General features: G+C 36.9%; 2 protein-coding genes and 1 long non-coding RNA gene across 7 annotated transcripts; 1 reads left to right on the top strand and 2 right to left on the bottom strand.

Moving 5' to 3' along the window:
* Window positions 1-467: 467 nt before the first annotated feature.
* LOC117407026 (uncharacterized) lies at window positions 468-6,887 on the bottom strand. 4 transcript variants are annotated; one of them, XR_004545015.2, is made up of 8 exons: window positions 6,813-6,886; window positions 6,291-6,342; window positions 5,651-5,780; window positions 4,910-5,079; window positions 4,768-4,847; window positions 3,646-3,778; window positions 2,599-2,699; window positions 470-1,598 (listed from the first exon to the last, which is right to left on the bottom strand). It is a non-coding gene; the product is annotated as an uncharacterized LOC117407026 (long non-coding RNA). The 4 variants fall into 4 exon arrangements; XR_004545016.2 differs by having other exon boundaries at window positions 4,910-5,019; XR_004545014.3 differs by having other exon boundaries at window positions 468-1,598; window positions 4,910-5,780; window positions 6,813-6,887.
* Window positions 6,888-10,761: 3,874 nt separating this feature from the next.
* Window positions 10,762-29,081, bottom strand: LOC117406801 (gap junction alpha-5 protein-like). Of its 2 annotated transcripts, none has more exons than XM_034011119.3 (2): window positions 28,895-29,081; window positions 10,762-16,165 (listed from the first exon to the last, which is right to left on the bottom strand). In XM_034011119.3, exon 2 carries the CDS (start codon window positions 16,135-16,137, stop codon window positions 15,058-15,060), a length of 1,080 nt encoding a protein of 359 aa, XP_033867010.1. In that variant the 5' UTR covers window positions 16,138-16,165; window positions 28,895-29,081; the 3' UTR covers window positions 10,762-15,057. The 2 variants fall into 2 exon arrangements, with proteins under 2 accessions (XP_033867010.1, XP_033867011.1); XM_034011120.3 differs by lacking the exon at window positions 28,895-29,081 and adding an exon at window positions 21,739-21,841.
* Window positions 29,082-53,449: 24,368 nt separating this feature from the next.
* LOC117406707 (gap junction alpha-8 protein-like) lies at window positions 53,450-56,486 on the top strand. The gene has a single exon (XM_034010978.2). It carries the CDS (start codon window positions 53,454-53,456, stop codon window positions 54,573-54,575), a length of 1,122 nt encoding a protein of 373 aa, XP_033866869.1. The 5' UTR covers window positions 53,450-53,453; the 3' UTR covers window positions 54,576-56,486.
* The last annotated feature ends 4,462 nt before the right edge of the window (window positions 56,487-60,948 follow it).

Genomic DNA, 60,948 nt, shown 5'->3' with positions numbered 1-60,948 from the left:
TCATGTTTTTTAAATTTTGCAGCTGTCCAATGCTGATCAATTTCTATTTCCTAACACCAGTCAGTATGCTTCCAAATTAACTGTTCAACCATGACAACTGCCAAATTCCCTTTCTTATCCTCCAGTACTTTACATGAAGGCTACAAGATTTCCCATCTTCTTGGGGTGGAGCATTAGTGCAGACAACTGCATAAGGAACGTGTTCTTCTTTTTGAGGCGTTTCACTAAATTAAGAGAATTTGATACTGCTGCGGTTGGATATTATTAGCAGGATACATGTTTTCACCATGTTTTCTCTTCACTATTATCAGTGGAATTTAGAAAACAAGTGAATAAAAGCATTGGGTCTTTCTACAGCAATCAACCAGATATTTCACTTTCTATTTCCTTCGCAGTACAGTATCAACCAGCAATGTATTTGCTGGAGACATGCAGCTGTAAACATGGTAGCCTCTATTCACTGTGTGAAAACCTGAAAACGTGAACTCTTGGTCAACTTTGAACAACAAACAGGAATTTAAGCAAAAATGTTATTATTTAATAGGTGCAATCATATTTTTTTCAAAAAACAATTAAACATTTATAGCTATGTTTTTAGTTTGTGCAATGCAATAAAATGAAAAATTATTTATATGGACAGCTTTTTATAATCTATATTTGGGTACTGTGCTTCTAGGACCCATATTCAAGATATATTGATGAAATTGTGCATGCTTTTAGCAAATACACAAACAATACACATGTATTGTAATGGTCAGACTGGAGCAGTCCTGGTTGTTTAGCCATGGAATTGCCCTGTTCAGTTTCACAGACCTAATGCAAACCTTTGGGTAAATATCACTTAGCCACCTGTTGACAAGCACAACCATACTCTACTATCCCCAGGTAAAGGAAAAGGAGCTGCCAGATGGGAATTGTGTTGCTGCTCATCATGACATATTGACCATGGATTCTGTTTACATTTGCAGAAATGAACTTGTCTACTGACATTCCTATGTTCTCCACGTGTATCCAATCCTATGTAGTCCCACTTGTGCAATGTGACTAATGTTTCCTACTTTGCATCCATTTTTTATTTAAGCACCATCTTTTAAACAATATAATCTTTTAATGCTGATCACATCTTATACTGCTTAACAAAATACTGATTGTGACAAAAAAAAACCACAAAATAAAACGGCAGAATAAATATTTGTGCACAACTTGACTTGTCTTCTAGTTTTATCTCATTGAGTGTTTTAAGTTATACTTTCTAAATCAAACTCAAAGAAAATACTCAAGCCCTGTATTTGCTACTGAAAATACCATCCAGTTTATTTATTTCAGTGCAAGACGCCAAAAATTATGAAAACAAAAATACTAACATGGATTCACAGACCCTGATTAGCACTACTGTTGTCTTCCCAAGTCCAAGATCTGGTATTGTCAGAAAATGAATAAATACCAAAATTCAAGTAAACCACTATTCATTTAGTAATATTTTCAGTTTGATTACAGAGAGCACCATGTCTCTTGGAATCCAGCATGTAGGGTAAAAGGGCTTTTCTGAATTCATTCAGTGGGCAGACGACATCAGTGCAGCCTCTGACAAGCTGCTCCTAATTTGGAAGGAAAAACAGTCAGTGAAAAATAAAAAATAAAACTAGTTTTTACGAGCTCAATGTCACTGCAACAAACAAACAATACACGTTCTTGTTTGCATGGCTTTTCCAGGTGCCTATTGAAGTTCTACTGAACACTGAGCCTGTCATTATTTGGTATCTAATTTTAATGATTGCCTAAGACTTACAGTATTTATTTTCAATCCATGTACCTGTTGTAACAAGAGTGAGAAACTAGTGGTGGTTTATACAAGCCATAGTATTTATCAATAAAATAAAATATTATTTTCATTGTCAGTTTTCATTGCTACCCCCCCGGGAATCATCTGAAGACTTCTCAATTTTCTTCTCAATATTGGCCATCAAGGTGTGAAGCAATGGTCCGACAGACAACTGAAGGTTTTCAGTAGCAGAAAAAAAAAAAAATCAAATAAACGCACACCCTCTAGAGCTTTTCTGATTCACTAATGAACAATATTTAGGAATAGTCACAAATGTACATGTACTGATGCATATACTTAACAGAAACATTTTGTTTATGTCAGTTTTTTAAATGTTTTTATTTCAAGCCAGTCAGCATCAGCGAGTACTTAGTTTTGGCCTCAATCTTGATAATCGATACAGTGATCTTGGAGAAGAGTATTTCCAGCAATAACAATGTGACTTGTATCTTAATCTATGCTGAACATTCTTCCCCTGGTGTGATGATTTCATCACCACGTGACACGCCTACCATTCAATTCAAGGTTTATATTTGAAATGTTTTTTGTAACCTAACTTTTTGTGACCTAATCTGACATCAGAATACCAACGTGGCGCCAGTCCTGGCATCTGAGATTTTGTTGCAATAAGAATACTAAGGAAATACAAGGTACATTTACAACAATAGCTTAAAAAGCTATGTTGATAATGTAAAAACAGTCATTCCCTTCTCCGTGGCAGAACTTGAGCTGTAGTACTAAAAGCTACAGGAAAAGTGGTGATTGCCCATATTTACCTTTTACTTGGTTCATAGATGTAATATACCATTTCCACAGCTCGCTCTTCAACTGTCTTCTGCCAGTTCTTCAGCATGGTGGGACACGGTAAACCATGTGCCTGAAACAAGCAGACATACAGTCTTAGATTGTATTGTGATGCCTTCCAAGAAGACAATCTGTTAATTACCAATGGTTAAAACTGCAGTGCACTTTCATGATTTAGTTGTATAACATAGAGCTGCTTGGCTTGAGGTATATCCATACTGTGGATTACACCGTGTAACAAATAACAATGTAATAACAAGATATGTATCCACTTAGGCAGCTGGAACTAAACTGAACTAGTGGGCTTAAGGCCCCTGTATTTATACTACTATTTATATTACTGGAAAGTTCTAGAAAGTTCTAGAAGTTACTCCAAGTTTACTCAGCACTGAATCTATCTGGAATGTTCTGGAAAATAGGTAAATTTCAAAATATCACTGTCCTGGTCACAAAAGCAAAGTTTGTGGGGAATAATAGCCATTGTCTATACTTTTGAGGCATAAGCAATTAGGAAATAACACTTACTACCCAGGAACAAAAATTGTGTTACATAGTGTTATCTAGTTGATGTAGCAGGCTGAATTTTTGCACTGGCAAAAAAGGGGGTGCTGTTGAAGCCCATGTGCATATCATATGGATTATTAACAAAGAGAATATCTGCTTTTAAGGCTAGATTCATTCATTCAGCATCATGCTACTCTGTGGTGTCAAATATCACACATCATGTGATATAGGCTTTAACACAACCCCTTATGGGCATTTATTATTAAGTCGTTGAGTTCTCCATGGTTTGTTCTGTGCTAGTAGCATAATTCTGTGCTTGGTGCATAGCCATGCATGTTGTGCAAGCCACAGCATGCATGGATATACTCCAAGCGACTTAATGCCAGCAGTGGAAAAAAAAAAAATGCTGTGTTACAGTATTTGAATACAAACTTATTGTTGTTGTCTTTTTAAACCATTATCAAGGGCCAAAAAACAAAACAAAATAATAAAAAAAAACACAGCTGCTGTATTACCTCTTTAGCCACCAGGTCGTCCTGTATTTGAATGAAATCTACATGTTTGTGCCCAACAATCCCCAATAAGCTCTGTATCCGTTTCAGATCCTCAACGATGTCAGGGAGTAAAGCAGACTCAGTCCATCTGTGTCTAAATAAAAAGGATACTTTAAAGTGTTCAAGAACGCCTTGCAGTGGCTACTTTCCTTTGCTGTATTACGTGCTGTTCACATCGCAGCAATTTGATTTCAACATATTGCTGATAGTTTAATTAATTTATTTTTTTGTATAAAATAAATAAATATATGCATTAAAAAAGGGAAGTACTTTTTTTCAGCTTTTACTTGGGAACATTCAACAGGAGAAAGAGATTTTTTCTTCAAACTTTCCAGTGTATCCGGCTCCCGTTCCCTGCTGCTGCAATGCTGGAGCTCTGGTTGAAATGAGTGGTGTATTGTGGGAACAGAAAACCAGCATTGTTGAAGGACGGAGCGTGGTCTAGGTACAATCCTTTAAAGACATTTGTTTTCTCATGGCAAACGCTCCTGAGTAAATGTTGAGAAATATATTACCTATCTGATTTAAATTATGAACCATGATGTACGATTAACAATATGTTTCAAATGATAACACTGCGATACAGACCCACATGGGACACAGCAAAGATAAACACTGCAGGATGTTCTGTAACACTTTAACCCTGTAATGCCCAAGAGTGCACATCATACCACATTTTGACATCCTCTGTAGTATACAGTGTTTACAATCAAGGCAGACAAGCTAACATTTTCACATAAAATACATCCATATTTTAAGGAACCTAGTGGTCTGGTTTCATATAAACGCTTTTATCTGTACAGAAATACAGAATTCATATTGGTTTGGACGGATTATGTACAGAAACATTGTTTCAAGTCAATATGACAGATGTATGCAAATGCTCAACATAATAAAACGATTGGATGTTGTTTTAATATGATAGAGCCCTTTCTTAGTCCCGTGATTTAAGGAAATGTCTTACTCCCAGATTCTGATAGATTACTAATTTCCATTACAATAAGATAAATGGTGCATGCAAACTCTTTGGTGTGACATACATACATACTGTTTACACCCCCAGTGCAGGAGAATAAAACTCACCTTCCTGCTTCTGCTGAAATAACCCAGCCAGCAAGCACGTTGCAGATTCGATGGTTCGTACAATGTTAGTGGAACAGACACTGGGTGATAAAATGCACATAATTTAATTAGCAGAAGGGCAATTAAAAAAAAAAAAACTTACTAGACTTCTGAAGACCTGAAGATCGGGGAGAGAAAGTTGAACTTCTCTATGTATGTTTTTCTTATTCGGGCTCCCAGATCGTACAGCTGCTGCTTTCCTAAAATGGTAAGCTGGACAGGAAATGTCCCTCCCTTCAGTCGTAAAGAAACAGGCTATATGGCTCACATGTACTGTACATGAGAAAATAATATACTTGAAAGCAAAGCTCAAGCAATATAGTTTAAATTGGAGGGTTAATTTACAACCTTATCAGCAATTATCTCTGGCCATAATCATTTTATTCACCACCAAAGCTGTTGCAGCTTTAGCAATTCTCATCCACTGTATTGAGGACAGTGGCAATAAAAGAGAAAAGAAAACTAGCATGAGGAGATATACACCATTTACTCTACTGGCATCATTTTCAAAGCATATCCTCCAGTCTTTAATTAACTGTTGTGTTTTTGAAAGAGATAAAGCGTCTGTTAATTGTACAAAACTGGAACCTAAAAAAGTACTATAATCCAAGTTCTAAGTATTCTGAAGGTGTTTGTTTATCATTTTATAATATTTACATGATTTTTTCTCCTTTCAGATTGTATGTGAATTCAGTGGTGATTAAGACATTACTGATCCAAAGACATTATTTATAGTAATACCAATTCATAATTTGTGTGCAACTATATTATTTAAAAACAAAAACAAAGGTTTGAGCAACATACAGAGGTTTCAAACGCCAATTTCAACCCAAGGTAGACCCACCCTAGCGTGTGTGCACTCTGTAGCTGTCCTCAATCGGGGAGGGTGGTTTGGGACCACCACTCAGGTCAGTGACTGCATAATTCATAGATGTGTGAGAAGGATCTTTCAAAAGGTTTGGAACCCATTCAGCCTGTGGTAGAACAAACAGTGGGTGCATTAAGTTGAACACACACAGTACTTACAAAATGTACTTTATGTTATCACTCATTAATCTTTTTTTTTGGTCTCAACTGTTCTTCTCTGTCTTTGTTTTCAGCAAAGCATTATGGGGCTTTGTGTTGCCTGGCAACAGCCATCTTTTCAGTATTTGTGCAATGCTGATTGCTGCAGTCCAAAGCACTCTATTCAGCTCCATCAAGGAGATTGTACACAAAGCTTTGGAACCAGCCAAAAGCAAAATTATTATTTATTTATAATATATATATATATATATTTTTTTTTAGTTCACACAATGACCCAATTAAAATTCTCAGTCTGTACAGTGTATCAAACTAAGAAACGTATACTTTAGAATCAGTTAAAATGGCATTTCTTATGAACCAATACAGTGCAATTATTCTGTAACGAATATAGGTAAAATATAATTTACGAATATAAAAATATTTGTGAAATAAAAAACACAACTTCAGTCGTTTCTTACCGGTACCTCTTGTATGTCCGGTATCGATTTCAACGGAGTCCTGGTCCCATGTCTGAACAAAACCAGAACCAGTTTGAGTTCATATGGAGAAGGGTGTGCACGACCAACCTGCCACCCTCTTCTTCTGTAGCCAGTACACAACAGCACCACACGCTGCTGAGCTTACAGTACCTACTCTACCATACAGTACCTATGCTCAATGAAATGTCTACTGTTTGGGAATATAAATATTAATTTCCTATAAAACTAATATATACGATTACAAAATGGATTTTTGTTAAATAAACATAATCAACGTGCATATAAAACACGCTTTGAAAGAAAATAAAAACTAATACTAAATAAGTGGACTGATGATATTCATCTAAACTTATACACTACCAGAAAGTACTGTACTGTATTAATAATATTATACAAAATATAAATATCAAATAACACGTATATAATTTAATTTATATCAATAGCCTTACAATATATACACACTGATCGCGACTGTCATTTCTACCGCATATATTAAATTACCTTTGTTTTTCATTCCCTTGAGAAATACCCGTGAGTATGTCCTGCAAATCTATTAGACTTTTGCACTCTGAAACATACACGAAGCTTTATACGCTAAATTTGTTCTGGGATTTGTAGTTCTTTAACCGAACTACATTTGAAAATGCATCGTATCGTGCGCTTTTTGAAATGTATTTTCTATTGTGGGTAAGGTTGGTGTTCGGTGTTAGGTGGTGATAGCTGCGTATAAGTCGGTATTTACTGACACAGTAGGACAATAACGTTCATGGTTAATTGTTGGTGTTTATGTTGTGTTTTAGCAGAGGCAGAATATTTAACTCGTGTTTTGAGACACAAGGATGAGTACACAGATCGTAGTGACGTGTTACAAAAGCGGGACATCTTATTTGAGCATTTGGTTGTCAAATTGAGAACCAAAAGGTTTTTAATATTATAAAATACATTTATGTTACCAAACAATAAATACGAAGGACAGTCGATTCATGAAATTAATTACAAAATAAATATTTTCAGTCTTAATACAATTGTAAAATGTACTGATAAAATCTGAAGCAGGAAACTAGTAATTTGTAATAGTAAATGTTGTGCCAATGAACCGCAAGATGTCAGTAAAAGACTAATTTTGAATGTAGGTCAAATTAGAAAAAAAGTGAGATTTGTGTGCAACTATTCAGCAACAGTCATGTGAAAGCAGAAGGGTCTGGGTAACTGCATGGAGGGCTGCTATTGTTAAGGGTATGATGAATTATTATTATTATTTATTTCTTAGCAGACGCCCTTATCCAGGGCGACTTACAATTGTTACAAGATATCACATTATACATTATACAGATATCACATTATTTTTACATACAATTACCCATTTATACAGTTGGGTTTTTACTGGAGCAATCTAGGTAAAGTACCTTGCTCAAGGGTACAACAGCAGTGTCCCCCACTGGGAATTGAACCCACAACCCTCCGGTCAAGAGTCCAGAGCCCTAACCACTACTCCACGCTATACATTATATTCATTTCTATATTTGGCCAAATGTTAATATTTTGAGCTGTTAAAATAATTTATTTGTTTACTGGGTTTCTCATTTATGACAATGAAATACATTTTTTATCAGAACATTTCAATTCAAACTCTGCAAGCTTTAAATAGCATTCTTTCTTGAAAGTGTTGGCATATTCGTTGTCCTTAAATATAGATTTATTTTTCTGTTCTGCATACTTACAGTAAGGAACATGACTTGGCAAAGCTTTTTTTTAGTTACCACTGGTGTATTTTAGGCATGACCAGGTACATACATGGACTTTTTAAAATATACACCAACAGTGTGAAGTAAAATATTTTGATATTACAATGTTCTAGTAAACATATTGGCAATGTCTAGAAATCATCTTTTGGATAAATTAAGTGCTGTGATTGGCTGAACAAGATCACATGACCGTGAGGTAATAATTGTCTTACCGCACGGCTATGACATCATAGACCAACTTACTTACCTGATCTATTAATATTACTACACAGTGTTTCTGTAGGTAAAAATGTCAACATACAACTGAAACAGCATTTAAAATCACTCAATAATCTTTTTTTTTTTCTTTCTTCAACTCTGTCACTAAGAATTACAGAAAAATTGGCAAATATACTGTGGTATTTATTTAGTCAGAGAACAGAACAAAGAAAACTCAGAGGCAAGCAGTAGCAGTAGCACTATTCAAAAGCCATCTGAGAAATCACCACGTAAGTCTCATTCAGCATGTAATATACTGTATATGCAGCAGTGGCATCTACTTAATATTCTGTATATGCAGTGTATAAGGCAGCAGTGTGGAGTAATAGGGCAGCAGTGTGGAGTAGTGGTTAGGGCTCTGGACTCTTGACCGGAGGGTTGTGGGTTCAATCCCAGGGGGGGACACTGCTGCTGTACCATTGAGTAAGGTACTTTACCTAGATTGCTCCCGTAAAAACCCAACTGTATAAATGGGTAATTGTATGTCAAAATAATGTATGTAAAAATAATGTAATTGTATGTAAAAATAATGTGATATCTTTGCCCTGGATAAGGGCGTCTGCTAAGAAGTTAATAATAATACTTATTAAACTAAATATTGCCTTATAAAACTGACTAGCTAGACAGATACATCTCCCCACTACCCTCCGATTTCAGAAACATATTTAAAACAAAATTAAAATCTAGCCTGCTCTCTGCTGACACAACCGTTGGGCTTTGAAAAAAGAAACAAGGGCAAGGGGTCACAAATGGAGATTAGATAAAGGGGCATTCAAAACAGAAAATAGGAGGCACCTTTACACAGAGAATTGTGAGGGTCTTGAACCAACTCCCCAGTAATGTTGTTGAAGCTGACACCCTGGGATCCTTCAAGAAGTTGCTTGATGAGATTCTGGGATCAATAAGCTACTAACAACCAAACGAGCAAGATGGGCCGAATGGCCTTCTCTCGTTTGTAAACTTTCTTATGTTCTTACAAGGTCAGGTTCGGCATAGAATTGTGTTGTGCTCGCCGCAGACGGGAAGGACTGCGCAAACTGACATAGAAGTCGTTTAGTCCACATGTCATCTAATGCTGGTATACAATCTAGGGAAATTATGCCAGTTACTGGGCATCGATGTGAAAACAGCCTCAGAAATGATTGGTCAGCTTCTCTTGAAGCCTGCAAAGCCTGAATAGGATCATTTCCTACAAAAAAAAAACAAAAAACACTCAGAAGCCCCTCCTTCGAGTGCCAGTGCAGTGTTTGGCTGTTCCATGAATCCTCTCTCAGAGGCAGGAAATCAGTCTGCTTTCAATTCCCAAATGCCATTTTATCTCGAAAAAGTTACTGTAAATGGCAATGTTCAATGTAATGTTTATGGCAAATTTTAAAAAGTTCAAAATATATGTTACAATCAGTCTTCAGGGACTGTTTTTTCTCAGTGGAAGACTAAATAATATATTTCTTATTGTTTTCCTCAAAAAGGGTACTTTGTGTAATTATTTTCAAAAAAATGTAGCCATTTTATAAGCGAAATAACCCATTCCAGGGTGTGCGGTAAGACATTCTATCTCTACTTGTTAATACATGTTACATCTACATTATTAGCACATAGATAGATCTTCAGAATACCCCCACAAAGATTTTTGTAAAATCATTCTAACAGTATCCGCTGTACAGATTAATAACAGTAACTCATACTTTTCTGGTCTGCACCACAATGATCATATCGGACCTGGTTTACTTCCTTAAGATTGGTAGGTCAGTAATTGGTTTCTGGGTACCCTTGTAAAAGTTTGCAAAGGTATATATTTGCACTGCATTTTTGCACATGCTTTTCCCATGGCTGTACAGTGCATTTAGTGTAGTTTACTCTGGTTTGCCATATTTGTTAATATGCTTTACCATAACTCGCTATTCTTTACAATGCTTACCTATGTTTTACCAGGCTCTCACTATAATCCATTACACTTTGCTATGTTTATATTAGATTTGTTCTTAAAAATTCTATGTCTGTTATTGTAATTGGCAAAATTGCACCCATCAACAAAATGTCAAATGTTTTACTGTTTCTTCTTATCTGTTACTAATCATTTGACATTTGTGTATACTCTGCAGCAGAGTTTTGGTACTTTTTGATAGGCTGACTCTTAACCCATCTCACAAAAAAAAATTGTTCTGTCACTGTATTTGTAAACCATCTGAGACAAAAATAGTATGTTCATATCTGTGTCAACCTAAAATAGACCACCGCTACTCCTCCCCACTTGAAAGGATGTGACTACTGCTACTGTAGGTCTCTTCAGGAGACCTACAGTATAAAAACAACAAAAATAGAGTCGCTCATAAATTTGAATACGTTTTCCCAGTGGTGATTAGGATAGGATTGTGATTAGCTAAAATGAAGTGTTATTTGATGACCAGCTTTAATTGTTCAATTAAATAACAACAAACACTCACAGATAAACTGTGCATAAACTTTATTCGTTTTGTAGAATAATGTACATAATGTACTGTATAACATATTTTAAACTTGCACACAACAATGCAGATGAAAACATATTTTTTTAAATGAAGATTCAAGTTTGCAGTCAACATAATATCGAAAACAACAACAAAAAAGCATTAAAGCTAAACAAGGCAGAGTACATGGTTTACACACAAGTCTACTTCAGCAATTAGTAAACAAAACTTTGTACAAAATATAGTGCAAAATTGATTTTTCCTCACTTTCCATCTTTAAAAACACTTTCAAATATCTGAACTCAAATCAGTTTGTAAAATATCAAAAAATAAAAAAGCAATTGTAAGAAAGAAAAAGCTAAATGGGGAAAAAATGCAATCCAGTAGTAGCTACATTGGCAAAATTAGTTTTGTAGTTTTAATATAACAGAAGCCAAGAAGGAGCCTTTACTGCATCTGGTCTGAACGATCAATAAGAAAAGATACACAATATTCTCATATGAAATGCATGGAAAGAACTCATCTGAGTAGTAAAAATGTATTCAGTCATGCATTCAAGAAAATTGAGCTCAATATACACCACCACATCCTCTTTACCAATCATCATACAATAACGTCATTCATTTGAACCCATACACTTTTAAACAACAACAAAAAAACAATCACATCTTTACACATGTACTTAAATTCAGATTTTAGATACCACAATGCAATACATGTTTAATAATAATACAATTTTAAGAAAAGAGCTGCACGTCTATGTAAAATAAACATTATTAAATGTTTTGTCCTTTAACAAGGTAAACAAACAAACAAAAAAGTCTCCATCTAGTGGCCAATTCAATTCCGTTTCTCATCAGAAGTTCAGTAACTAAGTCAAATGGAATTTCTCATTTCTCAATTCAGTGCTGTATCACTGAAACAGCAATACAGTGATTTTATATTCGCTTAGTTGTATCCCTTTAATATTTGGTCCTTGCAATAATTCCGAGCAGTTCTGAGTTGTGTTGCTCCAATACTGAGTTATTATAATTTGTCTATAAATCTGTCTGTGGAATCATAACTGCCAGAGCATTCATCTTTCCATTCAAATCATGCAACAGTGTCATCGTTCAACTTTATCAGCCCCAACCAACTCCCTCTATCTATCTATCTCTATCTATCTATCTATCTATCTATAGATAGATAGATAGATAGATAGATAGAATAGTTAGGGCTGGCAGAGTTAAAAAGGTCCATTATCATATGATTTGAATAATCTCAAAGCGACATAAAAGCCAGAAAATCAGATTTAGAGAAAATTATAATTATACTCAATAGCGGAGCAACAGAACCCAGAAGCATACAGGATTACTGCAAACACCGTGCAATAGTAAGGGGACATTAAAAAGGCAATATAAATGACATCTGAAGCCAATTACTCCAAAAACATGAACTAGGAAAATGTACATTCAAATAGTCACCTATTTTCTGTGGTAACAGTTTTTAAAATTAAATCCCTATAAAGTCAATCATACTCCACATCAGGCTATAAAGCTGCTTCTGAAGCAGTTTTAAATTTGGATGATAGTGGAGGATTCAGCTTTTAAAAAAAATATTCAGCTGAACACCAAACGTATCAACCCTAAAATAGTACAAATACAACCCCCCACCCACCATACTTTTATATTATTACAAAATGTTAACACAATTAGATGGGGTATCATTTCACCATCATATTTAAGTTCATATGTTTATGAAGAATATAGAAAAATGAAGGAAAGAAAACATTAAAAATGATTCTGTAATGGTTATACATTTGTATTTGGTTTTTGAGCATGATGTTTTGTATTTTTTTTTAATGTTTTTTAACAAAAAGAATATGATAGTGATTTATTAATGTGTCAAAAATGATCCCTACCCTGAACACCCCGTGACTGTGTAATATTGTATTGATACTATAATATACACTAGTGCATCAGTGGTACTATTTCTTAACAGTTTAATTATCTTCACCTTTAGAACTGATTTAATGAAGTTTGATATTTTCAGAAATCTGAAATGAAAATCAGATGTTGTCTTTAAAAAAAAAAAAACATTTCTATGGCATCATTCTTTAGGCTTTACATTAATTTTACAATTCAACTTAAAACAATAGAATTGTTGAAACTGTGGAATCATCAACCAAAGTAACCAGAGAAAACAAATGTTAATTTCAGTATCTGAATAAACATGAGTTTCACCTAAATTAGAAATGTTAGATATTAGGCACAAAACTTTTCATATTCAGCTCAAACGTAAATCATTAACAAAACTGGAACACATCACAAAAATCTCAATGATTAGAAAGAAAGAAAAAAATGAACCAAAGCTTTTAAGAAGAACAAAGCATACAGGCAGGTGTGGGGATGGCTTGCTTAACCACTATGATTATAATGTTTCTGTCATTAGGTTGCAACATGCAAAAACACGTCCTTTTAGTTGTGCTTACTGATGATGAATCCTGCAGATTACAACACAAATCCACTTTTAATATTACAAAAAAATGAATAATCAATAAAATAATCACAGGTGATGCTTGTAGCCAGCGCTCCAGATAAGGGTTTGGGTCTGGGAGTAACTTACCATCTAATTTTAACACTGAGAGAGTAAAATGTATTTTCAGGGGATAAAATGCAACATTACCTTAAAGTAATGAGTACTCTCGATAAATACTGTACAATCTTTAATGATAATGGGGTAGGCATTAAAAAAGAGCCTTTCATTTTACCTGAAATGTTACTTTGAACTACTGTACAACCACGTGTGTGTTCTACAAGGTTCTTTATCGGCTCAGCGCATTTTTTTGAGGTATCACACTGACTCTGCAAATTAATTACGTTACTTATATAAATTCTTAAACTCAGTGAACATGTAAACAAATAAATATAAAGCCATACAGAAATGAATTAATAAGTTATAAAACAGTTTAATATTATAGGCACCTTTTTGTAGCGGTTGCCTCTGACGATGGTTCCAGTTGGATTTGTAGCTGGACTGGGGTGTTTACGCTTCAACCTGTGTAGCTTGCTGGCAAATTATTCTTATTTTTACTGTGATTGGCTGCAAAGACAACGGGGCTAGACAAAATTAGATGATGTTGTTGGGTTTGTCTTTCTTGCGTACAGTTTCCTAGTAACTGAAGACATTGTATTCTGGGAGATGTAGTTGTTAGTGGAAGTTTTAGGGGAGGCAGACAAGCTGTGCAGCAAAATTGCAATGCATATTTTTATGCATTACATTTAAATTTAGTGTGTATTTCAGATTTTTGAATGCATAAAAAATGCAGATACAGAGTTTATCTGGACCGTTGTTTGTAGCTAATGATGAAAACTGAGTGGAGGATCTTCTTACTGCGGGATGTGGTTTATTATGTGGTTCAATATAAAAAGAGTAAAAAAACAAAAAGAAGAAGAAATCCAGAATGTTCCAAGTAATTTGGACCCAGCTCTACAGTTTTAATGCTTGGATTCAAACTACAGTTTGAATGATTAGGTCCGTACTACAGTTTAAATGATTATAAATAACCATTAATAAAGAAACACCTGGTAGAGCTTCGTTTGGAGTGTTTTAGTTTTAATACAGTAGCTGAACTTAATCTCCCACCTTTGCTATCTTATCATTAGGTGTGTGGGGATACTCTAGATACGTTAGGACAGTTATACACACACTCACAGACAACACTTCACATATTTGTAGTTCCCGTATGTTCTGTTTAAGGATAGTGTTCAAATCTACCAACAAAAAGTTGCATCTGTTTTCTATGTGTGTTGGGTTATTATACAACGTAACCAAGGAGGAGAATATATCAAACTGAAATTGCTGTATTATTTAGAATGTATCCCTGATTTGGAAATAGCATTTAGGCATCCCTGTAAGGGGAGAATATATATGTTTTTGTAATAATTAGTGCCTCATCAGCCCATTGTTAATTGAATATATAGACGCTGGTAGGTTAGTTTTGTATTTCCCCTCATTACAATGTATTGGTTCTACACAGTGCCACTGCACATCTCAGAAAGGCTATCTATGATCCTCATTTTAAAAGGGTTACATGAAGTGCTTTTCTTTAATGGTTAAATCCATAGCTATTGTTGACATACAGTAACATTTGATTCCAAATTAGAGTTTTCTCTTGCAGACCGACCAGCACTCCAATAGGAAGGGAAAGTTGACAACACTCTTAGCCCAGAGAAAGTATATATTGCTGCTAACCACAACACTACAGTGCAATAAATCAACCCAGAGGGATAAATGGGTTGGCGTCAGAATTTAGGATTATACTGCTAGGTCATCAGATCTCACTCTACTACTGGACCCGCTGGCCTTGCTGAGTCTACGTTTATCCTTAAAAAGGTTCTCATGCCCAGGAGGGGCAGCTGAACTATTGGAGGTCTCACTTCCTTGCAGGTAGTGCATTTGGAGAAAATCTTCACCCTCCAAGTTGTCACGACTATGGTGACGCTCTGTGGCCATATTGGCAGAGTTCTGCTGGTGGGCCAGCTTGTTATTGAAAGGGTTGCATCGGCCATCGGTCGCCACCAAACACCGGTTGAAATCTGGTGTAGGTGTGCAAGCCTGGGAGGGTCTGTCTGGTGCGTCAGGTTCCTTGGAGATGGGGGCAGCTGCAACAGGGTTAGGGGTGGAGTTGTAGGTTCTCAAACACTGCTTGAACTTCTTCCATCCAAGATGGTAAAGCTCCACCACACTCAGAAAAAGTGAGAACACCGCCACAGTAAGCATGAACACTATGAAGACGTTCTTCTCAGTTGGCCTGGACATGTAGCAGTTCACAGGATTAGGGCAAGGCCAATTATCGCAGTGGTAGAGGGGTTTCAGGAAGATCCCGTAAATAAGATACTGACCCACAATGAAAGCCACCTCAATAACCGTCCTGATGAGGATACTGAAGACGTATGTTTGGAGTAAAGTCCCCTTGAGCTTGATCTTGACAGTGGCTTCTTCTTTCATTGATACGTCCACCTTGTCTTCTAGATACTCTTTGCCACCTTGGGCCCTGTCTTCTTGCTCTCTGAGTTTCTTTTTCTCCTCCATGCGGACTGTATGCATAGCATGTCCCATGTAGATGAGGGAGGGGGTTGAAACAAATATAATCTGAAGAACCCAATAGCGGATGTGTGAGATGGGGAAAGCCTTGTCGTAGCACACATTCGTGCAACCAGGCTGCAGGGTATCACATTCAAAGTCGCTGTGCTCATCTCCCCAGGAGGACTCGGCTGCAGTGCCCAGGACAAGGATCCGGAAAATAAAGACCACAGTGAGCCAGACCTTTCCCACTATCGTTGAGTGCTCCTGTACTTCTTCAAGGATGTTTCCTAAAAGACTCCAGTCACCCATTACTGCTCGCACCTATCTGCGAAGAGGCCTAACAAAAACAAAGCAGAAAAAATATTTTATTATCATTAAATATGTATTCATCCAGTACACATATTTACCTGGATAGGTTATTATGAAGCATCAGCACTCTGTCAAACCTAATAAACTTATTATTGAAGATCAGCTCATCTGTGGTAGGTTCAGCCTATCTCCTTGTGTATAGGCTTATACCTAGGCCCCTACCTAAATTGCTGTAAAAATAAAAACAAATTGCGGCTCAGTTGCGGGCAAAGTAAGAAAAATTGCGGAAAGGTAATTATAGCTCTTTAATAATTGCGGTAATTTACAAAATCCAAGGCTATTCATTTGTTTTTTATTAAATCAAAATGATGCGCTGAAATGATAGCATTATTTTGTATGCCAAATAATGTATTTGCGTAAACAAAAATGTTTTTACCGTAACTATACCGTAACTATGCATTCATACAAAACAAAACAAACAAACAAAAAAAAACAGTACATTTGTAACAAACATGCTGGACAAAATCGAGTCGTTATCTTTAGACGTTTGCATTTTAGAAGCATTGAAGGTCAGTGCAGAACACCCACTGGCAGTCTTCTCATGTACGTCCTGTCGTTGCTTTGTGAAGACTTGGCCATACCGAGACGCTGCACGCTCAGCATCTACAGAATGAGGCAAGATCGATAGGGATCGCTTTGCTGTCTGTTAACTCTGGAAACCGCTGTAGAACTACAGGTGATCTACACTTCATGGATACAAGCAGAACACCTCGAAAGATCTGATCGTTTTCAACAATGGTTTGGCATTATGAGCAATTAACTCAATGTCAAGTGGCAAATACGTGTTGCTTAAAGCGAGATTAAAGTGCCCAGTGGTGAATCAGGTGAAATCCTCATTTCACTTTCAGTGAACTCGCTGTATACATTAACATACTCAGCGTGGTATAGAACTGCTTGAAATCACTTGTTTTGGACACAGAAGCACTTGATCAGGACTGGTCTACTGTTTTTCTGCAAGAAAAGCTTTAAAACGCTGTTTGCGAGCTGGGCAGTATTTTAATTTTTTTTTTCATTGCAGCAATGAATTTATCAACTTTAGAAAAATGTTACACCACTGATTGCTAGCCAGACTTAGAATGTGAGCATTGCAGGTTATATGCACCGAATTAGGAAGCAGACCATATAGTACTTCATTATATGCCCGAGTACAGTATGTGGCATTGTCTGTCACAATCCCATCACACACACACATTGTTAAACTCAATAGCAGCGCAAGATGTGGCGTGTACCTTACTACTCTAGTTTAATCCAGCAAAAATGTACTCATTGGACCCATGCTGACATAGAGCGGGCACACTCTGTAATCAAATTTGATTCGAAACAAAAAATAAATATCAGGACAAAGATGAAGACAAACCAATTATATTCTGCTCATTAGGTATTTTTTCAGTGAAAATAAAAATAAAGACCGTTAAGAAAATATCACAAAAGTTTTCTTCAAATTCTCTTTAAAAATATATTTTGATTAATTTAGCTAATGCAGTGTCTTATTGTTGTGCTTGACACTGAGTACTTGTTTTAGACTCTTGTTCCTCTTGTTCCATTGTAATAACGTTATTGCGCTTTCTTGATCTGTACATGAGGGGGGACATTAGTCAAATCTACATCCCAGCAAAAATGTCCACGTTGGCCCAGCAATGGCCCAGCACAGGCTGAAATATTGGCCCATAACTGGCAGCCATTGTGGGCCCCGTGTGGATTTGCCAGAGTGGCCCCAAGTCATTGGCACAGTGCTCGCTGCTCACATTAGAACAGTGCTCGCTGCTCACATTGGAACAGTGCTCGCTGCTCACATTGGAACAGTGCTCGCTGCTCACATTGGAACAGTGCTCGCTGCTCACATTGGCACAGTGCTCACTGCTCACATTGGCACAGTGCTCGCTGCTCACATTGGAACAGTGCTCGCTGCTCACATTGGAACAGTGCTCGCTGCTCACATTGGCACAGTGCTCACTGCTCACATTAGAACAGTGCTCGCTGCTCACATTGGAACAGTGCTCGCTACTCACATTGGAACAGTGCTCGCTGCTCACATTGGAACAGTGCTGGCTGCTCACATTGGAACAGTGCTCGCTGCTCACATTGAAACAGTGCTCGCTGCTCACATTGGAACAGTGCTGGCTGCCCACATTGGAACAGTGCTCGCTGCTCATGTTGGCACAGTGCTCGCTGCTCACATTGGAACAGTGCTCGCTGCTCACATTGGAACAGTGCTCGCTGCTCACATTGGCACAGTGCTCGCTGCTCACATTGGAACAGTGCTGGCTGCCCACATTGGAACAGTGCTCGCTGCTCACGTTGGCACAGTGCTCGCTGCTCACATTGGAACAGTGCTCGCTGCTCACATTGGAACAGTGCTCGCTGCTCACATTGGCACAGTGCTCGCTGCTTACATTGGAACAGTGCTCGCTGCTCACATTGGCACAGTGCTCGCTGCTCACATTGGAACAGTGCTCGCTGCTCACATTGAAACAGTGCTCGCTGCTCACATTGGAACAGTGCTCGCTGCTCACATTGGAACAGTGCTCGCTGCTCACATTGGAACAGTGCTCGCTGCTCACGTTGGCACAGTGCTCGCTGCTCACATTGGGCCCACGTGGATTTGCACATCGGGGCCATTGGGGACAATGGCCCCTATGTGCAAATCAACGCGGGGCATACACCGGCTGCCAGTTATGGGCCAACATTTCAGCTCGTGTTGGGCCATTGTTGAGCCAACATGGACATTTTTGCTGGGGAGGGGAGTCGGGGAGAATAATCAGGCTATGTTGCAAATTCCAGGGGGTGAATAATCAGGCTACGTTGCAAATTCCAGCAGCTGATTGTGTAAAAATCAAGCCCTGAGATTTTTTAACATGCAAAGGTACTGCTTGCAGAGGTTCTGTGTTTTGCAATGCTTCCCCGGTACACTGCTAGACATTGCGGTAGAAGCCTAATATTGCGGGATCCGCAATTTACGCAATATCGCAAATTAAGTAGGGCCCTACTTATACCCCTATTCACTTACAATAATAAGCAATTTCAGATCATGATTCAGTTCAGCATACTTTGTTGTAGATATTTACTAAAACTTGTTAATAAATGTATGTATGTTGCTGGCAATGTATGTACACCAAGCTACACGGCCTTCCTCTCTAAGGCAGTTGCTCTCTGATGCAAGATTACTGATAGTTATTGGACAGTAGTGCAATCCAGTATGTTGAAAGTTCCTAGAGATAGTTGGGAGGGGTTTCCCTGGCATTATATACCCCAGGGCCATTGACAGTAATAAAACTCCCAAGCATCTCCTTCAATCAAGCCAAGGAGGTGGCCACTTCAATATGGGAGACAGTATGGGAGCTCACTGAGTCCACATATTTCCCTAGCAAAATATGTGGTCCTTCAAAACTTTCAATGGATTTTTTTTTTCAGCTTGGAAAACCACATCTAATACATACTGTTATTTTATCTGGAAGGGAGTATCAATGTTTATACTCTCCTCAGAAATTCTACTAGAGTTCCCTTGAGAGGTTTTTGCGACATTCTGGTTCTAGAGAATGGAAAGTTCAGCATCGTTCCCTGGGGAAGTTCTGACAACATGTCAGCAGTTTATAAATAGCAGCCTCACTGTAAAAACCGAAGAACTCTGCAGCCCTGGGCAGACAGTAACAACCTTTCTCATAACGTAAACTGGGCTCTGCTTTGGAGAAGGGTCAGTGGGAATTGGAGGCACGTCACAGTAAAAACAAAATCTTTAAATTTCTGATTTCCAGCAAGGGGGGGAGGGGGGGGGGGAGGTCCTGAGAACTGCAGTTATATTTTTATATTACGTCAATCATCTCATTATGTCACTGACATAGTGAGACAAAGTAAGAATTGTTTTTTTAACCAATTACGTTGAAGCTACACACAGGTGTATTAACCAATTTCTTAAAATCCCTTTTATACGTTTAATTGGCTTCAGATATATTTCAACAATTTAAACAGTGAACAGATCCTTTTAAGCCTTTAAAGGGTAAACATATTTTCAGAAAATACTAATGGAGTTCATTTGGCTAATTTACAGTCAAAAACATATGTACACTAAATGTAATACATTATTTAGACCTAGTAAACTTAGCATCTTCCACCTGTTAAAGGTAGTGAGGGTATATTAAAATAATAGCAGTTTTTGTGATTGCACTATTTGTGATGTTTGTTTAAAAAAAAAAAAAAAAAAGTCTCTATGTTGCTTATACCCTAGCTGCCCCGTCAATGACATTCAAATCAACGTTCTGAGAAAATGTAAAAATGTAATTCACAGAAAGGCCCCTAAGAGATGCCAAAACATTGCCGAAATATCAGAGACATTCTGAATAACAGGAACATGTTGAGAAGAGTTTTGACAAGACACCATCTTGTAATAACTGACTGGAGCGTGAATGATGCCAGCCCGCTTCTCCAGTAGGTTTGAGCGTTACAAGACTCAAGATTAGCCAGCATGCCACCTGTGAGCCAAATGTGTCCCCTGTAAGGGCTGAGCTTGGCAGCCACAGCTTAGAACAAAAATACAGAAATCTTCACCAATGGCGCTGTCAAGTTTGAACTGAACATGTAAATGTATTGAAAACCCTGCAGCTGCACTGACTTTAAAAAACGGATGTACCATAATCTACATATACAATTAGACAAGTACAGTATTTAGGAAAAAAGAAAAAAGTAATTCTGATCCTGTCATATAGTAAAAAGAGTTTTGAGAAAACATATCAGAATATTGTATTTGAATAACTGTTCCAAGTGCAGTTTTAAAACAGTACACTCTATACAATTCGAACTCTCGTTCACACATCAGTAGCAGCCAGTCATAGGGGTAGTATTCTTGTTTGTTCTTCTAAAAACAAAACTCACACCACAAAAATCCCAATTGATACATCCCATATAATACTATATATTACTTATACCTTCTGCAGTTTATTGTCTTTACAATACAGCCTCAAAAGCCAACGTCGTATGCAATACATTATGTGTTGGCCTTAACATCTACTTAGAGTTAGATAGATAGATAGGGTAGCTTTTTTCTCCATTCAAAAATACAGGGTTAAGACATTTGTGGATGACCTCTTTTAAATAACCTTTAATAAAACCACAGAATTAACTTGCTTACTATGCTACCTTAACACCTACATTGATAATTACACCAGTACACAGTTCAAATGTCCAGACCGAAGATGTCATTCCATAGGTAACCATTATACAGTTAGCACTTTACAGTACTACTTACAAGGCCAGTGAAGATCCTTATAATAAGAAACGATTATATATATATATATCTATATCTATATCTATATATATCTATATCTATATCTATATCTATATATATATATATATATATATATATATATATATATATATATATATATATATATATATATATATATATATATTTATACACACATACATATAATATACATGATTATATAATCACATGTTCTTCAAAACGCAACCCCAGTTTGTTAAAAACAGCACAGCTTTGGAAACTGACAGTTCAGTACCCAGTACCTAAAAGACATGACACATTCTTACCGGCTCCAATGGAAGTAGGAACAGCACTGAGACAGTAGTAAACTGCAGCAGTCACTGGATGTTCCTGAACTCTCAGCTCATACATGGACAGAGTCAGCACTTGTGTTTAAGGAGTTTCCAGAGCAGGGGGCAAGGCTTCATATAATCTATGCATGTTCATGGGGGTGGGGGTGGGGTGGGGGGGGGGGGGGGGGGGGGGGTGGTGTTAGGAAGTCTGTTTTATTTAACACTCAAGCTCTACTAATAAAGGCTCAGTATGGGATCAGACACATCAACCACCAGTCTACTTTATTCAAATTTAAATTATTATTATTATTATTATTTTTAAATAATCAATTTTAATCTGTAACGTGGCACAGTTGGGTTTGTGGTTAACTTACAAGTCTAAACTGTCAGTCAGCAGTGTTGTGTGTGTGTGTGTGAGTGTCATTCAGTGCCACACTGTAGGTCATCATGTGAAGATGGGGTTCCTGAGCTATAGTCCATTGCAACTGATCATGCAAACAGTCACTGAGCCAATGCTAAAGGTACAGCATAGGAATCTTTTTTTTTTAGAGCATTTCTTCATTGTGATAAAATGAGTAAGCAAGGCATTATACAACAACAAAGGCTTGACTATATCGATGCAGATGGGGTTATGCTTGTGGGAACAGAACATGATATTTGGTTATCAGGGAAGTAGGAAATATCCATCTGTTCAAAGCCGAGACGTTTATTTGGAAAAGTGTTTTTTCAGAAGGAAGTCATTTTAAACAATATAGTTTCCTAGTGCTCTGGCTCCCAAAGGATATTGATTGAATGAGCCGATTACAACAGAAAGCAAAGGACAGGAAGAGGGTTGATGAACAACTGATATTTTAAACTTCCAAAACAATGCACCTGACAGGACTCTGGCAGGGCTCACTGTCCAGAATGATTTACACCACCTTTATTTGACGTTTGTTTAAGGATCATGAACAACACAGAGGTTTATGGCTTTGTCACATCAAGTCACAGCGGAAGTATTTAAAATGCTTACAGCTGAATCAACAACTTAACCCGTTAGAAAACTGAAAGCACCAGCTTTACAGTGAATTGAAAAGGACAAATTCTTTATATGCGCAAACATTTGGCTTGACTAAACGGAAAATGGAGCAGAATATACATGCAGAGTGACCAGCAATAGTTCAGGGTATTCTAATATGTACATATATTATTAACCCATTAAGGAATTCTGTAGCTCTGTAAAAGTTAGCTTTAAAAAATGTAAACAATTTTAAGCGTGTGTTGCCACATGCTATATATATATATATATATATATATATATATATATATATATATATATATATATATATATATATATATATATTTACAGAAGTCACTCTACAGTACAAAGTTATTAATAAGCAGTTGTTTTTTGTTAAATCAGTATTTTGATGTACTTTTTTTATCTAAAGTTGTGTGATACAGGATTGTTGATTACATCCGTGGAAGTTTTTAATGGCAAAACATGTAAATTGATATTTGAAGCAGTTTACTCATTAATATTAAATTAAAATGTATATGTATTCAGTAAGCCCTTTAATAATGATCAGAAATAATTAAAGAAATCTTTTAACACTGAAAGAAACAAAAGTTTTGTCTAGAAGTCTTTATAAGCTGTTGGGAAAGACTGGTCAAATAATCTTTGTTTTATTTATCTATAATGATAGACATCTGTTACCTCCATTCCTCTTTTTTTGCAGCATGGTGCATCTCAAATATGAAAATAAATAACTATGATATATGTTGTAACTTTTTTTTTTAATATAAATGTAGTCATTGCCAATTATTTTTATTATTTTCTCCCAATTTGGAATGGCCAATTATTATTTGAAGCTCAGCTCACCGCTATCACCCCTGCGCTGACTTGGGAGGGTGAAGACGAACACACGCTGTCCTCCGAAGCATGTGCCGTCAACCGACCGCTTTTTTTAACACACTGCAGCCACCCAAGAGCTACAGCGTCGGAGGACAACGCACCTCTCGGGCAGCTTACAGGCAAGCCTGCAGGCGCCCGGGCAGACTACAGGGGTCGCTGGTGCGCGGTGAGCCGAGGACACCCTGGCCGACCTAACCCTCCCTCCCCCAGGCAGCACTCGGCCAATTGAGCGCCGCCCCCTAGGAGCTCCCATCCACGGTCGGCTGTGGAATAGCCTGGATTTGTACCAGCGACGTCCAGACTATAGTGCGCATCCTGCATTCCACGTGAAGCATCTTTACTGGATGCGCCACTCGGGATCTTCAATGTTGTAATTTTTTTGGAACTCTATTTATCTTGATGTACCTCATAGTCAATAAATCTGATTTTGTTTTTAAAGCCACTATTACCGTATTTCCAATATTTAAAAGATTCTAATACAGTCCAACAAAAATTGCAATGTAAGCAACACAAACCCCAAGACCTTCTCTATATCCAGTCAGTGTCAACGTGTTGCAATCACTGTGCTGAAGTGTTTCAAAGCACAGCCTCCTATATATCTGACACTGATATTTCTATTGCACCTGGGTTCTAAAGATTGTATGAGATGGTACCTGTTTGGATTGCGCGTCTAAGCCTAGCTTTCAAGTTAATTGCTTAATGTTACATTAAATAACAGGGTTTGTTTAAAGCTGGACGCCAACTGTGGTTGCAGGCTGCTGAGCCCACAGTGAAAGCATGCAAACAATATCTTCTCTACAGCATTGATGCATGTGATATCATGTGGACCGGCTGACTGAACTGCCATCTCATTGTCTTTGTATGCTTTTATTGAAATGTACACATTATGCTTGAAGCATGACCTGACAGTTGCAGTTGGAGGTCTTGTGTGGCATTCTGTTCACATCAGACAAGCTGTAGACTGTAATAAACAAGTATCTAATTTGGGTGGCCCATGGGAAGATAATTGTAATGACACTTTAAAACAAACCTGATGTTGTTGTGTTTCATATCTAACAAAAAATCTTCTTTAGAAGCATACAAATTAAAGTCAACATTCCATCCTGGGCCATCTTTTCACAAAGTACATCCTCGCCACAATGTACTGCTTCTCGATACAATGCATTTCGGGTATACTAAGCTTCTGGCTATGGCTGATCTTTTAAACAGACTTTCAAACACCAGAAAAATGCCTGATTGGTGTTAATTGCTGTAGGAGACTGTATACCATTGAACATTTTAGTAGCAATTACTATAACTACAGTATTTTCTGCTTCTCGCTGTGCTGTACTTTCACTGTTGCATACAACATAATTACTACTGTATAGGTCATTTGTGATTTGCCGTTTGGCCTGCAACATATAGTTGTGTAAATATGTATCTACAGAGTGCATTGTAATACTCTGTGTCTTGGTATATAGCATTACCCTACATTAGCGGATTCATATTAGACACTTGATAAACCCATGATAAACCAAGGAGTTGGTGTTCTTGAAAGTTTACACAAATGTTAAGATTTACAAGAACCATTCCCATAGACACCCAAAACACGCATTCATTAAAAATCAAAGAAGTCAGGCTTTAGCAATCAAATGGGCTACAGAACAGTTTTCTATTGAGGCCAGGTTTTCAATTCAGACACCTGGCTCCACTGAATGAACGTTACAGTTTGGCACCTGTCAGAGACTGCAATGAGACCCGCAAGAGGTTAGCTGCATGAAGCTGTTCACCAAGTGAACAAAGTAGAGCGAGAATGAGCACAGATATTAAAAGCATGCCAAGCATTTATTGACACCATAGGTATTTCATAGAAAAGCAGCAAGAAAAATGTGGTCTTTGCCCTATTTATTCAGTTGTTTCAAATATGCACTGCAAGTACAGATTTAGCAGACATCATCATTTAATGTCATTGTGATACAGGCTAAGGTACAGTTTAATTTTCTTGTTTTATTACCTATGTTGTATGTCCTCTGACAGAAACATTTTTGAAGACGTGTATTTTTAAGACATTTCAAACTCTTTACATTATATTTAAAAATAATAATAATGAGGCTATCAATAGTGGCCTATTTTATTAACATATTTATTAGTATGTTTTAATACCCCTCTCATATTAAATGTTGTGTTGTATTATTTTCAAGAATTTTAATCCAAGGATGACATAAGATGCTATAACTGTTTTAATCGGACAGAGCCCACTTCAACCCAGTTTTACTATCACTCTGTAATTCAGTGGCTCTGCTAAGACTGAAAACCATGAGCTCCTAGTAAGTATCAAGCTTCCTCCCTCATAAATCAAGTAGGTTGGGGTAAAGGGCAGATTTACTGGAAAACACATACAGGATGCTGTGTTTTGTGATAACAAAATGTACAATTATTCTAAATTCATTAATGCATCTCTTTTATTTACCACACCATTTCTGAAATTGGTCTACAATTGCTCCCAAAAACATATTTTACGATTAAAGCTGATAATCGGTTATTGTTAACAAAGTTGATTATTTTATTTCATTTTCGGCATTCACCAGTTGTTGTGATTATGGGAATATTGCAACGGCATAACTACCTGTATGTAATTGCATGTGCTCAGTACAGAATAAAACAATACAATAGTAAAATCAGTGTCATACATTTACACACAGACTCATTAAAATCAAAATGCCTGTAGGCTAGGTCTGTGAAGATCAATTTTTCATACCGTTTAAAAATGGTCCATATACAGTAAATGTCTCAATATCTAGTACTGGCTACTGTGGCTTGCTTCTAATCAGGCAGCAGGGATCTTGTCCCATTCTTCAGTCAGTGCAATACCAACCATGCTTTCTGATGTCAATGGGGGGTAGCAATGCTGACAAACACAATGTCTGAGAAGCTCCTAAAGGTGGTAATACTCAATTAAGGTCTGGACTTCTTGCTGGAGAGTGACAATCCTGGCAGTATGACAGAAGGCATTATCTTGTATCAGAACTGAGGGGCAATTGCAAAATGTATTGAAGAAGATGAAAAAAGTTCTACTTGGCTAATGCCTTAACAACTTTTTTGACTATGTTCATAGTGTTTTTCTTTTTTTTTTTTTTTTTTGAGTAGTGTATATTTTGTAACAATAAGACAGACATTTTCAAATTGTGTTTGACACCTGCCTGATTCTCAAATGGATTGTGTAAGGCTGGGCATGTATACAATTTCTATCTGTTGCAGGATGTCAAGCTGCCATGACATTTGCAAGCACATTTAGTGAAGCCTTGTCCAGTCCCTTGCAGATAGAATATGAGGGGTTTCAGCTGGGTTCATGACAGGTTCTATATTAAACCACGCTGCCAGATTGTTAATGATTGGTGCCCAATCGGCTCTGTTTTTCATTTCGACAAAGCACCATCATTCACTCAATTTCTTAGGACTATTTGTTTGCATCCATGTTGTGTGCATACTTTCTACATCCTGATTTGCTCTCTCAACACTTCCTGGCTTTGTCTGTGACACTGTTGTCCCTGCAACTGTAGCAACTTTAAAAAACAGACACATATATCAGGGCGTTTCCGTTGAAGAAGATCTGTTAACAAGTGTGACAAGAGTAGCAGGCACCACTGAGCTTTCTCTCTGGAGGCATTATAGGATTGTTATCCTGTAGTTATTTATTTATTTAGGTGTTTAATATTCAAACACTAATACAAAATCAACAAAATAATATTTGATTAACAATTATTCATTTTTCCTAGTTGTCTTTTTTTGTAAAATTCAACTCACATTATAAAATCTTTTTCGTGGATATTTATCAATATATTTATTAATCAAGCACAAATAAAAAATGAACAAAATAATACTTTATCAACCAATTTCCTTGGTATGATTTTTTTTTTTTTTGAGAATCTTGAACTGACATTGTCTTGAACCTCAACACACCTGAAGCGTATATTACACAATCCTGTCATATATATGTGTGTGTGTGTGTGTGTGTGTGTGTGTGTGTTTATATTGGTCTCAGTAATATTTAAACAATATTTGAAATGACATAAAAAAAACCTGCCATTATTAAAACAGATATTTAACTTTTAGCAAACTTTCTTAGAAATAATTTTGGTTTGCAATCATACCAGGGTAATTCATAACTTAAGTTACATCCATCACTGACCATACCCTCCAGGTTTTGGACATAAAAAAAACAACACTCATAAGCTAATTTGCTGAACACCAGAGGCTATCATATGACCACATCATTGCATTTCTGAAAAAAAGTTCTCATTTAATAATGGCTGTATAAGATATAAGGCATATTAAAGAAAATTAAATTCCATGGAAAATGACTTGCCATACGTCATTTTGTCCTTGCAGTACATGGCACTTTAACTTTATTGTTGTAGCTAGTGTTACTGCAGTCACATGGTACATAGCCCCGTTCTTCCCCTGTTATATTTACTTACTTGAGGACAGGCTTTATGTTGGACTCAATGTAGTTATTGTCAACAATTAAACTGGAGGTTTTTGGTTTCACATCCAGAACTGCTCAATATTTAATGGTATAAACCAGTTTCTATGCATGTGGGGTAGGATCTTTTTTCAGCCTCTAACAACATGCTTGATTATTGCCAACAATGATTTTTAAAAAAACAAACAGTATATTTTATTAACTTACACCAACATGCACTAGTTATTTTCATTAATGGCCGGTAAATCTTGAAAATCAAAGGAAAACAGGATATTTTTCAACTTTCCCCAATGTATGTGGTTATTGTCAACAATACACCTTTAAAGTTGAAAATGAATGGGTTTGACATCAAACAAAACATATATAATATAAGATGTATACTAAATAGAAATGCCAAAGTACTATATAATAACTTTTTATTCAAAGTATAATGTTTCTTTCCAACAAGTCATTTCTAAATTTCTAATTGTTACCAGTGTTTCTTAGTACTGTACGACACTAAATAAAACAAACATTGACACTTGTACAGCATGGAACATAGTATAAATAAGTACCAATGCACTTTCACTTTAAATGAGCATACTGTTAATATATGAACTTTTTAACAACTGTTAAATATATAACAGAAAATACACATTTATTATACACAAATGTAACAATTTCTGTAGACTTACTTTAAAATATCACAGCATTGACCTACTGTCTGGTACATGAGATACGTCCAGCTTTCAACACCCAGTTAAACGGTATAAAATAACAACCTCATGAAAGTATTTATGCATCTGGTAAGTTACCTGTTAGGCTGCCGGACATAAGGCTGACTCCACTTCTGGCTCTGGAAGAATAGTTATGGACAGGTTCTCTCTATTTGCATTTCGGACGAACCATTTAAAAGGCAGACGGAGTAGAGGAGACCCCAGACTGACAAACAGTGGCAGCTGTCTGCAGGCTACTTTTATTTAAAGAAGTGTTTACAGATTACAGTAAATGTAATCTTATGCAGGGTGCAGTATAAGAAATGCCTGGCATTGCTTCAGCATTTCCTTCAGCCCCCAGCCACCCCCACCCCCCCGTCTCCCTGGTACTCTATTTTTATTAGAATAATGCATCTGTATCAGAAGGGAAGTTAGATTGTATTTAGAAAACAATGGCAATTCTAAAACAAATCTCCAACTCCCCTCTCTGAGGGCCAGAGTTTCCAGTGTGGGCCTCATTAATAACAAGCAGTGCTTGATTCATTGATTCATGAACAAGGAAAAGATGGAATTGCACTCTCATCGTATTGCTTCTGTAGTACTACACCAGTCACCATGCATTCCTTTTTATACATGTAAGCATGCACAGTTTGTATGTATGCATGCACATAACTATGTACTGTAAATGGCTATGGATTTATGGATGTGATAGGGCACATCAAGTGCACAAGCAGATACTCATAATAAAGGTTTTATTACTATCTAGGGAGGTTGTTGTCTCCAAGTTCACTCTATAGCTAGTAAGTGCTGTTAACTTTTCTTTTTTAAGGTCCTAAATTTGAATAAAAATTCAGTCCCTTCCACTCTGAGTCTGACCATGTGCTGTTATTGTAGCATACCAATTGATCCCAATAATCCCAATTATCTATGTATTCTTTATTAAATCTCCCACAGAGCACCTTCACACGCAGCAAGATTACAACACAACATGCAACTAGAAACATACTAAATTCATAACATAAACTACAATCTAATAATCAAATACATTGGGGCTTATACATTTGCCAGTTTTTTGGTCATTAATCAGCTAGAAATTGCAACCAAAATATTTTTGCTTTGTTTCTGTTTTCTGCTTTCTCACAATAGCAGTAGTTGAAATAGTTTTATTGGCAGACTAATTCACAGATGACAAATTCATACAAATAACTGAGGTGACTTTGGAAGCAATCATCCAACTCACTAATGACCCATAATGTCTCCTGTGGTATCCACCAAGGCTCTATTCAGTTATTCTCCTTATACTTGCTACCATTGGGCGTGACTATCCGTAAATACCACGTACATTTTCACTATTATGCTGATGACACACAACTTTACATCTCTGTAAAACCTGGGGATACATCAGCTGTCTCCACCCTAATTGCATGTCTGTCGGAGGTGGAAAGCTGGATGTCCCAACATTTTCTGCAGTTAAATTCAGGTAAGACTGGAGTCTTGCTGTTGGGTTCTCAGCAGCAATTGGAGATGGCAAATTCCATTAAAAAAATATAGGTAAATATAATTTAAATATAAAATCCAAGGCCAGAAACCTGGGATTTGCAATTGACTTTGATTTAAGTTTCGAGGCTCATGTTTGTGACGTCACTAAATTGTCTTTTTGTCACTTACGTAACATTGCCAAGATTAGGTCTTTTCTATCACTGCCTGACACTGAGAAGCTAATTCATGCATTTGTTTAATCTAGACTGGTTTACTGCAATGCTCTGTCATCTGGGCTACCAAATCATGCCTTATTCTGTTTGCAGCTTGTTCAAAATGCAGCTGATAGGGTGCTAAGTAGAACAAAGAAAAGTGTTCACATAACTCCAGTATTGGCTGCACTTCATTGGCTTCCAATACATTTAAGAACTGATTTTAAGATTTTGCTACTGACTTATAAGGCGTTCCATGGTCTGGCTCCTGATTATCTGAAAGAGCTCCTGCCCCCATATGAACCTATCCGTGCTCTAAGGTCAGCTGATTCTGGCCTTCTGGCTATTCCAAAGACTAAGACAAAGAGAGAGAGGAAGAGCTTTTAGCTATAATGCACCAAGATTGTGGAATAGATTGCCAGATGACATTAGAGAAGCAGTGTCACTTCATGTTTTTAAGTCGTGGTTAAAGACTATTTTTTTAGATTAGCTTTTGAATGCTGGTTTTATGTATCAGTCTCTTAATATGGTAATTGTACTCCTTTCTTTATTATTAATTTTATTGTATGTTTTTCTTTCACTGTATCTTTGTTGCTTTTGATTATTTAGTTGTTGCTTAATAACTGTTATTTTATTCCTCTCTTGTTATCAATCTTATTATTTTTTCTGAACTCTGCATTCAATTCTACTGTATTCTTGTTGATTTTATTGTATTGTAAAGCGCTTTGGGACACTGTGTAAAAGGCACTATTAAAATAAATACACTTTTAACTTTATAATGTGAGGGAAAATTATTTCTAATCTTCAGTGTTGTCTTTTTCTTGATATGCATATTTTGTTCCTATTTTAAAATATTCTATGTCACCACTGTGGAGATGTGGTACATGGTTAGATAAGGGAATTGTCTGTACTTTTGCAGTGGCTGTTTGGGTAACATGGATACAAAAGGCTGTATTCATAGAGTGTTAGCGTGATAGGAAGTGTTTTTCAGTTTTATTCAAAAACCTGCCTAATGAAAACTCCCAAAAATCACATGATAATTTATTTTAGCTTTGCTTTGTTTTTTGTTTTGTTTTTTAAGAAGATTTTGACCTGGTTTGTTTGTCTTTAGACAAGTCCTCCTTGTGTGTCCTTTATCAGTGAATGCATTTGCTTTCTACACCAGTAAGCGCATAATTTATTCACAATCTATCTATCTATCTATCTATCTATCTATCTATCTATCTATCTATCCATCTCTCTATCTATCTATCTATCCATCCACTGTAAAAAAATAAATAAATACATTTAACGTTGAAATGACTGGCAGCAGAGTAGCCAGTCAAATATCTTCAAAATAACTGGTGTGACCGTATTAACTGAATTACAACAAATGACTTAAATGCAATATATGGTCACACTTTATAAACTGATTTACAGCAAGTAACCGTAAAGCAATACATACAATCACACTGTATATACTGAATTACGGTAAATGACTGTTAAGCAATACACGGTCATAGCATGAAAATCTTGCTCTTGCTCTAGCTCTCGCTTATGCTCTCGCTCATGATCTTGCTCTTGCTCTTGCTCTTGCTCATGATCATGCTCTTGCTCATGCTCATGCTCTTGCTCTCGCTCTCGCTCATGCTCTTGCTCTCGCTCATGATCGTGCTCTCGCTCTTGCTCATGATCATGCTCTTGCTCTCGCTCTCGCTCATGATCGTGCTCTCGCTCTTGCTCATGATCATGCTCTTGCTCTCGCTCTCACTTATGCTCTCGCTCATGCTCTTGCTCTCGCTCATGATCTCACTCTCGCTCGTGATCTTGCTCTCACTCTTGCTCATGATCATGCTCTTGCTCTCGCTCATGATCACGCTCTTGCTTTCGCTCTTGTTCATGATCTCGCTCTCGCTCATGCTCTTGCTCTCGCTCTTGTTCATGATCTTGCTCTCGCTCTCGCTCATGATCTTGCTCTTGCTCTCGTTCTCGCTCATGATCTTGCTCTTGCTCTCGCTCATGCTCTTGCTCTCGCTCTTGTTCATGATCTCGCTCTCGCTCATGATCATGCTCTCGCTCTCGCTCATGCTCTTGCTCTCGCTCTTGTTCATGATCTTGCTCTCGCTCTCGCTCTCGCTCATGATCTTGCTCTTGCTCTCGCTCTCTCGCTCATGATCTTGCTCTCGCTCTCGCTCATGCTCTTGCTCTCGCTCTTGTTCATGATCTCGCTCTCGCTCTTTCGCTCTTTCGCTCTTGCTCTCGCTCATGATCTTGCTCTCGCTCTTTCGCTCTTTCGCTCTTGCTCATGATCATGCTCTCGCTCTCGCTCATGCTCTTGCTCTCGCTCATGATCGTGCTCTCGCTCTTGCTCATGATCATGCTCTTGCTCTCGCTCTCACTTATGCTCTCGCTCATGCTCTTGCTCTCGCTCATGATCTCACTCTCGCTCGTGATCTTGCTCTCACTCTTGCTCATGATCATGCTCTTGCTCTCGCTCATGATCATGCTCTTGCTCTCGCTCATGATCATGCTCTTGCTTTCGCTCTTCATGATCTCGCTCTTGCTCATGATCGTGCTCTCGCTCTTGCTCATGATCATGCTCTTGCTCTCGCTCTCACTTATGCTCTCGCTCATGATCTTGCTCTCGCTCTTGCTCATGATCTTGCTCTTGCTCTCGCTCATGATCTTGCTCTCGCTCTTTCGCTCTTGCTCATGATCTTGCTTTCGCTCTCGCTCATGCTCTTGCTCTCGCTCTTTCGCTCTTGCTCATGCTCTTGCTCTTGGGTCATGACTCCCAGAACAGGGGTGACCACACACAACATGAGGAAAACACATAAAGGGTGAGGGGACACAAAGGGCATGCACATTGACAAATAACCGTGCAACCGCACCGCACATTTAACAGATAATAACACAAAGAGCCCTGGTAAGATGCATATCAGTGTCAATCATGTGTAAGAACCCCTCATAATAACCAATCCAGAGGAAAGAGGAAGGCGGGATCACCATTTTCTTAAGCCGGATTTGCTTGGTACATTGTGGCTCTAATTACTGTGTATTTACATAGTGGCTACTTAGTAAATACATGTGTACTTACAAATATTTGCAATGTTATTATGCATGGTTACAATGTACTTATTGTGTAAATATTTTTGCACCATGTATGCAAGTACATAATTGTATCAGAAAAGGTTAGGGTTAGGGTTAAGGTTAGATTTTGGGTTACGGTTAGAATTAGGGCTATGTCTTGCAAAAAGATTAACACATTACGTAAATTGTAACTATGTATAATTACATAATTATGTGTGAGTACACATGAATGTACTAAGTAATTACTATGTAATTACACAGTAATTAGAGACTCAATGTAAAGTGTTACCGAAAAGATAAACAGCACTGCAGTTTCTGTTTGATGTCTCACATTCAAACTACATTTTTGGAAATAATTAGAAGTGTAATGTTAAATAGCTGTACTGTATGTACAGTTATTGTTATATGTAATGCAGACACTGAGAAATACTACTCTGCTGCAGAACTGTTCTTTTAAAATGGCGTACAGGTCATGGGAGCTATGTAATGTGTATTATAAATAAAGTTACATTATAGATTTGAAATTAACATTTTCTAACAGCTGCATTATAACCAGGGCTTCTGTTTTTCGGGTTTTATTAATTGTGTTTTTTGGTGCTTATTTTTAGCTATTTTCGAGTTTTATGTAAATCTTTTTTTTTCAGGACTTTTGTTTTTGATATACTGTATGAAATTAGTGTTTTCGGTTACTTTCCAAAATGCTTGAGTGTTTGTGTGTGTGTGTGTGTGTGTGTGTGTGTGTGTGTGTGTGTGTGTGTGTGTGTCAAAATATGTATTGTAACTCGACAGTACTTGCACACTTAAATTGTACCTTCTTTCCATTGCTGTCTTCCACAACGAAATCCCTATAGTCACGGGCACATTCTTCTGGGGTTTTTGTGTGCAGGCATTTTTGTACATTTTGCCACAATTCGGTTTTAAATCCTCTGTGTCTTAACTGTAATACAGCTTTAAATCCCGCTAACAAGCCTCCATCCTGTTTGTAATCTCGTTTTAAATCTCGCAAGCGGAGTCTCCAATAGAAATGTAGGAATGTCCTGTCACTCAGTAGTTGGGGTGGGTTTAAAGCATTCAGCACTAATCAATAATAGATACAAGTCAGGAAGGCGGGACATTGCCCAGCAGCACGGGACATGTATTTATTATTATTTTTGTAGTAGGTTTCATTTTTTTAAATGTGAAAAGGGTAAAGTCACCATGAATTGATTAACCATTTCCACAGTTTTTACGGTGTTTTCCGGTGTTATCAACCCTAGAGACAAGTTCAACAAGACAATTCCAGCAAACCTTTATTATTATTGTGATTAGACACTGCTGTTGTTTTATCTTTGTTTATCTTTTAGTTGCAGATTCATTTACCTTTTGAATGTTTTGCTTTCCTATGGTTTTGATTTCCTAAAACTTGATATTCTGTCTGAATGTTCCGTTAGAAGTCCCATCCGGTTGAGCTTTCTAATAATAATAATAATAATAATAATAATAATAATAATAATAATAATAATAATAATAATAATAATATAAAGTAATTTTTGTCTTGTAATTGTTCTTGTAAAGTTGGTGTTGGTGGCATGTAGCATTTGGATAACAGGAAGACACTTTTATTGCGAAGTGTAGACCTGTTTTATGTAGAGCCAACTCCAGTGTGCTCACTACGCTGGACCTAGCCACATGATTGCTGGACGTGTGGCCGGAGCTCTCCTTCTTGTCAACGGCACCTCACTAACTTTTAGCATGTTCTTATCTCATCTTCCCTCGCCTTGCAAGGGACCTGATAAAATAGTTTCCCCTTTTTTAATCTGCACTCATGACAGCAGCAGAATGCTGCAGGGGCTGGGAGCAGCATGCGGAAGGTCTGTACCACCGTGTGCCAAGGCAGTATGTTCTAGATGCGCAAGTTCTGGATTTAAATAAAGTGACTATTAATAAATACTGGTACAAAGGAGGCTGTTCTTATGATAGCTAGGGTATTTGTTATTGCAGTGTTTACTTCCATGAAGAAAAGTACATTGTTGCAACTGTATGTGACGAATTGAAAGCACTGGAGACGATGGCTGGTGCTGTAAAGCAAGTTAAATACTCACCCACTGCCCTGCCCCATTGAAAACTGCCATTCTTTTATGGGTATCGACGCTTCTGTAGGATGGCATCAAAAATAGGGACCAATTCCTTCTGACTGCACAGTCATAGACTCATCACTGTGTCGTATACAGTAGAAGCTGTTTAGCCTCAAACCCCCATCAATCTGCTTCAACAAATTTCACACTTCTTCTGTGACATCTCCTTTGCATGCCTATTGATGTGACCAACCCACCCTGCCTAATATTAATAAAGTGTCCAACACATTACAAATGACTACTGCTATTAACTTGGGTGAACTAAAATTGATCTCCAGTCCCTTAACTCATTCAGATAATAAACAAGGAAAATAGGAATAAGGTTCCTTTATTCCTGGGTAATCCACACACAGACAATACAAAGAGACAATACTATTAGCACGCAACAGAGCATCATCCTTTAAAAGGTTAAGATTTGTTTGTCAGCCTCACAACAGAGACATGATGAATGTCTACAATAAAAAAATAATCTGCTTTTAATTTAATTTATTTAATAATTGATGGAAATAGAAAATGTAATATTATGAACAAACAATAAAAAAACACTATTTGACATAGCTATCTACCATGTAACATATAAGAATGATGTAAAAAAACAAACAAAAAAAACGTTGTTTTGTATTGTTTATGATGCGTGTGCTCTTATGTAAATAGTCCTTTCCGAGAAATGCTTGGCTTTGATTTAGTCAGGTAACCTGCTTATTTAACATTGTCTCATTCACCACATGACCTTGAATGCCTGCTGGTAATACACTAGGTGATGGCATTTGATTGTGTCGACATTCCCTTTGTAGTTGGAATTTTCCTGTTTACACCCCATATTATTGAACATGTTGACAGCATCAATGTCAGCACCCACTGTGCCATATCAATGCACTATATGTTACTTTTGTTTTGGTCTCCAGACTTCCTCAAGGATACTTATTTTAGACCAACGTCTTAAACAAATAAACTGCAGCTGCAGATCCATGAAATTTCTCATACTGTACACTCCATATACTTTCTTATAAAAACATTTGCTGTATATTTTCAATAATTAACAGCTGCACGGTGTTCACCATCTCTAAAACAAGTAACATTTATTTATTTCAAGCATTATGTTCACACGGCTCCTATGAGCAACACATCCTCACACCAATTCCAAGTTTGAACAACCTTTTTTTTTTTAGTGTGGTCAAAGCTGGTAGTACTGTGCTGTAGGTCTCACCACAGGTGTCAGTTCAACAGTGGTCAAGATTATCAACAGTAAGTATATCTAAATGAAGCTGATTACTGTCCAGTGAATAAGGTAGAGGTCACCAAAGGTAGGTTTGGGGTCTCTTTTACAAACTTACACTCACTCTGTTCCATGCAAACACAGAATCACTGTACAATGAGTGCATTGCATACATACATATACACACTGCCCCCGCAGGTTAAGGGCTGTACAACATAAGAGTTTGTAAAATTAGGCAGTGTACAGGGGGATGGAACAAAGGTACACTGCCAAAAAAAAAAAAAAAAAAAAGTCACATTTACAAAAAAAAAACTATAAAATTGATAATGTACAATAACAAACAAACAACACACTGTTCAAGTGCCTGGAACCCTTTGGGCCATATAAGGCATTTACTGCAACTTGGAAAGGATGTTAATCTTACAAAGCCGAGAAAATAAGCAACTTGATTGCTTAAGAGAATTGAATGATATAACTTTGCTTTTAGTTCTAGTTAACAAGTAACTTATTGGAAGTCTGTGAGTATAATGCACCTTTTTAAATATCTGGAGAGTTTCTGCATGTTTTGCACGTTATATTGGTGCACAGTATACACGTGTTACTGTGTTTTTACTGTGTTTTACACAAGTGATGGAACCAATGGATGCTCAGTTTTTCACGTTATCCACAAGTGCATTTTAGAAAATGACAGTCAATGATAATACAGCCGCCATGTAACTCCTCACCCTTATCTGTTTAGGACCTCTTTCCACTTTATTTATATTGTATATAGTAATGCTAATAAGGGGGGGGCAGTAAATTATCCTTGAGGAAAAACACTGTCAGGATTAATGTAGAGTGAAAAGGCTGCAGCATTAGGATTCTCCACTGTTTAGATTGTTAAAATTGATCCTCAATGTGATGAAAGGGTAATGTACATATACCAGCAGTAACTCAATCTGCTTTACAGTATATGTACAGCCCTGTGGCTGCCACACGATCCTTGACATGTGTGTGTGTGTGTATAAATATAATACCCTGCTGACAGAGTGGAGGTGCTTCAAGGTCCACTCACAGGGCTTGTGGGATCAAAGTCCTCTCAGCTGTTCTCTCTAAAACATCTCATGGGGCTGTCAGAATCTGCAGTCTCCTTAAAGGTTACAGTTACACTGCTGTGCAGCTCGATAGGTCCTACAAAAAAAAAAAGAGTAACCAACCTGATACATGCTATCTACATTGTAACCTTTGTCTTAAAATAGAAATTGAATATTGTAGTGGCAGTTGTCACAAGGGTCATTTATCATTCACTGTGAAGTCTATACATTCACAGGTTCCTAATATATATATATATATATATATACATAGTTGTCAGACTGCTTTAACAGTATACTTTGAAGGTTTGACCATACAGTCACGTACTGCAGACAGGGCATGGGCAGAGAACACAAAATAAAGCACAGGGATTCCAGATTTTGCAGCGATAATGATTTCCTGCAAAATTACCATTCTTACTTATCCAGTGAGCTTTCCATTTAATCCTTCTCCCCAATAAAAAAAGAAACAACGGAAATAACCATGAAATAATCCCAATTCACCATGAACTCATTCACAGTATGTAAATGAGCACTTCTAAAACAGGCTTTACCCCGCTGGTCTGTAGTAACGCTTTTTCCCCAACAGATGGGGGATCAGCTCCATATAGAAATCAATGACATGGGTTCTACACAGCAACACCAGGATTTGCCATTTATGATTCTCAATTTCATGTCTATTTTTTCTAAAGTGCTGGCTAACCAATCAAGGTCAGGACCTAACAAGGTCATGAGTAGGTCATATTTATTGTCATCAAACATATTGTGATGACCTCAATCAATTAATCAATCAATCTTTATTTTATATAGCACCCTTCATAGGGGACCACCATCACAAAACGCTTTACAAGATGCAGAACAAGAAGAAAATCCATACTACTTTAAATACAGAGAAATGCATAATACATGATATACAGTAAAACAAAAAAAAAACACAATGCATAATACATTAAATACAGTGGAAAGTGTATAATACATGATAGTAACATAACATGTGAAATAGTAGCAGCAACACAGCAGCTAATAGCAGATATCAGGCTTAAAGAGCATGGAAAGCAAAGGAGAACCGGTGGGTCCCCTCTGGGGAAGTGGAGGGGTCAGGGTGGTTGGGCTGTGGGGTGAAGGGGATTGTATGTAGGGGGGTGGTGAGTATTTTGTTAGATTGGGGGGGGGTCATTGTATTGTTGTGTTTCATGGGGGATGGCTTTTAGTGAAGCTTGCAAGGTGAGTGGCTGAGTCGTGGGGTGTTGGAGTAGCCTGAGTGGATGGAGGGACCCGCACTTAGGTGGGGGCGGGCCCAAGGCTATAAAGGTTTGAGCAGGGCTGCAGTCCAGGTAGTCTGTGAGAGCGAAAGTGCTTGCAGGGTCGCCAGCGGGTATTAGCGTGCAATAGGACAATCCAGAGCAATAGGAGAATCGGTCAGCCTCGTTTTATTATTTTACCCTCAGTTCCCCTTCACTTGCTTTCGTTTATTTCTTAATTCTAAAATACATTTCAAAAGGGAAAATTCCACTCACTTTAAGTTAGCTGCTGGATTTATTCGAAGATCAAATGTAAGCATTTCAAACATATCCCATTTGACCAACAACACAACAAAGTTAATCAGATTAGGAAATGTGCAAAGTCAAAGCATAAAGTGTTTCTAAAATACTGTAGCTAGGACCACCATCCTGGTATAGAAAATAACAAATACAGGAAGAGGTGTATCATGAGTACTTGCACAGAACAAGCAATTCAAATATGAGGATATGAACTGATTCATTCTTGATAACAGTTCTGAATAGAAGCTGTAATAGTGGGCACAGTACTTTATTTTTTCTTAACACACATACGCTATCTGTGTACCTCTTATCAATATTTATTCTAATATTACTACAATCATTCCTTCAAATTCCTCTGCCAATAAAACATTCTGTTCAGACTGGAAGATATCAACAAATAGATTTTAAATTCAAAAATATCACATGCATGGTAATACTGTATAGGGAATTCAACTCTAAACATATTATACCTGACATGTCTGCAGTATGTCTTTGTGCCACTGCAAACTCAGCACTGCTTAACTTCTTAACAAAAGTATTTCCAAAATTGAGTCTGTATAATTTGTGTCTTGTGTTTTTATGTTTACTATTGTTACCACCAGTGTGTCTACAGTATAAGTATTTACTAGGAAACAACCCTTTAACCATGGATATCAGAAAAAAGTCTTCATCTAAATATAAATTAAACTTACATAGTGTTTATTTACATAGTATTTTCCCAAGCCCAACATAGACAAAATATGGTGTCCGCCCTTAGTCTACTGTACATGGACACTGAAAAACAAAGAGGTCAAGTGACTTTCCAAGTTCACAGAGTGGGTCAATGGCAGATCTTGGAGCTATCCTTGATATTATACAAGCTAGTTATTGAGGAAAACTTACATTTTATGTCTCACATTTACTCAGTTTATGTTTTGTTGTACATGTTGTAGGTTAATTTTAAACTTTATTCTCCTTAAAGTAATTTCTGTCTCGACTCCTTTTCTGGAATGGAAAATTCTTTAATAAATCACATTCCCACAAATCAGAAGGACACTTGGGAACATTCAAATATGCCACCAGCTAAGAAGCTTTACAAAAGCTGAATGAATAGCAAATGGCCATATTCAAAAGAGCATGTATTGGAGCATGTAGCTAGAAAGAAAAACCCTGCTTGGCTTTTGCAAAGACATTACCTGTGTCATAATTATAATGGTGTTCAGAGGTCAGTGAAAGTCTTGATGGCTGTTAGTGTTTTATACTTTGTGTTGATTGTATTCTCTCACAAATTCTCCCAGGCCAAGCTTATTTTTTTCCATTTACATTACTTCCTATTTCTGTCAGCATTCGGTAAATGTACAGTATCCGACCAGGATAAGTTCAGGTTTGCTGGCACAGCTGTCACTAAGATGCTATGCCAGTTGAGACTTACTGTACCACCTGTTCCATTGACCCCTGGCCCACCAAACTTCTGAGGGAAAGTATTCTACTTGTTGTTCCCATACTTTGTGTTCCTTGACATCTGCTCTGGGTCCTGTTCGTTCCTCCAGAGCTACCAATTGTCACCCACTTCATAAGAAGACCTTCATGGACCCAGGTTCAGTTCATATTGGTCATATTGTCTACTCAGAACTTCCCTCTTTACTGGTGTTTCTCTCCTCTGTCAGTAATGTAATTGGTGTCTCAAACTGGCCAGTGCTTATTTGCCCCTTGCTGACTCTTCATGTTGTACTGGATCAAATAATTTGCCAACATGAGCTTTCATCTATAATCCTACAATGAGCAAATCTGTTTTAAATTTGACCTAGACCCCCCCCCCCCAATCTTACTAATCTCTCGGTGTCCAGCAAATGTTTGATCTCAAACACAAATGTAGAACATCCAAAATGTAACCCTAAAGTCTACCAATAAACCCTGTCTAGGTTTCCAAGCATCTTTAATGATATACAGATGCAGTAGTATTAAAAGCTACAGTAACACAGTTGTGGTCGATAAACCTATTATACTGTAAGTTGTTTTAAAGTTATGGATGAATACATTCTACATACCGGTATTCAATATTAACTTTCCAAAAATTCTATTCAGTATATGACATGTACTGGAGCAGTCATCTTGAGTCACTTTTAACACCGATATCAAATGCTTTTCTATCTGTTGCAGTCTTGCCACTAATTTCTTAACATGGTACAGTAAAGGGAATGTTTTTCTTTTTGTAATATTATTCACAATGTATATTATTTTCTTCAAGTACTGGCCAGAACAACTGTTCCCTTTTATTTGTATACTAATTTCCATTTGTTTATGTTTTTAAACATAAGGAAGAACAATCTGTCATTCATTCCAGGCCTGGTTGAGAATGATGATGTAACACAAGACAAGGGGGAACAGGAAGTCCCTCTTTATTTTTAATAGCATGGTCCTAGTTATATCAAACAGATTATGTTCAGAAATGTACGATTGAGTAAAATATAATTGTTGTTTATAATGATGAGTTTTACATGCATCCTTTTTTATTTTTAATTATGAACAATTGTACCTTACTTATTAAAAGGAGTTTGTGTTTCTGTGTTTTGCATTCTCAGGCATTTCCATTTTGGAGAGACCTGCCTCCTGCAGGCTGGTTTAATAAAGTTGACTTGTTTTTGAAAATAGCTGCGAGAGTGGATCTGAGACAGCAAACTAAAGACAGCAGGAATCAAGACATACCTGCTCACCTCATTAGCAGTAACCTGTCGTTCAAATACTGCCACCTTCTGTGGCGGAGAGTGAGGTTCAGTCAGCTATTTACTAAATCAATAGCAGAAAGCTAGGGAAAGCAGAAAGCTAGGGAAAGTAATGTATTGTGTTTTAAACTCTGCAGCCTGTTCAGTAACACTTTAACATCGTGATTTCAGCTTGGACAGCAGCTCTGCCATTTGTAAAGTGTGTATCTTAATTACTTCCATTGACTGGTTTTCCTATTAAATTATATAAATTTGCTTTTGAGGTTCTCTTGTTTTATTGGTGTGAATAAGTTAATTAGTCTTTTGCTGGTCAACTTCTCTGGTTTTGGTATCCATCCACTATTCCTTCCATTACGAGTTGGGGGGAAAAAAAAAAACACTGTATGAAAAAAAAAAACATTGAAAGAAGGATCAGTTCAATTATTGTCTTGAATAATTTGTTATCGAATTAATACTGTACAGTAAAACATATTTTATTCCACTGTGTAAATGGGCCTTTACCTTTGTAGCAATATTATTATCTGAAATGACCCTCATATCTCAGTGTCTAGCTGTCAGTCAGGTTTGTCAGACAAGAGTCTCAAATATACGATACATCATGCTTCATTCAGAGTCCATTGTTATATTCTCCCTGTGTTCCAATGGCGAAAAACCTCAACATGAATATATTGTAGCGATCTCGGTTAAAGCAGGCAGGCGCATCACACAGGGCGAGGCAATCCACACAGAGGCAGAGGACGGGCGCGAACCCGGGACCTCTCACACTGAAGCATAGCGCAGCCCTCTACCGCTATACAAAAGAGGCAGGTGCTTTGCAAGGAGCGTATATAGGGCTTACGTCTTTGTGTGTGATTCCGTTACCTACTAGCCCTGCTGCTGCCTTGCGCCGTGCAGGCTACACTATGACAAATGTTGTCTGCCTGTATGTACTTCACAAAAAAAAGTGTTATTTAAAAACCCACTGCCTCTTTTTGGTTATGTGAAGTTGTCAGCAAATCAAGTTCGATGGAGGCAGGTTCAAAATGGAGATGCACATTTGGAGACGTTTTCTGCTTCTAAAACGGTAAAACCATTATGTATAAAACACATTTTAGAAACCATATCAATATAATGCAATGCAATATAATCGTATTTAAAAAAAAAAAAAAAAAACTTTCAGTGGCAGAGAGAAAACTGAATGAAGGCTCATGTTTATTTATATTAAATATTATCAAACAAGTTCCAGAATAGTACTATAAAACACAGAAAACCCCTTTTTTAATGTAGCTACAATAATTGATTTATTCAGCAAAAATGTACTGTATAATATCAAACTGGGTGATAGCCCCACTTCATGTATCACAGCTGACGTGCAGATTCAGAATAAGGAATGCTATGACCAGGCTTGTCCGATAAAACGTTAATATCAGCACGACTGCAGCTATAAATCTCTCGGAAAACAATCGCTCTGTATGTGTGAAAAATAAAATCATTTAGACACTTGATCATGCAGTGCAAACTATTTTTATATCCACGGCAGGTGACACCCTGTACTTTATCACATTCGACTGTGATAAAAACCACCTTGGTGGCTAAGGTTATCATGAAACAAAGTGTGTACCATTGACATGAGAGCCACAGCAGCTGTATATCTAGCGTTTGACAGGCATTATTCAGGTCAGAAACACATGCGAGGTTGGTGGAGAGGGTGAGTCCGGACAGTAGCAATTGTGTGAAGGCTGTAGGCGAGTCAAGGTGTTGGTATCTGCTGATAACATTGTATTCTGGGGTTGGCAATGAGCACACAAGTGAAATCATATTTGGAATAGGGTTTAGTATACTGTTGAGGTTTGTTCACAGCCCCCTGCAATAGTTCTGCCCCCTCCACTCTCTTCCTCTGTGTGCTAACCTATTGTGCTCTTTTTTCCTCTCTGTCGCTTTTCCCCACCAACCTAATGGGAAACACCATCTCCACTTCCTCACTGATTGTACAGAACAATTGATCTTTTCTTTCTATCTTTTTTTGCTGTATGTCTCTGCTAACATGGCAAAATGCTTTTAAATCACATTTGCCTGAAAGTGATTTTCAAGAAAGTTTCTAAGCATGTGAACAATGTGACATTATTTGTCCCAGACATCACTGTTCAACCCTATGCAATAATCCCACCGTGTTAAAAGGAAGCGCCATTTCCATTGCTTGCCCTGAATGAACTGGAGGGGACAATTTATCATTTTTCTCTTGGCTCAAGTTTACTAAGCACTTTTTTGATAAGGTTATTGTGTTGTTCATTCATGGGAGTCGCTTTAAAGAACAAAAAGACTCATGGGAACTTGTAGATCTTTGATGTATTATGTTTGACACAACAGTAGAATGATGAGACAGACTAAATTGATCCTCTTATTGTTTTTAAAAAAGTGACATTACAGCCCATGAACTAACTTGAAAAGAATGGAGTTCTAATCATCTGTTTGTTTAAAAGCTGACCATAAACTATCACTATTAAACTATTAATTGATTTCTAATACCAAAAGGTAAGTCAGCCCAATGTTTGATCGGAAATTACAAATCTTCATTCTCCAGTCTGCCTAGTTAGTCTCCATAGCTTAACTAGTAAGGTGTTGGTTTACTGTTGGCTTGACAGCAGGAACTGATCAGTAAGTGGGTTATAATGGTGAGATGATATTCAAAATGGTCATTTCAAAGATGAAAATATAAAACAATTCCAAAAAGTGTGACTATAACATCATATTGACCTTAATACGTAAATATTGGTCTTACCTTATCACCACAGCACAGTAAAAAAAAAAAAGATCCCATAATGCTTATTTAAATGTTTATCCCTTAGAAAAATAATATGAAGCATTTATGAACAAAAAAGTCAACTCTATAGTTTTAACAGCAATTCTGCAGTTTAAATATATGGCAATGGTGATCTTTTTATTGTTTACTACCTTTGAAATGCACTGTACTTAATTGTACTTTTTGTTTGTTTAAATCTTGTACAGTGTCTTGGGATACTTGCTATGAAAGGCACTATATAAATAACATGTTGTTGTTGTTGTTGTTGCATTACCAATACAATACAACACAGTTAACAAATAATAGTGTTACAAAGAGGTATCCCAATTCCTTACAAAAAAAAATAAATAAATAAAATGTTGGACTGGGGTGGCCACATGAGTATCCTGTTGTGGCTGTGACCCTTGAAAGACAGGGGGAAGCAACCAAACCAACAACCTGCAGAGACAAAAACTCACCTGCAGGAAGGTTGGGAAGCTATTTCCCTTGGAGGAATATTTCTAAAATATTAAAACGAAATAGCATTCCACGTGTTACTCTTTCACCCCGGCTGGCATCTCTCCACAGCATTTCCCCATCAAATGTGTCTATCAGAGCTTTAGTGCGAATAATTCTTGTGTAAACTATTTACTGAAAACCATGACTAAAACAGGAATTGTACCACAAACATCCTTACTGCAGTGGCATTGTAAAAATCCATGGGAAGGGAAATCTACTCTCAAAGAGCCAACGCCACACAAATACAGGTAGTGATTGTAAAACAATCCAAGAAGCCAAACATGTATTAACCCCTGGACCAGGGGAGCAGTATTTTATTTGTATATCCTTTGGCTTCCCCATTCAGGACGTATAAACTTAATGTGGTTCACTAAACACACTCTATCCAAGCTTCTCTTGCAAAACAATGAATGGGCTCAAAACAGAGATAACAAATACTCTGATTTGTATTCTACTGGGTATTACTTTTCCGTTAACTTTTATTAGCGTTACCTAGGCACAGGAAGTGAAACAGGGTTGTACTGATCACCCCATGATATCCAAAATAAACACATTTCATTTTACAGCACAATTCTGCATCTGTAATGCTTATGGTGAATGTGAGATTTTACTTCAATTTAGAAGTTCATTGATTTTTTACAATGTCTATTGTTTTTGTATTACCCATAACACTGTTGACATGATTAATATTCTAAACAAGTCTTATTTTTTTGGTTTAAATGGTTTAAACTTTAAACACCGAAAATATATTTGTTAAAAAATTACTTAAAAATAGAAACATAACCGCTTGCAGAACAGACTATTTTTTGCCTAATCCAATGGAATTTATCTCTGGTAAAATATAATAAAACACGGGACACATTTGTTCATGGATTAAACTTGAAACAAATCAAAGAAAAAAGAAGGGATAGCATAACGAACAACTGTGCATAACAAAGAGAAGACCTGCCATGTTAATTGAAGGGCAAATGATCTGATCTTTATTTAGCTAGCCTGGTGGTTTTAAAGTCAAAGACTATTAATACTCGTGTCTGACATGTGTCCATCAATAATAGCAAGATCACACTTTGCTACCCATCTGTAAAACACACAACTGTCTCCCCGAGTCTTCACTGTACCTTCTTCAAGCTTAATCTTCAGGAGATTTACTTTGTGTAACAGACCTCCTAATACTCACAACCCATTATTTCTATCCAATATTCTATTCTGCACTCTGACATACGGAAGTACAGTAGTGTACTTAAGCCTCAGTATTGTGATTGGTATCTCTGGTATGTGCACAGATAGAATAGAGTAGTAGAGCTAATAAATACCAAACAGCTAGCGAGTGCAATGGATATTCATCAGGACTGACCAAAGCAGAAAACATAGGGAGCAAATCCAGGCAGTAACCATGTAAAAATGTTTTGGGGAGATTTTATATAGGATCTCAAACTATATAGGGATTCTAGTTTAGTTGTACTGTACACATATAACTGTACTTCTTAGATCTGTTATGTATATTGACACAGTTGCCATCCATTCTCAGATACATTTCATTAAAAAAAAAAGTTTTATATTTGAACCCTTTGGATAATTTATTTATTTATTTATTTTTATGTTGCCTGCAGTTTGTAAGTAAATCCACTAGATGTCGCTATATGTTTTGTTAAAAAAAAAAAAAAAAATCATATGTACTGTAACCCTTATTGCTTGAAAGGTCTGTTGCATATTAAAATATAGATACTCTACCGATCCTGTTCACCCGTTGTTTACCAGTTTCATTACACAATGGAAAAGAAAGACTCCTGTTGCATAGCAGTTTCACCTATTCCAAGTTTTACAAGAGCTTGATTATCCACATGTGTAGGTAACAAGCTCAGGTGTGTCCTATAAGACTCATAGTAAAACCAGGAATGGATCAAACCCCTATACAATGGGAGTCTTATTTCACGCTCTGCATTACCAGTACATATTTGGCTCTGTACCTTAAAAAAAGAAATAGTGCAGAATTTTGGATGCAGTATGTTTTCTGGAGTAACGCTTGTACAATATAATGGCATTGTAAAAAGTAAATAGTAACTGTATATAACAGTATACTTGTGTAAGGGATCAACATTAATCTGACTGTAGAAAACAAAAGTCTTAGGCTGAGTCAGTTGGTGAGAAATGAAATCAATTTAAGGTATGCCAGGAAAAAGATCCATTGCTCAGTCTGGCAATAAGGATTGTGTAGGCTGTGTAGTAGAGACTGAATTCTCTCATCCTATGTAGGCTTATAGAGCAGGCACTATTAACCCACCAAGACCATGTCCTGGAAAGTGTCTTCGATGAACACACTGTTCCATTAACAGTCCACTCCTCTCTCTGCATGCGTGTTCCTTCAGGCCTCACTATTGAGAATGGGTTGTTGGTAAATCTTTCTTCATCAAAGTTGAGCGAGAGAGAAGGGAAATGTAATTGTTGGGAAAAAAAGGTCAAAGATAGAAAGGAGTTTTAAAATACCTTTTCTTACCTTGTACAATAGAGACAGCATTTGCAAAGGACCTTCCTTCACACAAGTAACTGAATTATTGTTATCTTGGGGTAAATGTTTTTCCTCTGTCTGTCCGACGGTCTGTATGTCACACTTACATAATGACATATATCCAGAGGACCTTGTCCAATTGTGATGAAATTTGCTCGAGATCAAGAGTGTTTCATTATACTGGGTGTATATAGAGGCTGCCTGTCTGTATGGCCCACATTTCTTTCATGTGTCTGGAGAACAGCTTATGATGATAATGATGATGATGATATTGTTTTAGCAATCCACAGTATATGGAGGCACTGTGTTTGTCTCTACACCAGTATGTCACACAAAGTGTTTACATCTAGAGAAGCATGTATTCAATTGTGACAAAACTTGGTCTGGAGCGGACATACTTCAGCACAAGCTGCTGAGAGTAGCAGAATCTAGGGGTACACCTATATGAAGGCATATGTCTGAGACTATACACACAGTTGATTTAGGTCAAGATGATTGCTTTGTTATGTTACTCAAATTCAAAATACGCTGTTTTGTCAAGTACAATGCTGTAGAAAATAAATCCTGGTTAGGTCAGACTGCCTTATTGCAGCTACAGTGGACCATTGGATTGAAACTGAGCTGCAGCACAGGGTGTGGTATCATGCCAGGAAGAATGAGCAACTTTGACTTTTAACACTGAAACTCCTCAGCAGAATAAAAGGATGACCAGTCATATTGCAAATAACAAGGGAATCTGGAACTTGAACATTTGAAATGCATTTCAATAAATTGAAGGAGGGATATGCATCGCCCTATAGAATTAACTCATTTTGCTTCATAAAGTCGAATGAATAATGTTACTTTAACATATTGAATTACATACGGCTTTGTAGTTTTCCATATACTTAATGAAAAACTGACAACAAGGTGTCGTGGGCTAGTTGACGAAACACTGAGGATGGAAGGTGCCCACTTGAAAACCCCAGAGATGTACCCTACTTCGCTCAATCCAGACGGTTGTCATGCTGATGCGCTGGGGAGGCCGCACTTTGGTTGATCCCCGGAGCCAGCATCGCAGCCGTTGTGTGTGCTGATGCGCCAGGGAGGCAAAATAAGCTGATCCCTAGAGCCAGCATTACACTTCAGCCATTAACACCAGACAGAAGGATATCTACATCATCATATGGAAGGAAACGTAAATGGAGGGAGACACATATGGATCACATTAGTTTACTGTAAAGCTACGTCTTAGTTGGTGCTTATCTTGGCGAGAGCCAAGTTCAAATCAGCATGAAGTTTTAACATCTACTCTCGTGTAATGGAAATCTTGAATTACATACGGCTTTGTAGTTTTCCATATACTTAATGAAAAACTGACAACAATTTAAAAATGTGACATTTCGAAATCTAACATGAACTACTGTACTACTATTATGGCTTCCGGTAGTCTTTTGCAATATCATGTTGTAGTTTCTTTGATTGCATGATGTTCAATAAAAGATCAAAACTCTGTTTATATATGTTTTGTTTTGTTTTTTTTTTAAATTATGTCTCAATCCTAAAATTCTAGGTGATACAAAACATTTGGCCGTAGTTGTAGATCTGCATAACGAATCCCTGTTCAGCAAAACCTGCCCTACATGGAAATGCATAATTCATGGCTGCCTCATTTTACAAATGGTGTGGATTTAAAGAGACTGACTGGTAGCTTGAATAGTCCCCTGCACTTGAATAGTCCCCTTACACTGTCACACAGATCACCCTACTGCATCACAACAGGTTGGTGGTGGGGCTTGTGCATCTGCTACTTGTAAAACTTACTTACACAAAGCTTGATCAATTCCTAATTGTCCGATCTTTTTATTGTAAAGTTTTTATTTTTATTTTTTGGTAGTCAGCAAAATCACCAAGTACAGGAAGCGTGTGGCGCGCCGCAAGTAGGCAGATCGGTGTAAGATAACTTTGTTTGAAGGGGCACTCTGATTAGCCGAGGTCAGGGGCTGCTTTATTGGCACAACCTCGCCTCACGCATGAGCTCTCCTATTCAATAGCTGCATCACTCTCGATCATGACATCATGTCTTTGTTAGAAATCCCAACTGCATTCATCACAGCTCTACATACAGCTTAGCTGGTACCACCTGCTATATCAACAAGTACTGCTTTAAAAGGGAGGGTCCAGAGCCATTGCTTTGAATGCATGTTATGTGTGTTTTCAAACTGGTTGTGGGGGATTGTGCACATAGTTATACACTCTTATGTAGCCTTTATGAAGGTGTAATGAAGGCTACGTGTGTCCAATTTAAAGCATATAATAAAAGTACTGCTTGACAATTACTGAAAAAGAAAGTTAGGGTGTTGATTGCAAAGCAAGAAAAGCTGTCCTTCCCTCACCATTACAACTGAGTACCAATGAATGGCGATTAACTTCTGCATTGAATGTTTTGAAAGCTGATTGAAATCGAATCCTCTCAACCCATAACAAAATGTGCATTGATCAGTTTCCATCAGTACCGTTCAGTTTGGTTAATAGAGGGTATCGTATTTATTATTATTATTATTATTATTATTATTATTATTATTATTATTATTATTATTATTATTATTATTTATTTCTCAGCAGACACCCTTATCCAGGGCGACTTACAGTCGTAAACAAAAATACATTTCAAGAATCACAGTACAAGTATTAATACAATTAAGAGCAAGATAAAATAAAATAAAACTACAACTGCAGAGCAGCTTCTGAACTGTGGGTCACAAAGGAAATGCTAGCAGGCTATTTTAAATTTGAATTTCATAAGAAACTTGCAACAAAAATTGTTTGAGAATCAGGCCCACAGTATATAATATTGCTGTAGAAAAATTGATTTTTCAAAACATCTTCAGGTACTGTGTTTTTTTTTCTTCTTTATCTTCCAAGATTTTGTTGACCAGTACAGACCTTTTTAATGACATCTTTATTACATATACAGGTACTTCAACATAAAATGAAGGCACAGCATACATCTGTTCTGCAGCACACTGTACTGTTTGGTTTATGCACAATATTGCAATTTCTTTAAAATTGTATTTTATTTTTAGGAATACCAATAAAAACATCTAGGAGTGGCACACAGGCTAGTCTACTTCTTGCCAATCCCTGCTGCTCATGTTAGATTATTCTATGCCGATATGATTTATATTAATCACAGTCATATTTTTTTTTATGGTCTGCAGGCCCAACTCCCCAATTGGTTTTACTGTATTTGAACTCCTGTATAATGATGCTTGAGACTGGAACTGTCATTTATGTGAATGCCATCACGTCCATCTCAAATGAACCATATGAAAATGTATTCAGGGCTGGATAAACAGCTCAATGGCGATTCAAATAACTGGTGATTCATAGACAGTCCCAATGGCCATTGTACAGCACAGTAGGGATGAAGATGAATGAAATAATCCCTGACCAAACTCTCTATTATATACCATTTCAGACACAGTATGGTGAAGATATGTCCATATATGAGTGTGTGTTTCTTACCTTGCTTTCTCTTACTTCCTGTTCTATCTAAAGAAAGTAGAAGTGAGTCACAGAGTACTATATAGCGGATGTATAAGCTCAGCAGTCATTTCTGCTATCCATATATAGTTCACTATATATTACAATTTATACAGTTCATATCCTTTTTAGGAATCCGATAAGAATGCACTGGTCAGATGTATAGTAGTACTAAACATAAACATATTTTTACAGTATGTGTTGAAATGTGCTTTTCTTCCTTTACTAGTTTTACTGGGTTATAATACACAACCTAGTATTCTCTATCAGAAGTGAGTTGGTGATTAGGAAGTGCACAAGAGGTCAACCACTGTCTGAAAAGGGACCCAGCATGATGATAACAAATGTGTCAGTAGCATAGTTTTATAAAACGAAAATGGGAAAGCACAAAATGTGTAATTTTCTGTAAACGTGCAAAACAACCAAACATACAGTACCAAGCTATTTGTATTCTATGAAAAAAAACACGCAAACAATCTGTAAGTCTTCCTCTCCTAGAGGGCTTTGGTACAAACCACAACCAATACCTGCCTGGTTTAAGCCAATAATCCAAGAGGAGGATAGAAAATGGACCCCACTGTGGCCCTGACAGTGAACTATAGAGCTTCTTGAGCCAACATGACAAACAAAGAAATGAAGTTTCATAGACTTCTCTAACCCTGGTTGCTTCATTAGCTATCCAAGTTCAGTAGCCATATAAAGTACAGTATATTATTATTATTATTATCATTATTATTATTATTATTATTATTCCTCTGTCCACAATATCTTGGTTTAGGGAACATTCATGTCAGCTTAATTCTGAAATTACAATATTGTACAACTTATTAAAAATGAGAAATGACTAAACAACCTTAAAAATGTACTATGGAAATAAAGCATTGAAAATGTTCCACTCAAGTGTGTTGTCTTTCAGTTATAGTGTGTAAGACATCATGAAACTACAGGATATTGTGTAAAATATGTTTCTTTTCAATCTGCACTAAATTGTACATCGTTGTTAGCATGTTAATAACACTTAAAAAGCACACACATGTGTAAACATATCAGTACAACCATTTATTACAAACAAAAATACACAATCCTTGTAATCAGAAAACAAAACATTGTAATTTACCTTCCAATTGATGATTTCATTAAGAAACAGAATCTTATCTCCTACTTTCACCTACTCTCCATAATGCTTAACAGTACACTGGATTAAAATGTATATTCTTGTTCTTAATATAGCACATCACAAAGAGAATAAATCAGACTTAACTTGAAGGATCATTTCTTCTATGCACTTGACTTACACATTTTCAGGTATACATGCTCATATCTCTCACAGCAGTGTCCCACTCATTCCCATTCGTTTGTTGATCCTATTGTTTTCTGCATCACCAAACGTCGCCCACCGAATAAAGACCGTCTGGCTCTGAGCTTAAATATTGCAGCAAACTAAAAACTAACTATCAGACCAAATTCAGTCACATCTGCTCAGTCGTGCGACAAGGACAGGGCTTTAGGTAGGAAAGAGAGAGAAACAAGTTCACTGTCCACCACAGGCCTGCCAAGAGAGGGGACACAACTACACTGGAGCTTTCTCTGTGGCAAGTTGCCCAATTGATAGCACTAATCTGTATCACTATTTCAGCTGGATATTAATTGGAGGTTCTGTTAATACAGTCTGTGTTACTGTTTTAAATGATTACTGATTTATGTTCAAGAAAAATATTTGAATATTGTTTGTATTTTTCTTTTAAAGCACTACTTAGCTACATTTGTCATGTCGATAGTCAAGACAGTGTTGCATGGCATGTCATTGCAATTAGAAATAACTGGCTAAATTAGAAATATTTATTATTTTGATTCTTAGGAGACTGGAGTAAATGAGAACAGCACATTTGCATCGCTATGATTATATTTTTAAGTTAGTTTGTTTTCTTTTTTTCACAGAATACGACCATGGGTGACTGGAGTTTTTTGGGAAACATCTTAGAAGAAGTAAATGAACATTCCACTGTGATAGGAAGAGTATGGCTGACAGTGCTCTTCATTTTTAGGATTTTAATCCTTGGCACCGCTGCCGAGTTTGTCTGGGGAGATGAACAGTCAGACTTTGTTTGCAACACCCAGCAGCCTGGTTGCGAGAATGTCTGCTATGACGAGGCTTTCCCCCTTTCTCATATCAGACTTTGGGTTCTCCAAATCATATTTGTCTCCACACCATCACTGGTTTATGTGGGCCATGCTGTCCATTATGTGAGGATGGAAGAAAAGAGGAAGGAGAGGGAGGAAGCTGAAATGAACAGGCAGCAGGAGATGAACGAGGAGCGGTTGCCTCTGGCTCCAGATCAAGGGAGTGTGAGAACCACCAAGGAAACCAGCATGAAAGGCAACAAGAAGTTCAGGTTGGAAGGAACATTGCTGAGGACCTACATATGCCATATCATCTTCAAAACCATCTTCGAGGTTGGCTTTGTGGTAGGACAGTACTTTCTCTATGGCTTCCACATTTTCCCTCTCTACAGATGCAGCCGGTGGCCCTGTCCCAATACAGTCGACTGCTTTGTTTCCAGGCCGACGGAGAAGACGGTGTTCGTCATCTTCATGTTGGCAGTGGCTTCGGTGTCACTCTTTCTCAACTTTGTGGAGATCAGTCACCTAGGAATGAAGAAAATTAGGTTTGCCTTTAGGAAGCACCCCCAGCAGCAAGGGGAGTTGGTTTCTGAGAAGCCTTTGCACTCCATTGCTATTTCTTCTATCCAGAAAGCCAAGGGTTACAAGCTCCTCGAGGAAGACAAGGCTGTGTCTCATTTCTATCCTTTGACAGAAGTCGGGATGGAAGCCAGTAGCCTGCCAGCACCATTTACAACTTTTGAAGAGAAGAGTAATGATGCAGGTCTTGTGCAAGATGTTTCCAAGGTCTATGATGAAACATTACCATCCTATGTTCAGACTACCGAGCAAGAAGAAATTCTAGAAGAACCACCCGCAGAAGCCACTGAGACGATAGAAGATACAAGACCTTTGAGCAGTTTAAGCAAAGCAAGCAGCAGGGCCAGGTCAGATGATTTAACAGTATGAGTCAAGCAAATAATTTTATAAAGCGGAGGTCAATTTACTACAAAGTGAAATGAAATCAGGCACTGACTAGGCATAATAAGCAATCAGTGAAACAACTATGCAAGCTTGTAAGAAAACTGAATACGTTAAAAACAAGTATATCGTTATTGAGTTGCATTTTTGATAGTAAGTAATAAAATAATAAAAAACAAGTTTGATGAAAATTTCAGTACAGTTGAACAAAGTCATATATGATCAGTTTTACAGTACATAGTTTTACTTTTTTTAAAAATAATAATAATAATAATAATAATAATAATAATAATAATAATAATAATATGCAATATTTTCCTTCTGAAAGGATACAAATATGTCTATGTTTACAATTGGGCTTACTAAATATCTAACATAACATCAATTAAAGTTAGTTTTTTTCTAAAAGGTGGGGATTTACATGAAACAATCAGGCTTAAAACAATGGGTACTAAAGTTCTTTTATGAGTTTCAATTAGTTAACCAAAATATAGCAAACTGTTTTTTTACTAAAAATCTATATATATATATATATATATAGAACAAATGTATTTTCCCAGTGTAGAGAAATTATATATTTTTTAGCAGTTGAATTGAGAATATATAAAGGTATGTATGTGTGTTACTGATTTACAAAATAATTATATAAATAAAAAAGCAAAACCTGAAAGCAAACAAACAAGTAAAAAAAAAATATTGAAAAGTTTAGTATACTGTATTGATTAACGCTATCTAAGCATTGAGCAGCCTCTCTTTGGAAGGTACACTAGTTGTATTTGTCTGCTGTAATATTCTTAAAAAACTGCAGTCACGTTCAACAAGAAATCTAAACAAATTCTCTTAAAATCATCATTTTCAAAATTCATTTTTTGTTCAGGTTCTAGAACACACTATGTATCAGTGTTCAATACATTAGACCTACATTTTGGCAAATAATTAACCACTACAATTTTGCACAGCATCCTCCATATATTTTTACTCAAACCAGAGTATTCAGGGCTTCAGTTGTCAACAATGCGCAGGGATCACAACGGCCACATGTAACTAAGAGTGTCTAAACAAAGCAGCTTTTTAAATTAGAAAAGAAAATTGCAACCATGTAAGTTCCTAGTTACAATAATGTCCTAAGTGCCTAAAATAAAACACTACTTTAAGTGTAAATCCCTGTATGTTACAGGGTCAAAACTTCACAAAAACGTCAATACTATGCTATACTAGACATAATTTATCGTTTCTGATTATTAATAAGCTTAGTGTATGTCACTGCAAGGGAATCATGTGGTTGGTATTCATATTTCAGCAAGTACATTGTATAAAATGAAAAAAAATGTATGGTATTTTATCTGTCTTTAAACATGCCTTAGACATTTTAATAGAACATTGTATTGTTTTAGCTAACTTGAATGGAGTAATGTGTACCCTTAAAACACATCTTTAAGATATTTCAAGTATGGGATAATTTTCTTAAAATTATACTGGCATTTGTACTTTCACCTACAAATGAGACACGAGCCATACCCAAAGCATTTAAAAAGCAGTTACAAGCAAAATAAAAGAATTTTAAAACAAAAATGTTTTGCACCAATATTGCCTTCATGTAAATGCATTTGCACAAATGCATGTGTGTTTACAATATATATATATATATATATATATATATATATATATATATATATATATATATATATATATATATATGTAATCGCTGCAATTTCTTAATATTAGCCAACTGTTTTAACTAACATGTAGTCCTCTTTGATCATAGTTGTGTGAAAGTATCCTCTTTTGAAAACTGTGAACACAGCCAATAAATTTGTGTGGTCAAGGAAAAAGTGTTTCTTTGTATTGATTTTACATCACAGACCCCAACACGCCCAGGGGTTGAACAAAAATGAGAAAATTGACCAAGACCGGTGACTTGACAAAAACATCTAAAAATGAATTACCGAGATTTTAAAACAGACCCAGAGTGTCTACTGCTCTGTATCAAAGTCTGTCAGATCTGTGCTCTAAAAAAAAATGGGCTTGCCACAAGGAGATGAAGCCTATTGTAGTCCCTTCTGGACAGGGAAACAGGTCAGCGGCTACTCACTACCGCAGGGCTGCCTAAAGTTTACAGAGCAGAAGGCCGCATAGCAAGGCTACCGTGGGACCGTGGGCCACAACGGGACTAAACTGAATGGAAGGCAAATTTCAAGTACCTTTCTGAAGTGCATTTATTTGTGTTGCTAGCCAATTCAAAATTTCAGCTTAATAAATTACAAACTGAATACACTTAACCCATTTCTTAGTACTCCCTCTGTCAATAACTTGTAAGAACATTAACCCAAGACATTAGCATGTATTCTTGTTACCAGTGACAATAACACTCAATTCAATAAAAGTATCAAATCATTTACTATAATACTATTGTTGATAAGTCAATTTAATACATTAAAAAATACCAGTAACAGTAACAGCCAATTCAATAAACTGTAAAATTAAATCATTTGCATTTGTTCATGTTTTTTTAAGTCTTAAACTTTAAAAGGAGAGTAAATTATGTCATTAGTTTTGAAAAAAAAATGATTGTTGCGTTGTTAATTCCTTGCAAAGACTCTCCAGCCCGCCTTTTCTTCTGCTCGCCCAAGTATTTATCATATGTAGGCTTGATACTTTTCGATATTAATCGGTAAAGCTCACTAGACGTCGAATTCCCAAAAAAATATGAGCGACTGAAATAAATTTATATACGATAAACGTCGGTAAAACCACTCGCTTTTTTATATTTTCTTACAGAAAATAATCATTTAGAAATCACCTGGAGTTTGTGTAGTTTTTATACTTGCTGTCTGTCCAGCTCTGGATGCCTGTGGGTCGCTGTCAGCCATCTCAGTGGTCCGTTAGTCTGTAGTTTCACCCTGTTCTGACAGATCTCGTTCACTGAAGCTATGTTAGAATGCTCTCATTTGTCAGTTATAGCGCTTGTCATTTAAAGCGCCTACTTTGAAACTAACGGGTTAAGGTGTATGTAAGCTTTTGCTTTAGTTATATGATAGCAGTTACTAGTTTGATTTGAAAATGGGGCACAAGAGAAACACTCTTAAAGAATATTGTGCAGAATACTGTCCGATGGCTGAAGTCTCAGCGGCAGGACAAAGCGGGACTGACTGCCTTGCCTGTGACTCTGTGTCCTGCTGTGCTAAAGCAGGAGAGGGGCTCAGACTCCGAATAATAAGTTAGATCTGTTCAGCTATCTAATGTTTTGTTCTGTGCATATTATTTTTACTCGTAAATTTATGCTATAAAGGTCTGTGTAATACAATTTTTAAATGTATCGCTCAGCTGTGATCAAATGTTATTTCAATTAGAATGGTGGTAACCATTGTTTTGTTGCATGTTGAATATGATAAAGGGGTTTCGCTAAATGAGACGTTTAAAATTTTTTTTTAAAAAAGCATAAAGGTCGATTGATATGTTCGAAACTTGAGCTTTTTTTTTTCTTCCCCCCACTGCTGCCATTGCTTGCGTAACTGAATTCACCATTTTACAAACTGGCATGCCCATAGAAACCGTTGAATCATTCTGTCATTAGTGTTCATCTGCAGTAGTACATGCTGTTTAAGGCTACTGTAAATCAAGTGCTTGGCAGCTGCTCGGTTCATTGCAGGCCACATATAAAACACTAATTTCATACAGTATATCAAAAACGAAAGCCCCCCCAAAAAACTATTTACATCAAACTCGAAAATAGCTAAAAAAAAATAAACACCGAAAAATACAATTAATAAAACCCGAAAAACAGAAGCCCCAAGTATAACGTGCAAGTATTTTTTTAATTTTGGATAACTTCATTTGAAGGATCTGTGTGGCCTTTAAACATCTAAGATGTGGTAAAAACAAAACAGAATGTTGTCTTGTCTGGTTTGTAGCAGCTTGACCACAAAAGTGTTATTTTAATGTATCTCTATCATGCAGCTTTCTACCTGATGCACAGTGGTCAGTGATGACAGGAAGGAAGTACTGGTAGATTTACTGCTCGATTTATTGTAATTTTTTTAGTAAAAATAGTTAACATTGTGATCATTTTTTATCACTTAAATTGTGAAAATGTATGCTCTCCAAATATGCAAATGTACAAAAAAATAAAAATGTAAACAAAACAAAAATACTACATTTTACTCTTCTCTGCATTTAAAAAAAAGACACCTACCTTGCATCGGTTAGTTCTGAGGAATTGAAAATAAACTGTAAGAAGTTAATCAAATGGAAACTTTTAGATGTATAAGCAAAGATGATTTCAACATGCAAATACTAACAACTAAAAGAAGAGACATCTCTAATTGAAGGAACATAAGACATATTTAAATGATCTAAATACTGACCATAACATGTATAAACTTGAATAACAGAGTAAAAGAGTAACGGTATTGAGACCCTCCACACATGCTTAGATTGTCGAGATAGACCCTATATCAAATAACCTATGGGACCATGTAAAACACGTGTTGTGTTTATGGATTTATGGTGGTGGTTGGCAGGGGTGGGGTTAATACACGTGAGAATGTGGCTGTTCCCAAATTAGATAATTGGTACTAATTGGGAACAGCCACGTGATATAAAAATGGAGTTAGAAGCTCCAGAGAGAGAGAGGAGAAGAGAAAACAAGCACACACCCGTCTCTGTTAATGTTTAAACTCACCGTGATAGTGTGAATATTTTGTTTATAAGAATGGGCTACTATTATAGGAGGCTGTGTGGTCCAGTGGTTACAGAAAAGGGCTTGTAACCAGGAGGTCCCCAGTTCAAATCCCACCTCAGCCACTGACTCATTGTGTGACCCTGAGCAAGTCACTTAACCTCCTTGTGCTCTGTCTTTCGGGTGAGACGTAGTTGTAAGTGACTCTGCAGCTGATGCATAGTTCACACACCCTAGTCTTTGTAAGTCGCCTTGGATAAAGGCGTCTGCTAAATAAACAAATAATATTAATTGTGCTCCTTTTCTTTATTTCAATTTTGTTAAAGTGTAATGAGACTAGAATAGGAGCAGCCCCTGATTTGCTATTTGTTAGTTTTACACTTAATCTAAACCGAGTTAGTGGTTTGACAGGCACACCATAGTCAACACAGTTATTAGATCCGTTTTCTTTGATAAATTGTTCTTCTGCAGTGTTTGCTTATTATTACAGGAAATGAATTAATATTAGGTTGCTGCAGCAGTAAAGTGCAGGTTACAACAAAATACACAACACACAACTATTCCAATGACTGTGTAAAATACACAACACACAAGCTAAACTATTCCAATGACTGTGTAAAATACAAGGTGCCATTCTTTATGATGTAGTGTGCATTTCACATATTTTTCCTTTGTGAACTGAGAATTATAGAAACATTACTGTATGATTATGAAAAGCTTTTTGGTGGTGAAGGTGGGGGCCCCACTATAGAATCTGATGGGATTAAACTGCCTTTCATTTTTTATATATAGTAACAGTATTAAAATAAGTAAAATGAAGACGGAACAGAATGCATTGTACATATGATGTTTCCACTGAACAAAAACAATGTTATTTTGATTCTTGCACCCTTGTATAGACGTTGTCCTTCGGGCACCCTCTGCTGCAGCAAACCACAACTCAACTCCTGCTATTTATTTGAACAATGTCGCGCAACACTCGCAATGTATGCTAGAGATCTCACTAAAAAGGCGCAACAAATATTTAAATTAGTGTACTGCGGCTCTTTTCATTAACATATTTTCTCTTAGTGCATACGACAAAATGTATACTTCGCAAATTGTCGCAAAAAAAATGCAAATTGTGGTATGTTTGCGCTGTGACTGGATCTTAGTACATCTACCCCTTCGTGTCTTTTCTTGGTGTCTTTTCATTTTTAATATTCTGAAAATGATTTAACTTTGATGACCTATAAAAGCATTTGCAGATTGTTTTCTCAGAAGTTTAAAAGCAACAGATACTAGATGACACTGCTTGGGTAAAGTGGTGCCTGCAGTGACCTCTCATATAGACCAACACATGTTATAAATATGTTTAACTTGAAATCACATTGTATTTATTTTGAAGGTGTTTACAATCATTCTGAGTGGATCTCAGTTCTGCTCCAGTATTGAATTGTATTCTTTGTCACAACAGTATAAGTGCCCGTAGAGTCCTAGTTGACAGCTCCTGATATGAAAGAAATTGCACTACACAAGGAACATACCAAGATACCAAAAAGTGCATAGTTAGCCTGGGGAGGGAAATTCTAGCAAGATAAATAAGATTTTCCCTTTAACAACCTAAGTATACATCTATGGACTGTATTGTATTTTATTGTATGTCTTATAGTAAAACTAAGAAACTTGAAATCATTGTAAAAG

The sequence above is a fragment of the Acipenser ruthenus genome, chromosome 8, assembly GCF_902713425.1.
Source record: "Acipenser ruthenus chromosome 8, fAciRut3.2 maternal haplotype, whole genome shotgun sequence".
In the NCBI taxonomy this organism is placed as follows: Eukaryota; Metazoa; Chordata; class Actinopteri; order Acipenseriformes; family Acipenseridae; genus Acipenser; species Acipenser ruthenus.
Note: the sequence above shows the minus strand (reverse complement) of the source record. Positions and strands in the feature narration are given on the sequence as shown.

Excerpts from the sequence above, each read along its gene's own strand:
- LOC117406801 (XM_034011119.3), bottom strand. The coding sequence starts at position 16,137 with ATGGGTGACTGGAGTCTTTTAGGAAACATCCTTGAAGAAGTACAGGAG.
- LOC117406707 (XM_034010978.2), top strand. The coding sequence starts at position 53,454 with ATGGGTGACTGGAGTTTTTTGGGAAACATCTTAGAAGAAGTAAATGAA.